This window comes from Aulonocara sp. 'chitande type north' Nkhata Bay, linkage group LG3 (genome assembly GCF_057382095.1).
Source record: "Aulonocara sp. 'chitande type north' Nkhata Bay isolate Kocher_YH1m ecotype deep benthic linkage group LG3, A_spYH_male_GT1.1, whole genome shotgun sequence".
Classification (NCBI taxonomy): domain Eukaryota; kingdom Metazoa; phylum Chordata; class Actinopteri; order Cichliformes; family Cichlidae; genus Aulonocara; species Aulonocara sp. 'chitande type north' Nkhata Bay.
This window is the reverse complement of record NC_141346.1, coordinates 55,049,436-55,121,524: the sequence shown is the minus strand read 5'-3', so window position 1 is coordinate 55,121,524 and position 72,089 is coordinate 55,049,436. Positions and strand designations below refer to the sequence as shown.

At 37.1% G+C, this 72,089-nt stretch overlaps 1 long non-coding RNA gene across 5 annotated transcripts; it reads right to left on the bottom strand.

Moving 5' to 3' along the window:
• Positions 1-25,672: 25,672 nt before the first annotated feature.
• On the bottom strand, positions 25,673-54,564 carry LOC147336231 (uncharacterized). 5 transcript variants are annotated; one of them, XR_015128230.1, is made up of 6 exons: positions 54,477-54,564; positions 54,164-54,244; positions 52,452-52,633; positions 51,941-52,357; positions 51,230-51,386; positions 25,673-31,055 (listed from the first exon to the last, which is right to left on the bottom strand). It is a non-coding gene; the product is annotated as an uncharacterized LOC147336231 (long non-coding RNA). The 5 variants fall into 5 exon arrangements; XR_015128232.1 differs by having other exon boundaries at positions 51,230-51,381; XR_015128231.1 differs by lacking the exons at positions 25,673-31,055; positions 51,230-51,386 and having other exon boundaries at positions 51,794-52,101; positions 52,256-52,357.
• Between the last annotated feature and the right edge of the window lie 17,525 nt (positions 54,565-72,089).

Below are 72,089 nucleotides of genomic sequence, written 5' to 3'. Positions count from 1 at the left end.
TTCGCCAAGACAATGCGTTTCTCACGGTTACATGCATTTGAATGGGAAACTCGCCTCAGACAAAGTATAGGTTTTCATTATGTGAATAATTTTAAAATCTTAGCTCAAACGGCTGCAAAACCTGTTTGCCCAGCACGGAGATATTGAGTTTTATAAGATAAAGCCATAAACATGTATTTCTGAGTCCTCTATCAAAAGTTACAGCGATTTATATGAAGTTGTACAAAAACGCTTTATTTCGCCAAGACAATGCGTTTCTCACTGTTACATGCATTTGAATGGGGAACTCGACCGAAACAAAGTATAGGTTTTCATTATGTGTATAACTTGAAAATCTTAGCTCAAACAGCTGCAAATCCTGTTTTTCCCAGCACGGGGACCTTGAGTTCTATAAGAAAAAGCCATAAACATGTGTATCCGAGTCTTCTATCAAAAGTTACAGCTATTTATATGAAGTTGTACAAAAACGCTTTCTTTCGCCAAGACAGTGCATTTCTCACTGTTACATGCATTTGAATGGGAAACTCGCCTGAAAAAAAGTATAGGTTTTCATTATGTGAATAATTTTAAAATCTTAGCTCAAATGGCTTCAAAACCTGTTTGCCCAGCACGGAGATATTGAGTTTTATAAGATAAAGCCATAAACATGTGTGTCTGAGTCCTCTATCAAAAGTTACAGCTATTTATATGAAGTTGTACAAAAACACTTTCTTTCGCCAAGACAATGCGTTTCTCACTGTTACATGCATTTGAATGGGAAACTCGCCTCAGACAAAGTATAGGTTTTCATTATGTGAATAATTTTAAAATCTTAGCTCAAACGGCTGCAAAACCTGTTTGCCCAGCACGGAGATATTGAGTTCTATAAGATAAAGCCATAAACATGTTTGTCTGAGTCTTCTATCAAACGTTACAGCGATTTATATGAAGTTGTTCAAAAACGCTTTATTTCGCCAAGACAATGCGTTTCTCACTGTTACATGCATTTGAATGGGAAACTCGCCTGAAAAAAAGTATAGGTTTTCATTATGTGAATAATTTTAAAATCTTAGCTCAAACGGCTGCAAAACCTGTTTGCCCAGCACGGAGATATTGAGTTTTATAAGACAAAGCCATGAACATGTTTGTCTGAGTCTTCTATCAAAAGTTACAGCGATTTATATGAAGTTGTTCAAAAACGCTTTATTTCGCCAATACAATGCATTTCTCACTGTTACATGCATTTGAATGGGAAACTCACCCGAGACAAAGTATAGGTTTTCATTATGTGAATAATTTTAAAATCTTAGCTCAAACGGCTGCAAAACCTGTTTGCCCAGCACGGGGATATTGAGTTCTATAAGAAAAAACCATAAACATGTGTATCCGAGTCTTCTATCAAAAGTTACAGCTATTTATATGAAGTTGTACAAAAACGCTTTCTTTCGCCAAGACAGTGCGTTTCTCACTGTTACATGCATTTGAATGGGGAACTCGACCGAAACAAAGTATAGGTTTTCATTATGTGAATAACTTGAAAATCTTAGCTCAAACAGCTGCAAATCCTGTTTTCCCAGCACAGGAACCTTGAGTTCTATAAGTTAAAGCCATAAACATGTGTATCTGAGTCTTCTATCAAAAGTTACAGCTATTCATATGAAGTTGTACAAAAACGCTTTCTTTCGCCAAGACAGTGCGTTTCTCACTGTTACATGCATTTGAATGGGGAACTCGCCCGAAACAAAGTATAGGTTTTCATTATGTGAATAACTTGAAAATCTTAGCTCAAACAGCTGCAAATCCTGTTTTCCCAGCACAGGAACCTTGAGTTCTATAAGATAAAGCCATAAACATGTTTGTCTGAGTCTTCTATCAAAAGTTACAGCTATTTATATGAAGTTGTACAAAAACGCTTTCTTTCGCCAAGACAATGCGTTTCTCACTGTTACATGCATTTGAATGGGAAACTCGCCTGAAAAAAAGTATAGGTTTTCATTATGTGAATAATTTTAAAATCTTAGCTCAAACGGCTGCAAAACCTGTTTGCCCAGCACGGAGATATTGAGTTTTATAAGATAAAGCCATAAACATGTATTTCTGAGTCCTCTATCAAAAGTTACAGCGATTTATATGAAGTTGTTCAAAAACGCTTTCTTTCGCCAAGACAATGCGTTTCTCACGGTTACATGCATTTGAATGGGAAACTCGCCTCAGACAAAGTATAGGTTTTCATTATGTGAATAATTTTAAAATCTTAGCTCAAACGGCTGCAAAACCTGTTTGCCCAGCACGGAGATATTGAGTTTTATAAGATAAAGCCATAAACATGTGTTTCTGAGTCCTCTATCAAAAGTTACAGCGATTTATATGAAGTTGTACAAAAACGCTTTATTTCGCCAACACAATGCGTTTCTCACTGTTACATGCATTTGAATGGGGAACTCGACCGAAACAAAGTATAGGTTTTCATTATGTGTATAACTTGGAAATCTTAGCTCAAACAGCTGCAAATCCTGTTTTCCCAGCACAGGAACCTTGAGTTCTATAAGATAAAGCCATAAACATGTGTATCCGAGTCTTCTATCAAAAGTTACAGCTATTTATATGAAGTTGTACAAAAACGCTTTATTTCGCCAAGACAGTGCATTTCTCACTGTTACATGCATTTGAATGGGGAACTCGCCCGAAACAAAGTATAGGTTTTCATTATGTGTATAACTTGGAAATCTTAGCTCAAACAGCTGCAAATCCTGTTTTCCCAGCACAGGAACCTTGAGTTCTATAAGATAAAGCCATAAACATGTGTGTCTGAGTCTTCTATCAAAAGTTACAGCGATTTATATGAAGTTGTTCAAAAACGCTTTCTTTCGCCAAGACAATGCGTTTCTCACTGTTACATGCATTTGAATGGGAAACTCGCCTGAAAAAAAGTATAGGTTTTCATTATGTGAATAATTTTAAAATCTTAGCTCAAACGGCTGCAAAACCTGTTTGCCCAGCACGGAGATATTGAGTTTTATAAGATAAAGCCATAAACATGTGTGTCTGAGTCTTCTATCAAAAGTTACAGCGATTTATATGAAGTTGTTCAAAAACGCTTTCTTTCGCCAAGACAATGCGTTTCTCACGGTTACATGCATTTGAATGGGAAACTCGCCTCAGACAAAGTATAGGTTTTCATTATGTGAATAATTTTAAAATCTTAGCTCAAACAGCTGCAAATCCTGTTTTCCCAGCACGGGGACCTTGAGTTCTATAAGAAAAAGCCATAAACATGTGTATCCGAGTCTTCTATCAAAAGTTACAGCTATTTATATGAAGTTGTACAAAAACGCTTTCTTTCGCCAAGACAGTGCATTTCTCACTGTTACATGCATTTGAATGGGAAACTCGCCTGAGACAAAGTATAGGTTTTCATTATGTGAATAATTTTAAAATCTTAGCTCAAATGGCTTCAAAACCTGTTTGCCCAGCACGGAGATATTGAGTTTTATAAGATAAAGCCATAAACATGTGTGTCTGAGTCCTCTATCAAAAGTTACAGCGATTTATATGAAGTTGTTCAAAAACGCTTTATTTCGCCAAGACAGTGTGTTTCTCACGGTTACATGCATTTGAATGGGAAACTCGCCTCAGACAAAGTATAGGTTTTCATTATGTGAATAATTTTAAAATCTTAGCTCAAACGGCTGCAAAACCTGTTTGCCCAGCACGGAGATATTGAGTTCTATAAGATAAAGCCATAAACATGTTTGTCTGAGTCTTCTATCAAAAGTTACAGCGATTTATATGAAGTTGTTCAAAAACGCTTTATTTCGCCAAGACAATGCGTTTCTCACGGTTACATGCATTTGAATGGGAAACTTGCCTGAAACAAAGTATAGGTTTTCATTATGTGAATAATTTTAAAATCTTAGCTCAAACAGCTGCAAATCCTGTTTTCCCAGCACAGGGACCTTGAGTTCTATAAGATAAAGCCATAAACATGTGTATCCGAGTCTTCTATCAAAAGTTACAGCTATTTATATGAAGTTGTACAAAAACGCTTTCTTTCGCCAAGACAGTGCGTTTCTCACTGTTACATGCATTTGAATGGGGAACTCGACCGAAACAAAGTATAGGTTTTCATTATGTGTATAACTTGGAAATCTTAGCTCAAACAGCTGCAAATCCTGTTTTCCCAGCACAGGGACTTTGAGTTCTATAAGATAAAGCCATAAACATGTGTATCCGAGTCTTCTATCAAAAGTTACAGCTATTTATATGAAGTTGTACAAAAACGCTTTCTTTCGCCAAGACAGTGCATTTCTCACTGTTACATGCATTTGAATGGGAAACTCGCCTCAGACAAAGTATAGGTTTTCATTATGTGAATAATTTTAAAATCTTAGCTCAAACGGCTGCAAAACCTGTTTGCCCAGCACGGAGATATTGAGTTCTATAAGATAAAGCCATAAACATGTTTGTCTGAGTCTTCTATCAAAAGTTACAGCGATTTATATGAAGTTGTTCAAAAACGCTTTATTTCGCCAAGACAATGCGTTTCTCACGGTTACATGCATTTGAATGGGAAACTTGCCTGAAACAAAGTATAGGTTTTCATTATGTGAATAATTTTAAAATCTTAGCTCAAACGGCTGCAAAACCTGTTTGCCCAGCACGGAGATATTGAGTTTTATAAGATAAAGCCATAAACATGTTTGTCTGAGTCTTCTATCAAAAGTTACAGCGATTTATATGAAGTTGTTCAAAAACGCTTTCTTTCGCCAAGACAATGCGTTTCTCACTGTTACATGCATTTGAATGGGAAACTCGCCCGAGACAAAGTATAGGTTTTCATTATGTGAATAATTTTAAAATCTTAGCTCAAACGGCTGTAAAACCTGTTTGCCCAGCACGGAGATATTGAGTTTTATAAGATAAAGCCATAAACATGTGTTTCTGAGACCTCTATCAAAAGTTACAGCGATTTATATGAAGTTGTTCACAAACGCTTTCTTTCGCCAAGACAATGCGTTTCTCACGGTTACATGCATTTGAATGGGAAACTCGCCTGAGACAAAGTATAGGTTTTCATTATGTGAATAATTTTAAAATCTTAGCTCAAACGGCTGCAAAACCTGTTTGCCCAGCACGGAGATATTGAGTTTTATAAGATAAAGCCATAAACATGTTTGTCTGAGTCTTCTATCAAAAGTTACAGCGATTTATATGAAGTTGTTCAAAAACGCTTTCTTTCGCCAAGACAATGCGTTTCTCACTGTTACATGCATTTGAATGGGAAACTCGCCCGAGACAAAGTATAGGTTTTCATTATGTGAATAATTTTAAAATCTTAGCTCAAACGGCTGCAAAACCTGTTTGCCCAGCACGGAGATATTGAGTTTTATAAGATAAAGCCATAAACATGTTTGTCTGAGACCTCTATCAAAAGTTACAGCGATTTATATGAAGTTGTTCACAAACGCTTTCTTTCGCCAAGACAATGTGTTTCTCACGGTTACATGCATTTGAATGGGAAACTCGCCTGAAACAAAGTATAGGTTTTCATTATGTGAATAATTTTAAAATCTTAGCTCAAACGGCTGCAAAACCTGTTTGCCCAGCACGGGGATATTGAGTTCTATAAGATAAAGCCATAAACATGTTTGTCTGAGACCTCTATCAAAAGTTACAGCGATTTATATGAAGTTGTTCAAAAACGCTTTCTTTCGCCAAGACAGTGTGTTTCTCACTGTTACGTGCATTTGAATGGGAAACTCGCCTGAGACAAAGTATAGGTTTTCATTATGTGAATAATTTTAAAATCTTAGCTCAAACGGCTGCAAAACCTGTTTGCCCAGCACGGGGATATTGAGTTCTATAAGATAAAGCCATAAACATGTTTGTCTGAGACCTCTATCAAAAGTTACAGCGATTTATATGAAGTTGTTCAAAAACGCTTTATTTCGCCAATACAATGCGTTTCTCACGGTTACATGCATTTGAATGGGAAACTCGCCTGAAACAAAGTATAGGTTTTCATTATGTGAATAATTTTAAAATCTTAGCTCAAACGGCTGCAAAACCTGTTTGCCCAGCACGGAGATATTGAGTTTTATAAGATAAAGCCATAAACATGTTTGTCTGAGTCTTCTATCAAAAGTTACAGCGATTTATATGAAGTTGTTCAAAAACGCTTTCTTTCGCCAAGACAATGCGTTTCTCACAGTTACATGCATTTGAATGGGAAACTCGCCCGAGACAAAGTATAGGTTTTCATTATGTGAATAATTTTAAAATCTTAGCTCAAACGGCTGCAAAACCTGTTTGCCCAGCACGGAGATATTGAGTTTTATAAGATAAAGCCATAAACATGTTTGTCTGAGACCTCTATCAAAAGTTACAGCGATTTATATGAAGTTGTTCAAAAACGCTTTATTTCGCCAAGACAATGCGTTTCTCACGGTTACATGCATTTGAATGGGAAACTTGCCTGAAACAAAGTATAGGTTTTCATTATGTGAATAATTTTAAAATCTTAGCTCAAACGGCTGCAAAACCTGTTTGCCCAGCACGGAGATATTGAGTTTTATAAGATAAAGCCATAAACATGTTTGTCTGAGTCTTCTATCAAAAGTTACAGCGATTTATATGAAGTTGTTCAAAAACGCTTTCTTTCGCCAAGACAATGCGTTTCTCACTGTTACATGCATTTGAATGGGAAACTCGCCCGAGACAAAGTATAGGTTTTCATTATGTGAATAATTTTAAAATCTTAGCTCAAACGGCTGTAAAACCTGTTTGCCCAGCACGGAGATATTGAGTATTATAAGATAAAGCCATAAACATGTGTTTCTGAGACCTCTATCAAAAGTTACAGCGATTTATATGAAGTTGTTCACAAACGCTTTCTTTCGCCAAGACAATGCGTTTCTCACGGTTACATGCATTTGAATGGGAAACTCGCCTGAGACAAAGTATAGGTTTTCATTATGTGAATAATTTTAAAATCTTAGCTCAAACGGCTGCAAAACCTGTTTGCCCAGCACGGAGATATTGAGTTTTATAAGATAAAGCCATAAACATGTTTGTCTGAGTCTTCTATCAAAAGTTACAGCGATTTATATGAAGTTGTTCAAAAACGCTTTCTTTCGCCAAGACAATGCGTTTCTCACTGTTACATGCATTTGAATGGGAAACTCGCCCGAGACAAAGTATAGGTTTTCATTATGTGAATAATTTTAAAATCTTAGCTCAAACGGCTGCAAAACCTGTTTGCCCAGCACGGAGATATTGAGTTTTATAAGATAAAGCCATAAACATGTTTGTCTGAGACCTCTATCAAAAGTTACAGCGATTTATATGAAGTTGTTCACAAACGCTTTCTTTCGCCAAGACAATGTGTTTCTCACGGTTACATGCATTTGAATGGGAAACTCGCCTGAAACAAAGTATAGGTTTTCATTATGTGAATAATTTTAAAATCTTAGCTCAAACGGCTGCAAAACCTGTTTGCCCAGCACGGGGATATTGAGTTCTATAAGATAAAGCCATAAACATGTTTGTCTGAGACCTCTATCAAAAGTTACAGCGATTTATATGAAGTTGTTCAAAAACGCTTTCTTTCGCCAAGACAGTGTGTTTCTCACTGTTACGTGCATTTGAATGGGAAACTCGCCTGAGACAAAGTATAGGTTTTCATTATGTGAATAATTTTAAAATCTTAGCTCAAACGGCTGCAAAACCTGTTTGCCCAGCACGGGGATATTGAGTTCTATAAGATAAAGCCATAAACATGTTTGTCTGAGACCTCTATCAAAAGTTACAGCGATTTATATGAAGTTGTTCAAAAACGCTTTATTTCGCCAATACAATGCGTTTCTCACGGTTACATGCATTTGAATGGGAAACTCGCCTGAAACAAAGTATAGGTTTTCATTATGTGAATAATTTTAAAATCTTAGCTCAAACGGCTGCAAAACCTGTTTGCCCAGCACGGAGATATTGAGTTTTATAAGATAAAGCCATAAACATGTTTGTCTGAGTCTTCTATCAAAAGTTACAGCGATTTATATGAAGTTGTTCAAAAACGCTTTCTTTCGCCAAGACAATGCGTTTCTCACAGTTACATGCATTTGAATGGGAAACTCGCCCGAGACAAAGTATAGGTTTTCATTATGTGAATAATTTTAAAATCTTAGCTCAAACGGCTGCAAAACCTGTTTGCCCAGCACGGAGATATTGAGTTTTATAAGATAAAGCCATAAACATGTTTGTCTGAGACCTCTATCAAAAGTTACAGCGATTTATATGAAGTTGTTCAAAAACGCTTTCTTTCGCCAAGACAATGTGTTTCTCACGGTTACATGCATTTGAATGGGAAACTCGCCGAGACAAAGTATAGGTTTTCATTATGTGAATAACTTGGAAATCTTAGCTCAAACGGCTGCAAAACCTGTTTGCCCAGCACGGAGATATTGAGTTTTATAAGATAAAGCCATAAACATGTTTGTCTGAGTCTTCTATCAAAAGTTACAGCGATTTATATGAAGTTGTTCAAAAACGCTTTCTTTCGCCAAGACAATGCGTTTCTCACTGTTACATGCATTTGAATGGGAAACTCGCCCGAGACAAAGTATAGGTTTTCATTATGTGAATAATTTTAAAATCTTAGCTCAAACGGCTGTAAAACCTGTTTGCCCAGCACGGAGATATTGAGTTTTATAAGATAAAGCCATAAACATGTGTTTCTGAGACCTCTATCAAAAGTTACAGCGATTTATATGAAGTTGTTCACAAACGCTTTCTTTCGCCAAGACAATGCGTTTCTCACGGTTACATGCATTTGAATGGGAAACTCGCCTGAGACAAAGTATAGGTTTTCATTATGTGAATAATTTTAAAATCTTAGCTCAAACGGCTGCAAAACCTGTTTGCCCAGCACGGGGATATTGAGTTCTATAAGATAAAGCCATAAACATGTTTGTCTGAGACCTCTATCAAAAGTTACAGCGATTTATATGAAGTTGTTCAAAAACGCTTTATTTCGCCAATACAATGCGTTTCTCACGGTTACATGCATTTGAATGGGAAACTCGCCTGAAACAAAGTATAGGTTTTCATTATGTGAATAATTTTAAAATCTTAGCTCAAACGGCTGCAAAACCTGTTTGCCCAGCACGGAGATATTGAGTTTTATAAGATAAAGCCATAAACATGTTTGTCTGAGTCTTCTATCAAAAGTTACAGCGATTTATATGAAGTTGTTCAAAAACGCTTTCTTTCGCCAAGACAATGCGTTTCTCACAGTTACATGCATTTGAATGGGAAACTCGCCCGAGACAAAGTATAGGTTTTCATTATGTGAATAATTTTAAAATCTTAGCTCAAACGGCTGCAAAACCTGTTTGCCCAGCACGGAGATATTGAGTTTTATAAGATAAAGCCATAAACATGTTTGTCTGAGACCTCTATCAAAAGTTACAGCGATTTATATGAAGTTGTTCAAAAACGCTTTCTTTCGCCAAGACAATGTGTTTCTCACGGTTACATGCATTTGAATGGGAAACTCGCCGAGACAAAGTATAGGTTTTCATTATGTGAATAACTTGGAAATCTTAGCTCAAACGGCTGCAAAACCTGTTTGCCCAGCACGGAGATATTGAGTTTTATAAGATAAAGCCATAAACATGTTTGTCTGAGTCTTCTATCAAAAGTTACAGCGATTTATATGAAGTTGTTCAAAAACGCTTTATTTCGCCAATACAATGCGTTTCTCACGGTTACATGCATTTGAATGGGAAACTCGCCTGAAACAAAGTATAGGTTTTCATTATGTGAATAACTTGGAAATCTTAGCTCAAACGGCTGCAAAACCTGTTTGCCCAGCACGGAGATATTGAGTTTTATAAGATAAAGCCATAAACATGTTTGTCTGAGTCTTCTATCAAAAGTTACAGCGATTTATATGAAGTTGTTCAAAAACGCTTTCTTTCGCCAAGACAATGCGTTTCTCACTGTTACATGCATTTGAATGGGAAACTCGCCCGAGACAAAGTATAGGTTTTCATTATGTGAATAATTTTAAAATCTTAGCTCAAACGGCTGTAAAACCTGTTTGCCCAGCACGGAGATATTGAGTTTTATAAGATAAAGCCATAAACATGTGTTTCTGAGACCTCTATCAAAAGTTACAGCGATTTATATGAAGTTGTTCACAAACGCTTTCTTTCGCCAAGACAATGCGTTTCTCACGGTTACATGCATTTGAATGGGAAACTCGCCTGAGACAAAGTATAGGTTTTCATTATGTGAATAATTTTAAAATCTTAGCTCAAACGGCTGCAAAACCTGTTTGCCCAGCACGGAGATATTGAGTTTTATAAGATAAAGCCATAAACATGTTTGTCTGAGTCTTCTATCAAAAGTTACAGCGATTTATATGAAGTTGTTCAAAAACGCTTTCTTTCGCCAAGACAATGCGTTTCTCACGGTTACATGCATTTGAATGGGAAACTCGCCTGAAACAAAGTATAGGTTTTCATTATGTGAATAATTTTAAAATCTTAGCTCAAACGGCTGCAAAACCTGTTTGCCCAGCACGGAGATATTGAGTTTTATAAGATAAAGCCATAAACATGTTTGTCTGAGACCTCTATCAAAAGTTACAGCGATTTATATGAAGTTGTTCAAAAACGCTTTCTTTCGCCAAGACAATGTGTTTCTCACGGTTACATGCATTTGAATGGGAAACTCGCCGAGACAAAGTATAGGTTTTCATTATGTGAATAACTTGGAAATCTTAGCTCAAACGGCTGCAAAACCTGTTTGCCCAGCACGGAGATATTGAGTTTTATAAGATAAAGCCATAAACATGTTTGTCTGAGTCTTCTATCAAAAGTTACAGCGATTTATATGAAGTTGTTCAAAAACGCTTTATTTCGCCAATACAATGCGTTTCTCACGGTTACATGCATTTGAATGGGAAACTCGCCTGAAACAAAGTATAGGTTTTCATTATGTGAATAACTTGGAAATCTTAGCTCAAACGGCTGCAAAACCTGTTTGCCCAGCACGGAGATATTGAGTTTTATAAGATAAAGCCATAAACATGTTTGTCTGAGTCTTCTATCAAAAGTTACAGCGATTTATATGAAGTTGTTCAAAAACGCTTTCTTTCGCCAAGACAATGCGTTTCTCACTGTTACATGCATTTGAATGGGAAACTCGCCCGAGACAAAGTATAGGTTTTCATTATGTGAATAATTTTAAAATCTTAGCTCAAACGGCTGCAAAACCTGTTTGCCCAGCACCTAGATATTGAGTTTTATAAGATAAAGCCATAAACATGTTTGTCTGAGACCTCTATCAAAAGTTACAGCGATTTATATGAAGTTGTTCAAAAACGCTTTCTTTCGCCAAGACAATGTGTTTCTCACGGTTACATGCATTTGAATGGGAAACTCGCCGAGACAAAGTATAGGTTTTCATTATGTGAATAATTTTAAAATCTTAGCTCAAACGGCTGCAAAACCTGTTTGCCCAGCACGGAGATATTGAGTTCTATAAGATAAAGCCATAAACATGTTTGTCTGAGTCTTCTATCAAAAGTTACAGCGATTTATATGAAGTTGTTCAAAAACGCTTTATTTCGCCAAGACAATGCGTTTCTCACGGTTACATGCATTTGAATGGGAAACTTGCCTGAAACAAAGTATAGGTTTTCATTATGTGAATAATTTTAAAATCTTAGCTCAAACAGCTGCAAATCCTGTTTTCCCAGCACAGGGACCTTGAGTTCTATAAGATAAAGCCATAAACATGTGTATCCGAGTCTTCTATCAAAAGTTACAGCTATTTATATGAAGTTGTTCAAAAACGCTTTCTTTCGCCAAGACAATGCGTTTCTCACGGTTACATGCATTTGAATGGGAAACTTGCCTGAAACAAAGTATAGGTTTTCATTATGTGAATAATTTTAAAATCTTAGCTCAAACAGCTGCAAATCCTGTTTTCCCAGCACAGGGACCTTGAGTTCTATAAGATAAAGCCATAAACATGTGTATCCGAGTCTTCTATCAAAAGTTACAGCTATTTATATGAAGTTGTACAAAAACGCTTTCTTTCGCCAAGACAGTGCGTTTCTCACTGTTACATGCATTTGAATGGGGAACTCGACCGAAACAAAGTATAGGTTTTCATTATGTGTATAACTTGGAAATCTTAGCTCAAACAGCTGCAAATCCTGTTTTCCCAGCACAGGGACTTTGAGTTCTATAAGATAAAGCCATAAACATGTGTATCCGAGTCTTCTATCAAAAGTTACAGCTATTTATATGAAGTTGTACAAAAACGCTTTCTTTCGCCAAGACAGTGCATTTCTCACTGTTACATGCATTTGAATGGGAAACTCGCCTCAGACAAAGTATAGGTTTTCATTATGTGAATAATTTTAAAATCTTAGCTCAAACGGCTGCAAAACCTGTTTGCCCAGCACGGAGATATTGAGTTTTATAAGATAAAGCCATAAACATGTGTTTCTGAGACCTCTATCAAAAGTTACAGCGATTTATATGAAGTTGTTCACAAACGCTTTCTTTCGCCAAGACAATGCGTTTCTCACGGTTACATGCATTTGAATGGGAAACTCGCCTTGAGACAAAGTATAGGTTTTCATTATGTGAATAATTTTAAAATCTTAGCTCAAACGGCTGCAAAACCTGTTTGCCCAGCACGGAGATATTGAGTTTTATAAGATAAAGCCATAAACATGTTTGTCTGAGTCTTCTATCAAAAGTTACAGCGATTTATATGAAGTTGTTCAAAAACGCTTTCTTTCGCCAAGACAATGCGTTTCTCACTGTTACATGCATTTGAATGGGAAACTCGCCCGAGACAAAGTATAGGTTTTCATTATGTGAATAATTTTAAAATCTTAGCTCAAACGGCTGCAAAACCTGTTTGCCCAGCACGGAGATATTGAGTTTTATAAGATAAAGCCATAAACATGTGTTTCTGAGACCTCTATCAAAAGTTACAGCGATTTATATGAAGTTGTTCACAAACGCTTTCTTTCGCCAAGACAGTGTGTTTCTCACTGTTACGTGCATTTGAATGGGAAACTCGCCTGAGACAAAGTATAGGTTTTCATTATGTGAATAATTTTAAAATCTTAGCTCAAACGGCTGCAAAACCTGTTTGCCCAGCACGGGGATATTGAGTTCTATAAGATAAAGCCATAAACATGTTTGTCTGAGACCTCTATCAAAAGTTACAGCGATTTATATGAAGTTGTTCACAAACGCTTTCTTTCGCCAAGACAATGCGTTTCTCACGGTTACATGCATTTGAATGGGAAACTCGCCTTGAGACAAAGTATAGGTTTTCATTATGTGAATAATTTTAAAATCTTAGCTCAAACGGCTGCAAAACCTGTTTGCCCAGCACGGAGATATTGAGTTTTATAAGATAAAGCCATAAACATGTTTGTCTGAGTCTTCTATCAAAAGTTACAGCGATTTATATGAAGTTGTTCACAAACGCTTTCTTTCGCCAAGACAATGTGTTTCTCACGGTTACATGCATTTGAATGGGAAACTCGCCTGAAACAAAGTATAGGTTTTCATTATGTGAATAATTTTAAAATCTTAGCTCAAACGGCTGCAAAACCTGTTTGCCCAGCACGGGGATATTGAGTTCTATAAGATAAAGCCATAAACATGTTTGTCTGAGACCTCTATCAAAAGTTACAGCGATTTATATGAAGTTGTTCAAAAACGCTTTCTTTCGCCAAGACAGTGTGTTTCTCACTGTTACGTGCATTTGAATGGGAAACTCGCCTGAGACAAAGTATAGGTTTTCATTATGTGAATAATTTTAAAATCTTAGCTCAAACGGCTGCAAAACCTGTTTGCCCAGCACGGGGATATTGAGTTCTATAAGATAAAGCCATAAACATGTTTGTCTGAGACCTCTATCAAAAGTTACAGCGATTTATATGAAGTTGTTCAAAAACGCTTTATTTCGCCAATACAATGCGTTTCTCACAGTTACATGCATTTGAATGGGAAACTCGCCTGAAACAAAGTATAGGTTTTCATTATGTGAATAATTTTAAAATCTTAGCTCAAACGGCTGCAAAACCTGTTTGCCCAGCACGGAGATATTGAGTTTTATAAGATAAAGCCATAAACATGTTTGTCTGAGTCTTCTATCAAAAGTTACAGCGATTTATATGAAGTTGTTCAAAAACGCTTTCTTTCGCCAAGACAATGCGTTTCTCACTGTTACATGCATTTGAATGGGAAACTCGCCCGAGACAAAGTATAGGTTTTCATTATGTGAATAATTTTAAAATCTTAGCTCAAACGGCTGCAAAACCTGTTTGCCCAGCACGGAGATATTGAGTTTTATAAGATAAAGCCATAAACATGTTTGTCTGAGACCTCTATCAAAAGTTACAGCGATTTATATGAAGTTGTTCAAAAACGCTTTCTTTCGCCAAGACAGTGTGTTTCTCACTGTTACGTGCATTTGAATGGGAAACTCGCCTGAGACAAAGTATAGGTTTTCATTATGTGAATAATTTTAAAATCTTAGCTCAAACGGCTGCAAAACCTGTTTGCCCAGCACGGAGATATTGAGTTTTATAAGATAAAGCCATAAACATGTTTGTCTGAGTCTTCTATCAAAAGTTACAGCGATTTATATGAAGTTGTTCAAAAACGCTTTATTTCGCCAATACAATGCGTTTCTCACGGTTACATGCATTTGAATGGGAAACTCGCCCGAGACAAAGTATAGGTTTTCATTATGTGAATAATTTTAAAATCTTAGCTCAAACGGCTGTAAAACCTGTTTGCCCAGCACGGAGATATTGAGTTTTATAAGATAAAGCCATAAACATGTGTTTCTGAGACCTCTATCAAAAGTTACAGCGATTTATATGAAGTTGTTCACAAACGCTTTCTTTCGCCAAGACAATGCGTTTCTCACGGTTACATGCATTTGAATGGGAAACTCGCCTTGAGACAAAGTATAGGTTTTCATTATGTGAATAATTTTAAAATCTTAGCTCAAACGGCTGCAAAACCTGTTTGCCCAGCACGGAGATATTGAGTTTTATAAGATAAAGCCATAAACATGTTTGTCTGAGTCTTCTATCAAAAGTTACAGCGATTTATATGAAGTTGTTCAAAAACGCTTTCTTTCGCCAAGACAATGCGTTTCTCACTGTTACATGCATTTGAATGGGAAACTCGCCCGAGACAAAGTATAGGTTTTCATTATGTGAATAATTTTAAAATCTTAGCTCAAACGGCTGCAAAACCTGTTTGCCCAGCACGGAGATATTGAGTTTTATAAGATAAAGCCATAAACATGTTTGTCTGAGACCTCTATCAAAAGTTACAGCGATTTATATGAAGTTGTTCACAAACGCTTTCTTTCGCCAAGACAATGTGTTTCTCACGGTTACATGCATTTGAATGGGAAACTCGCCTGAAACAAAGTATAGGTTTTCATTATGTGAATAATTTTAAAATCTTAGCTCAAACGGCTGCAAAACCTGTTTGCCCAGCACGGGGATATTGAGTTCTATAAGATAAAGCCATAAACATGTTTGTCTGAGACCTCTATCAAAAGTTACAGCGATTTATATGAAGTTGTTCAAAAACGCTTTCTTTCGCCAAGACAGTGTGTTTCTCACTGTTACGTGCATTTGAATGGGAAACTCGCCTGAGACAAAGTATAGGTTTTCATTATGTGAATAATTTTAAAATCTTAGCTCAAACGGCTGCAAAACCTGTTTGCCCAGCACGGGGATATTGAGTTCTATAAGATAAAGCCATAAACATGTTTGTCTGAGACCTCTATCAAAAGTTACAGCGATTTATATGAAGTTGTTCAAAAACGCTTTATTTCGCCAATACAATGCGTTTCTCACAGTTACATGCATTTGAATGGGAAACTCGCCTGAAACAAAGTATAGGTTTTCATTATGTGAATAATTTTAAAATCTTAGCTCAAACGGCTGCAAAACCTGTTTGCCCAGCACGGAGATATTGAGTTTTATAAGATAAAGCCATAAACATGTTTGTCTGAGTCTTCTATCAAAAGTTACAGCGATTTATATGAAGTTGTTCAAAAACGCTTTCTTTCGCCAAGACAATGCGTTTCTCACTGTTACATGCATTTGAATGGGAAACTCGCCCGAGACAAAGTATAGGTTTTCATTATGTGAATAATTTTAAAATCTTAGCTCAAACGGCTGCAAAACCTGTTTGCCCAGCACGGAGATATTGAGTTTTATAAGATAAAGCCATAAACATGTTTGTCTGAGACCTCTATCAAAAGTTACAGCGATTTATATGAAGTTGTTCAAAAACGCTTTCTTTCGCCAAGACAGTGTGTTTCTCACTGTTACGTGCATTTGAATGGGAAACTCGCCTGAGACAAAGTATAGGTTTTCATTATGTGAATAATTTTAAAATCTTAGCTCAAACGGCTGCAAAACCTGTTTGCCCAGCACGGAGATATTGAGTTTTATAAGATAAAGCCATAAACATGTTTGTCTGAGTCTTCTATCAAAAGTTACAGCGATTTATATGAAGTTGTTCAAAAACGCTTTATTTCGCCAATACAATGCGTTTCTCACGGTTACATGCATTTGAATGGGAAACTCGCCCGAGACAAAGTATAGGTTTTCATTATGTGAATAATTTTAAAATCTTAGCTCAAACGGCTGTAAAACCTGTTTGCCCAGCACCTAGATATTGAGTTTTATAAGATAAAGCCATAAACATGTTTGTCTGAGACCTCTATCAAAAGTTACAGCGATTTATATGAAGTTGTTCAAAAACGCTTTCTTTCGCCAAGACAATGTGTTTCTCACGGTTACATGCATTTGAATGGGAAACTCGCCGAGACAAAGTATAGGTTTTCATTATGTGAATAATTTTAAAATCTTAGCTCAAACGGCTGCAAAACCTGTTTGCCCAGCACGGAGATATTGAGTTTTATAAGATAAAGCCATAAACATGTTTGTCTGAGACCTCTATCAAAAGTTACAGCGATTTATATGAAGTTGTTCAAAAACGCTTTCTTTCGCCAAGACAGTGTGTTTCTCACTGTTACGTGCATTTGAATGGGAAACTCGCCTGAGACAAAGTATAGGTTTTCATTATGTGAATAATTTTAAAATCTTAGCTCAAACGGCTGCAAAACCTGTTTGCCCAGCACGGAGATATTGAGTTTTATAAGATAAAGCCATAAACATGTTTGTCTGAGTCTTCTATCAAAAGTTACAGCGATTTATATGAAGTTGTTCAAAAACGCTTTATTTCGCCAATACAATGCGTTTCTCACGGTTACATGCATTTGAATGGGAAACTCGCCCGAGACAAAGTATAGGTTTTCATTATGTGAATAATTTTAAAATCTTAGCTCAAACGGCTGTAAAACCTGTTTGCCCAGCACGGAGATATTGAGTTTTATAAGATAAAGCCATAAACATGTGTTTCTGAGACCTCTATCAAAAGTTACAGCGATTTATATGAAGTTGTTCACAAACGCTTTCTTTCGCCAAGACAATGCGTTTCTCACGGTTACATGCATTTGAATGGGAAACTCGCCCGAGACAAAGTATAGGTTTTCATTATGTGAATAATTTTAAAATCTTAGCTCAAACGGCTGCAAAACCTGTTTGCCCAGCACCTAGATATTGAGTTTTATAAGATAAAGCCATAAACATGTTTGTCTGAGACCTCTATCAAAAGTTACAGCGATTTATATGAAGTTGTTCAAAAACGCTTTCTTTCGCCAAGACAATGTGTTTCTCACGGTTACATGCATTTGAATGGGAAACTCGCCGAGACAAAGTATAGGTTTTCATTATGTGAATAATTTTAAAATCTTAGCTCAAACGGCTGCAAAACCTGTTTGCCCAGCACGGGGATATTGAGTTCTATAAGATAAAGCCATAAACATGTTTGTCTGAGACCTCTATCAAAAGTTACAGCGATTTATATGAAGTTGTTCAAAAACGCTTTATTTCGCCAATACAATGCGTTTCTCACGGTTACATGCATTTGAATGGGAAACTCGCCTGAAACAAAGTATAGGTTTTCATTATGTGAATAACTTGGAAATCTTAGCTCAAACGGCTGCAAAACCTGTTTGCCCAGCACGGAGATATTGAGTTTTATAAGATAAAGCCATAAACATGTTTGTCTGAGTCTTCTATCAAAAGTTACAGCGATTTATATGAAGTTGTTCAAAAACGCTTTCTTTCGCCAAGACAATGCGTTTCTCACTGTTACATGCATTTGAATGGGAAACTCGCCCGAGACAAAGTATAGGTTTTCATTATGTGAATAATTTTAAAATCTTAGCTCAAACAGCTGCAAATCCTGTTTTCCCAGCACAGGGACCTTGAGTTCTATAAGATAAAGCCATAAACATGTGTATCCGAGTCTTCTATCAAAAGTTACAGCTATTTATATGAAGTTGTACAAAAACGCTTTCTTTCGCCAAGACAGTGCGTTTCTCACTGTTACATGCATTTGAATGGGGAACTCGACCGAAACAAAGTATAGGTTTTCATTATGTGTATAACTTGGAAATCTTAGCTCAAACAGCTGCAAATCCTGTTTTCCCAGCACAGGGACTTTGAGTTCTATAAGATAAAGCCATAAACATGTGTATCCGAGTCTTCTATCAAAAGTTACAGCTATTTATATGAAGTTGTACAAAAACGCTTTCTTTCGCCAAGACAGTGCATTTCTCACTGTTACATGCATTTGAATGGGAAACTCGCCTCAGACAAAGTATAGGTTTTCATTATGTGAATAATTTTAAAATCTTAGCTCAAACGGCTGCAAAACCTGTTTGCCCAGCACGGAGATATTGAGTTTTATAAGATAAAGCCATAAACATGTTTGTCTGAGTCTTCTATCAAAAGTTACAGCGATTTATATGAAGTTGTTCAAAAACGCTTTCTTTCGCCAAGACAATGCGTTTCTCACTGTTACATGCATTTGAATGGGAAACTCGCCCGAGACAAAGTATAGGTTTTCATTATGTGAATAATTTTAAAATCTTAGCTCAAACGGCTGTAAAACCTGTTTGCCCAGCACGGAGATATTGAGTTTTATAAGATAAAGCCATAAACATGTGTTTCTGAGACCTCTATCAAAAGTTACAGCGATTTATATGAAGTTGTTCACAAACGCTTTCTTTCGCCAAGACAATGCGTTTCTCACGGTTACATGCATTTGAATGGGAAACTCGCCTGAGACAAAGTATAGGTTTTCATTATGTGAATAATTTTAAAATCTTAGCTCAAACGGCTGCAAAACCTGTTTGCCCAGCACGGAGATATTGAGTTTTATAAGATAAAGCCATAAACATGTTTGTCTGAGTCTTCTATCAAAAGTTACAGCGATTTATATGAAGTTGTTCAAAAACGCTTTCTTTCGCCAAGACAATGCGTTTCTCACTGTTACATGCATTTGAATGGGAAACTCGCCCGAGACAAAGTATAGGTTTTCATTATGTGAATAATTTTAAAATCTTAGCTCAAACGGCTGCAAAACCTGTTTGCCCAGCACGGAGATATTGAGTTTTATAAGATAAAGCCATAAACATGTTTGTCTGAGACCTCTATCAAAAGTTACAGCGATTTATATGAAGTTGTTCACAAACGCTTTCTTTCGCCAAGACAATGTGTTTCTCACGGTTACATGCATTTGAATGGGAAACTCGCCTGAAACAAAGTATAGGTTTTCATTATGTGAATAATTTTAAAATCTTAGCTCAAACGGCTGCAAAACCTGTTTGCCCAGCACGGGGATATTGAGTTCTATAAGATAAAGCCATAAACATGTTTGTCTGAGACCTCTATCAAAAGTTACAGCGATTTATATGAAGTTGTTCAAAAACGCTTTCTTTCGCCAAGACAGTGTGTTTCTCACTGTTACGTGCATTTGAATGGGAAACTCGCCTGAGACAAAGTATAGGTTTTCATTATGTGAATAATTTTAAAATCTTAGCTCAAACGGCTGCAAAACCTGTTTGCCCAGCACGGGGATATTGAGTTCTATAAGATAAAGCCATAAACATGTTTGTCTGAGACCTCTATCAAAAGTTACAGCGATTTATATGAAGTTGTTCAAAAACGCTTTATTTCGCCAATACAATGCGTTTCTCACGGTTACATGCATTTGAATGGGAAACTCGCCTGAAACAAAGTATAGGTTTTCATTATGTGAATAATTTTAAAATCTTAGCTCAAACGGCTGCAAAACCTGTTTGCCCAGCACGGAGATATTGAGTTTTATAAGATAAAGCCATAAACATGTTTGTCTGAGTCTTCTATCAAAAGTTACAGCGATTTATATGAAGTTGTTCAAAAACGCTTTCTTTCGCCAAGACAATGCGTTTCTCACTGTTACATGCATTTGAATGGGAAACTCGCCCGAGACAAAGTATAGGTTTTCATTATGTGAATAATTTTAAAATCTTAGCTCAAACGGCTGCAAAACCTGTTTGCCCAGCACAGAGATATTGAGTTTTATAAGATAAAGCCATAAACATGTTTGTCTGAGACCTCTATCAAAAGTTACAGCGATTTATATGAAGTTGTTCAAAAACGCTTTCTTTCGCCAAGACAGTGTGTTTCTCACTGTTACGTGCATTTGAATGGGAAACTCGCCTGAGACAAAGTATAGGTTTTCATTATGTGAATAATTTTAAAATCTTAGCTCAAACGGCTGCAAAACCTGTTTGCCCAGCACGGGGATATTGAGTTCTATAAGATAAAGCCATAAACATGTTTGTCTGAGACCTCTATCAAAAGTTACAGCTATTTATATGAAGTTGTACAAAAACGCTTTCTTTCGCCAAGACAGTGCATTTCTCACTGTTACATGCATTTGAATGGGAAACTCGCCTCAGACAAAGTATAGGTTTTCATTATGTGAATAATTTTAAAATCTTAGCTCAAACGGCTGCAAAACCTGTTTGCCCAGCACGGAGATATTGAGTTTTATAAGATAAAGCCATAAACATGTTTGTCTGAGTCTTCTATCAAAAGTTACAGCGATTTATATGAAGTTGTTCAAAAACGCTTTCTTTCGCCAAGACAATGCGTTTCTCACTGTTACATGCATTTGAATGGGAAACTCGCCCGAGACAAAGTATAGGTTTTCATTATGTGAATAATTTTAAAATCTTAGCTCAAACGGCTGTAAAACCTGTTTGCCCAGCACGGAGATATTGAGTTTTATAAGATAAAGCCATAAACATGTGTTTCTGAGACCTCTATCAAAAGTTACAGCGATTTATATGAAGTTGTTCACAAACGCTTTCTTTCGCCAAGACAATGCGTTTCTCACGGTTACATGCATTTGAATGGGAAACTCGCCTGAGACAAAGTATAGGTTTTCATTATGTGAATAATTTTAAAATCTTAGCTCAAACGGCTGCAAAACCTGTTTGCCCAGCACGGAGATATTGAGTTTTATAAGATAAAGCCATAAACATGTTTGTCTGAGTCTTCTATCAAAAGTTACAGCGATTTATATGAAGTTGTTCAAAAACGCTTTCTTTCGCCAAGACAATGCGTTTCTCACTGTTACATGCATTTGAATGGGAAACTCGCCCGAGACAAAGTATAGGTTTTCATTATGTGAATAATTTTAAAATCTTAGCTCAAACGGCTGCAAAACCTGTTTGCCCAGCACGGAGATATTGAGTTTTATAAGATAAAGCCATAAACATGTTTGTCTGAGACCTCTATCAAAAGTTACAGCGATTTATATGAAGTTGTTCACAAACGCTTTCTTTCGCCAAGACAATGTGTTTCTCACGGTTACATGCATTTGAATGGGAAACTCGCCTGAAACAAAGTATAGGTTTTCATTATGTGAATAATTTTAAAATCTTAGCTCAAACGGCTGCAAAACCTGTTTGCCCAGCACGGGGATATTGAGTTCTATAAGATAAAGCCATAAACATGTTTGTCTGAGACCTCTATCAAAAGTTACAGCGATTTATATGAAGTTGTTCAAAAACGCTTTCTTTCGCCAAGACAGTGTGTTTCTCACTGTTACGTGCATTTGAATGGGAAACTCGCCTGAGACAAAGTATAGGTTTTCATTATGTGAATAATTTTAAAATCTTAGCTCAAACGGCTGCAAAACCTGTTTGCCCAGCACGGGGATATTGAGTTCTATAAGATAAAGCCATAAACATGTTTGTCTGAGACCTCTATCAAAAGTTACAGCGATTTATATGAAGTTGTTCAAAAACGCTTTATTTCGCCAATACAATGCGTTTCTCACGGTTACATGCATTTGAATGGGAAACTCGCCTGAAACAAAGTATAGGTTTTCATTATGTGAATAATTTTAAAATCTTAGCTCAAACGGCTGCAAAACCTGTTTGCCCAGCACGGAGATATTGAGTTTTATAAGATAAAGCCATAAACATGTTTGTCTGAGTCTTCTATCAAAAGTTACAGCGATTTATATGAAGTTGTTCAAAAACGCTTTCTTTCGCCAAGACAATGCGTTTCTCACTGTTACATGCATTTGAATGGGAAACTCGCCCGAGACAAAGTATAGGTTTTCATTATGTGAATAATTTTAAAATCTTAGCTCAAACGGCTGCAAAACCTGTTTGCCCAGCACAGAGATATTGAGTTTTATAAGATAAAGCCATAAACATGTTTGTCTGAGACCTCTATCAAAAGTTACAGCGATTTATATGAAGTTGTTCAAAAACGCTTTCTTTCGCCAAGACAGTGTGTTTCTCACTGTTACGTGCATTTGAATGGGAAACTCGCCTGAGACAAAGTATAGGTTTTCATTATGTGAATAATTTTAAAATCTTAGCTCAAACGGCTGCAAAACCTGTTTGCCCAGCACGGGGATATTGAGTTCTATAAGATAAAGCCATAAACATGTTTGTCTGAGACCTCTATCAAAAGTTACAGCGATTTATATGAAGTTGTTCAAAAACGCTTTATTTCGCCAATACAATGCGTTTCTCACGGTTACATGCATTTGAATGGGAAACTCGCCTGAAACAAAGTATAGGTTTTCATTATGTGAATAATTTTAAAATCTTAGCTCAAATGGCTGCAAAACCTGTTTGCCCAGCACGGAGATATTGAGTTTTATAAGATAAAGCCATAAACATGTTTGTCTGAGTCTTCTATCAAAAGTTACAGCGATTTATATGAAGTTGTTCAAAAACGCTTTCTTTCGCCAAGACAATGCGTTTCTCACTGTTACATGCATTTGAATGGGAAACTCGCCCGAGACAAAGTATAGGTTTTCATTATGTGAATAATTTTAAAATCTTAGCTCAAACGGCTGCAAAACCTGTTTGCCCAGCACGGAGATATTGAGTTTTATAAGATAAAGCCATAAACATGTTTGTCTGAGACCTCTATCAAAAGTTACAGCGATTTATATGAAGTTGTTCAAAAACGCTTTCTTTCGCCAAGACAATGTGTTTCTCACGGTTACATGCATTTGAATGGGAAACTCGCCGAGACAAAGTATAGGTTTTCATTATGTGAATAATTTTAAAATCTTAGCTCAAACGGCTGCAAAACCTGTTTGCCCAGCACAGAGATATTGAGTTTTATAAGATAAAGCCATAAACATGTTTGTCTGAGACCTCTATCAAAAGTTACAGCGATTTATATGAAGTTGTTCAAAAACGCTTTCTTTCGCCAAGACAGTGTGTTTCTCACTGTTACGTGCATTTGAATGGGAAACTCGCCTGAGACAAAGTATAGGTTTTCATTATGTGAATAATTTTAAAATCTTAGCTCAAACGGCTGCAAAACCTGTTTGCCCAGCACGGGGATATTGAGTTCTATAAGATAAAGCCATAAACATGTTTGTCTGAGACCTCTATCAAAAGTTACAGCGATTTATATGAAGTTGTTCAAAAACGCTTTATTTCGCCAATACAATGCGTTTCTCACGGTTACATGCATTTGAATGGGAAACTCGCCTGAAACAAAGTATAGGTTTTCATTATGTGAATAATTTTAAAATCTTAGCTCAAATGGCTGCAAAACCTGTTTGCCCAGCACGGAGATATTGAGTTTTATAAGATAAAGCCATAAACATGTTTGTCTGAGTCTTCTATCAAAAGTTACAGCGATTTATATGAAGTTGTTCAAAAACGCTTTCTTTCGCCAAGACAATGCGTTTCTCACTGTTACATGCATTTGAATGGGAAACTCGCCCGAGACAAAGTATAGGTTTTCATTATGTGAATAATTTTAAAATCTTAGCTCAAACGGCTGCAAAACCTGTTTGCCCAGCACGGAGATATTGAGTTTTATAAGATAAAGCCATAAACATGTTTGTCTGAGACCTCTATCAAAAGTTACAGCGATTTATATGAAGTTGTTCAAAAACGCTTTCTTTCGCCAAGACAATGTGTTTCTCACGGTTACATGCATTTGAATGGGAAACTCGCCGAGACAAAGTATAGGTTTTCATTATGTGAATAATTTTAAAATCTTAGCTCAAACGGCTGCAAAACCTGTTTGCCCAGCACGGAGATATTGAGTTTTATAAGATAAAGCCATAAACATGTTTGTCTGAGTCTTCTATCAAAAGTTACAGCGATTTATATGAAGTTGTTCAAAAACGCTTTCTTTCGCCAAGACAATGCGTTTCTCACTGTTACATGCATTTGAATGGGAAACTCGCCCGAGACAAAGTATAGGTTTTCATTATGTGAATAATTTTAAAATCTTAGCTCAAACGGCTGCAAAACCTGTTTGCCCAGCACCTAGATATTGAGTTTTATAAGATAAAGCCATAAACATGTTTGTCTGAGACCTCTATCAAAAGTTACAGCGATTTATATGAAGTTGTTCAAAAACGCTTTCTTTCGCCAAGACAATGCGTTTCTCACGGTTACATGCATTTGAATGGGAAACTCGCCTGAAACAAAGTATAGGTTTTCATTATGTGAATAATTTTTAAATCTTAGCTCAAACGGCTGCAAAACCTCTTTCTTTCGCCAAGACAATGCGTTTCTCACTGTTACATGCATTTGAATGGGAAACTCACCCGAGACAAAGTATAGGTTTTCATTATGTGAATAATTTTAAAATCTTAGCTCAAACGGCCAAGACAGTGTGATTCTCACTGTTACATGCATTTGAATGGGAAACTCGCCTTGAGACAAAGTATAGGTTTTCATTATGTGAATAATTTTAAAATCTTAGCTCAAACGGCTGCAAAACCTGTTTGCCCAGCACGGAGATATTGAGTTTTATAAGATAAAGCCATAAACATGTGTGTCTGAGTCTTCTATCAAAAGTTACAGCGATTTATATGAAGTTGTTGAAAAACGCTTTCTTTCGCCAAGACAGTGTGTTTCTCACTGTTACATGCATTTGAATGGGAAACTCACCCGAGACAAAGTATAGGTTTTCATTATGTGAATAATTTTAAAATCTTAGCTCAAACGGCCAAGACATTGTGATTCTCACTGTTACATGCATTTGAATGGGAAACTCGCCTGAGACAAAGTATAGGTTTTCATTATGTGAATAATTTTAAAATCTTAGCTCAAACGGCTGCAAAACCTGTTTGCCCAGCACGGAGATATTGAGTTTTATAAGATAAAGTCTGTCAGGGGTTAAGACATTTGTTCACAAGTAAGAGAAATAAGACACTGCAGACCGACTCAGAGAGTATTAAGACATGCGCATGGGTGTGTGCCTCTCAGCAAAATCACACACACTCAGCGCAGGCTGGTTGCTTTATTTATAAGGCAAAATGGGTTACATAGTACTTCCTCTTTTAACCGAAAGGGAAAAGGCCAGACATTACCTAAGCTTATCTGACCTCTGCACACAAACTAAGAATAAAAACATAGAAGTATATCACACTTATCTGACATCACACACACTGGGTTAAAGAATACATACTTGTATACTTGTCAAACATCTCAGACACTAAAGTAAGGAATGCATTATGTTCTCTTTAACAATAAACTTGGTTATGTGAAAATATATGAACACTCGATTATAAGGCACACTTGATTATACTTGATTTCATAAAAATCCTCTCACATTTCCCTCCTGTTGTTAATATATTTCACAGGTTTTAATCAATGCATAGTCACTTGTTAGTCACATTTTTGCATGTCATTCAGTGAAGTATTTAAACAACAGTTCTGTAAAGACTAGAATAGGGATTTTCCACTCTTTCCTCCATATTCAGCATATCATATTGGCGATAGGGATCCTCCATATTCCTCTGAACCAAAACATAGTTTCCTAACATACGCTTGAACATGTTTGACATTATGCTTCTCAGACATGGGATAATACAAGCAGTGAAAAGGCAAAATAGTAACATCACATTGAAAAGGGCCAACAGGCCTTTAATCACTAAGGATTTCCAGGAGCCACTCAGTAACCAGTCCCACCAGCCTTGCTTAACGGCTACGTAGTCCTGCTGCTGAGCGTCTCTCAATTGTTTCAGAACATTCAAAGCATTTGTCATGTTTAATGAATGTATGTTGTCAGGTATGTAGGTGCAACAGGTGGTGTTGAACAACACGCAGAGACCTCCTTTCTCTGAAAGAATAATGTCCAAAGCTACTCGATGTTGCATGACAGTGATGCGGATTGCATCAATTTCTTCATTCTGTGCTTTGTCAATGCGGGTGGAAGCATTCAAAAACAGTCCAAAACGATAGTCTAAAGTGCGTGCTTTCCTACTCCGATCCAGGGAAACAAAGCGTGCATTACCTTCTGGCCGTTGGTCCAGAGTTGTAACTTACAAGCACCTAAGCACAACAGCTTTGGGGCTGGGGCTGGTGCTGGGGCTGGTGCTTCTTCTGGATTCATCAGGTTGTTTTCCTCAGTCATCTTGTTGAGTTTTTATTCAGGCGTCCCTGGTGTTGTTATTGGTTCTTCTCTTTGGTGGGATAGGTCACTCTTTTACTATGTGTCTGTTCTTCAGGATGACCTGGTACACCTAAACTTCTGGTGAGTAGACTGCCAGCGAAGTGGAGTGGCGGGATATACCCAATCAGCCCTTCCTCCACCGGCAGATCACCTGGAAGCTAGGGGAACCGGCGTCTTATTGTGGTGCAAACACTTTCTTCACGTGGCTTTGATGGATCCACGAAGGTCGTTCGGCTATCTTACAAGCTGTCGGTGTAGTAAGCAACACCTGGAAGGGCCCCTCCCACCTCGGAGCACTCCAGTTTTTTCGCTGGAGGACTTTAATCAGAATCCAATCACCGGGGTTCAACCTGCAAGAGACTGGAGATAGATCACTCGGCAGTTGATTGCTTAGTATCACTTCTTTATTCTCAAACAGTTTTGTCATCCATTCTGCCATCGTTGTTTCTGCAGGAAGCAGGGTGCTGGGGTTTAGCTGATTACACTTCTCTATAGTAATGTGTGAGTGTGAGAGCAGAATACCTACATAAGAGAGTTGTCTCCGAAAGCTTGAGTCAAAACTGCCTTCATGTACCCTGCTACTCCATCGACATGGAGAATAAAAGGTTTTTCATAGTCTGGTAATGCTAAGACGGTACATGTTTGCAATGCTATTTTTAAATCAGTGAAGGCTTTTTCTGCTTCTAGGGTCCACTGTATTTTGTCTTTTAATGCTAGGTCTTTTCCATAAATTAGGTTCTGTAGTGGCTGGGCCAGCAGTGCATACTCTGGGATCCAGCACCTACAGAAATTGCACAGACCTAAATAACTCATCATTTGTTGCTTAGTTATTTGGTTTTGGTGCATTTTGGACTGCTGTCTTTCTGCTCTCTAGTAAGGTGCGGCCTCGGCCTGTTAGTTGATGTCCTAAGTAGATGACTTTATCACTCCACAATTGTAACTTGTGTTGTGATACTTTGTGGCCTTGTTCTGCCAAATGTTGCAGAACCGTCATTGTGTTTTCTCTACAACCATCTTGTGTATGGCCTGTAATCAATATGTCATCTACATACAGCAGAAATTTTCCTGGAGCAGGAAGAGAGCAAAATGACATTGATTTCTTTAGAACTTCTGCATACAGTGTTGGGCTATTTTGAAATCCTTGTGGTAGCCTGGTGTATGTGTATTTTTCATTATAAAAAGTAAATCCAAATAGATTCTGTGAATCTTTATGTAAGGGAACAGAGAAAAATGCATTTGAGAGGTCAATCACCGAGAACCATTGTTCTTTTGGTGTTACTTGATTTAAAATGATATGTGGATTTGCAACCACTGGAGGTATTTGCTCTGTTACCTCGTTTATTGCTCTTAGATCATGAACTAGGCGATATTTTCCAGTATTGGCCTTTTTTACTGGAAAAATTGGTGTATTACACGTGGCTTTATTAGTTTTCACGAGAATACCTGCTTTCTGCATGTCTGCTATTACTGGCCTAATTCCTTCCTTTGCTTCTGCACTCAAAGGTTATTGTGGTTTCACAGGCCTTCTGGCCCTGATGCTGACCTAACTATCAGAGTGTCATTAGAGAATCTCATTTTCACTTGAGGCATTTTTAGATACCTTCTAGTTTTTCAAAGAATTCACACATCTTACATATTTCAAACTTTGAAGTTTTTTGTTTTGTGTATATATATTTTTTTTCCTAAACTTTGCATTGTTCATAGCTCACAGTTCTAAAACTGGGTATTTGTAAATCATATGCATTTGTAAATCATATGCCTAATCACTATGTGTCACCGTAATCCACAAGTATTGGCACAAATTTGTTTCCAAACCAACAAAATAATCAAAAAACAAAAACATACATGAGTCAGGATACAAAAAGACAAAGAAAAATGTTGCCAGAAACAAAGCAGAAGTGTGAGGGGAAACTGAGCTCACAGACAGCTGCATGTGTTGGCTTTTAATAGCATGCAGCCTCTGCTCTAAAAAAACCAATAAATAAAAAATAAAAGAAAATGTGTAACATGCTCATCAACTTAGCGGTGTCCACACATTTAATTCAGCTTCATAATCCTGTAGGTTTAGTTATTATCTACAGGGTTTGGCTTATTAGTTGTTATTATAGATGTGCTCTGTATCTCAGTAATATTTATCTAGGATAAATGACAGGTTTTCAAACAGGTTAAGTGCCTCTATGCACCTAATTGGTTTAGATATTGCTTTTATTTTCTTCATCTCATATTTCATTATACTGAGTTTGAGCAAACCTTTAAGCTTGATGCAGACTACTTCATAACAATTGTCCATCTCACATCATACTGGCTAGGATACTTCTTGTTATTATTAATATTATATTTTTATTAATTATTATCATCTTTTTCTGTCTATATAATAACAATAGTATATTACAATATTTTATTAGTGTATATCACTATACTACTACTGAGCCAACTTAATAGTTAGGATCATCTTACTCAGCAAACAGATAATTTATAGTTCATCCAATCTGTACAAAATTTGCTTTTTCTCTGAACAGGTTTGTGCCTAGTTTTAGACTGGTCTTCTGTTTCCCTCATCTCAGATCCAACCTTCAGATTATTATATTTTATTTTGTATCCATCAGGGACTGTGAGTGAGCTGCAGTCTCACCCACCCTCCAGGATGGAAACATTTATCTTTTCACACACTTTCCTTGGCTGAACAATGACACAGCCTTAATCTACCTTATGCATCTCTCTTTTTTTTATAGAAAAGGTCTTCATATAAATGATTTCCTTTTATTTATTTCATACAATCTGGGCATGATGGGTCATAAATGCACTGATTTTTGCAGCCACGGCCACTATCTCTATGTGACATAAAAGGGGATCGGTTAGATGCTGTTTTGTCACATGTCCTGAGGCTGATTTCACAATTATAGTGTTTTTTGAGAATGTTACATTTGGGACTTCTACAGTTAAAACAGTTTTACAAGCTCCTGTGTCCCAAAACATTTTTTAACGGCACACCTTTCACATATATTACAACTGTTGGCTTGTCTTCTGAACCTAACAGTAGTTGTTCTACATTGTAAACCTCCGCTTCATCTGTTTCACTTCCTTCCTCTCGTGCTAGTCATTCATCACTTTCCTGTTCCTGAATTACACTCCTGCAGTCTCGAGCAAAGTGCCCGTTTTTTTCCACAATTACAGCATTTAATCTCTCTTTTGTCCCTTCTTTGTCCTGCTTTTTACTTTCTTTTGACTTTTTTCCTCATATAGCTCTTTTTGCAAAGCGGCTTTTAAAGCATTTATTGAATCAGGGGTGCATTTGCCTTGCCAAGCTGGACAATATATTTTATGTGGATTTCTCCACCTTTTTGCACTGATTATTCCTGCATTTGAACAGTTTTTTCCTAACCACTCTTCATCTGCTGTTAATTTTACTTTAGCTTTAGAATTACCCATTTTGAACTAATTACGTCAGAACTGTGACACCTTCTCTGGCACAAAGGAGGGGGCAGGTGATCAATAACAGGCTTCTACTCACCCACTAGTTGAGAGAGCGGTTATTGATTTTACGTGATGACGCACAACCTTAGATTCCCACTCCAACCAGTTCGTGAGCGTACACAGGAAAACAGCTTTGAGGAGTAGTTCGACCGCTTATTGGGTCGTAAATGACAACTTACTCCTCTTAGTTAACACAATTAGAGCGCGCTTTTATAATTTTTACTGAGATTTTCCGTATTTTCGTTGTGCAACCTTCTACCTGTTCCGTTGCAGCCACTCCCAGAGCGACCGGAACTCGTTCCATTCAGCTGCTACCCAGAGCAACCGGAACTTTTAATAGCGATTTCTAGAATCTCGCTCTTGCCTGTCGTCTTTAAGTCCCTCTTGGACTAAGATCTGTCGGCGCTAACCAGGTTTACACACTATTTTAAAGGAAAATCTCAATATCAACGTATTTTAGCGCTTGATGGAATGCAGTGTTTCATATTCACCTTACTGTGGCGCTGCGTTTTGAATTCGGTTCATCTGGTCCTGGCGCCGTGGGGCCTGTATAAGACGCTGACCGGAGATCGAATGGTCCCGGTTTTTCTCCTTTACTGTGCACAGGTTTTTTCCAGCGCAGGCAACACGACGTCAGGATCCGATGAAAACCGTCTGTGGACAACTAGACGTTAAAAATAACAGTCAGTTCTCCGGCTCGGAGGACCAATTAAATGTCAGGGGTTAAGACATTTGTTCACAAGTAAGAGAAATAAGACACTGCAGACCGACTCAGAGAGTATTAAGACATGCGCATGGGTGTGTGCCTCTCAGCAAAATCACACACACTCAGCGCAGGCTGATTGCTTTATTTATAAGGCAAAATGGGTTACATAGTACTTCCTCTTTTAACCGAAAGGGAAAAAGCCAGACATTACCTAAGCTTATCTGACCTCTGCACACAAACTAAGAATAAAAACATAGAAGTATATCACACTTATCTGACATCACACACACTGGGTTAAAGAATACATACTTGTATACTTGTCAAACATCTCAGACACTAAAGTAAGGAAAGCATTATGTTCTCTTTAACAATAAACTTGGTTATGTGAAAATATATGAACACTCGATTATAAGGCACACTTGATTATACTTGATTTCATAAAAATCCTCTCACAAAGCCATAAACATGTGTGTCTTAGTCTTCTATCAAAAGTTACAGCGATTTATATGAAGATGTTCAAAAACGCTTTCTTTTGCCAAGACAATGCGTTTCTCATTGTTACATGCATTTGAATGGGAAACTCGCCTGAAACAAAGTATAGGTGTTCATTATGTGAATAATTTTAAAATCTTAGCTCAAACGGCTGCAAAACCTCTTTCTTTCGCCAAGACAATGCGTTTCTCACTGTTACATGCATTTGAATGGGAAACTCACCCGAGACAAAGTATAGGTTTTCATTATGTGAATAATTTTAAAATCTTAGCTCAAACGGCTGCAAAACCTGTTTGCCCAGCACGGAGATATTGAGTTTTATAAGATAAAGCCATGAACATGTTTGTCTGAGTCTTCTATCAAAAGTTACAGCGATTTATATGAAGTTGTACGAAAATGCTTTCTTTCGCCAAGACAGTGTGTTTCTCACTGTTACATGCATTTGAATGGGAAACTCACCCGAGACAAAGTATAGGTTTTCATTATGTGAATAATTTTAAAATCTTAGCTCAAACGGCTGCAAAACCTGTTTGCCCAGCACGGAGATATTGAGTTCTATAAGATAAAGCCATAAACATGTTTCTCTGAGTCTTCTATCAAAAGTTACAGCGATTTATATGAAGTTGTTCAAAAACGCTTTCTTTCGCCAAGACAATGCGTTTCTCACGGTTACATGCATTTGAATGGGAAACTCGCCTCAGACAAAGTATAGGTTTTCATTATGTGAATAATTTTAAAATCTTAGCTCAAACGGCTGCAAAACCTGTTTGCCCAGCACGGAGATATTGAGTTTTATAAGATAAAGCCATAAACATGTTTGTCTGAGTCTTCTATCAAAAGTTACAGCGATTTATATGAAGTTGTTCAAAAACGCTTTGTTTCACCAAGACAATGCGTTTCTCACTGTTACATGCATTTGAATGGGAAACTCGCCTGAAACAAAGTATAGGTTTTCATTATGTGAATAATTTTAAAATCTTAGCTCAAACGGCTGCAAAACCTGTTTGCCCAGCACGGGGATATTGAGTTCTATAAGATAAAGCCATAAACATGTTTGTCTGAGTCTTCTATCAAAAGTTACAGCGATTTATATGAAGTTGTTCAAAAACGCTTTCTTTCGCCAAGACAATGCGTTTCTCACGGTTACATGCATTTGAATGGGAAACTCGCCTGAAACAAAGTATAGGTTTTCATTATGTGAATAATTTTAAAATCTTAGCTCAAACGGCTGCAAAACCTGTTTGCCCAGCACGGGGATATTGAGTTCTATAAGATAAAGCCATAAACATGTTTGTCTGAGACCTCTATCAAAAGTTACAGCGATTTATATGAAGTTGTTCAAAAACGCTTTATTTCACCAAGACAGTGTGTTTCTCACTGTTACATGCATTTGAATGGGAAACTCGCCTCAGACAAAGTATAGGTTTTCATTATGTGAATAATTTTTAAATATTAGCTCAAACGGCTGCAAAACCTGTTTGCCCAGCACGGAGATATTGAGTTTTATAAGATAAAGCCATAAACATGTTTGTCTGAGTCTTCTATCAAAAGTTACAGCGATTTATATGAAGTTGTTCAAAAACGCTTTCTTTCGCCAAGACAATGCGTTTCTCACTGTTACATGCATTTGAATGGGAAACTCGCCTGAGACAAAGTATAGGTTTTCATTATGTGAATAATTTTAAAATCTTAGCTCAAACGGCTGCAAAACCTGTTTGCCCAGCACGGAGATATTGAGTTCTATAAGATAAAGCCATAAACATGTTTCTCTGAGTCTTCTATCAAAAGTTACAGCGATTTATATGAAGTTGTTCAAAAACGCTTTCTTTCGCCAAGACAATGCGTTTCTCACGGTTACATGCATTTGAATGGGAAACTCGCCTCAGACAAAGTATAGGTTTTCATTATGTGAATAATTTTAAAATCTTAGCTCAAACGGCTGCAAAACCTGTTTGCCCAGCACGGAGATATTGAGTTTTATAAGATAAAGCCATAAACATGTTTGTCTGAGTCTTCTATCAAAAGTTACAGCGATTTATATGAAGTTGTTCAAAAACGCTTTCTTTCGCCAAGACAATGCGTTTCTCACTGTTACATGCATTTGAATGGGAAACTCGCCTGAAACAAAGTATAGGTTTTCATTATGTGAATAATTTTAAAATCTTAGCTCAAACGGCTGCAAAACCTGTTTGCCCAGCACGGGGATATTGAGTTCTATAAGATAAAGCCATAAACATGTTTGTCTGAGACCTCTATCAAAAGTTACAGCGATTTATATGAAGTTGTTCAAAAACGCTTTATTTCACCAAGACAGTGTGTTTCTCACTGTTACATGCATTTGAATGGGAAACTCGCCTCAGACAAAGTATAGGTTTTCATTATGTGAATAATTTTTAAATATTAGCTCAAACGGCTGCAAAACCTGTTTGCCCAGCACGGGGATATTGAGTTCTATAAGATAAAGCCATAAACATGTTTGTCTGAGTCTTCTATCAAAAGTTACAGCGATTTATATGAAGTTGTTCAAAAACGCTTTCTTTCGCCAAGACAATGCGTTTCTCACGGTTACATGCATTTGAATGGGAAACTCGCCTGAAACAAAGTATAGGTTTTCATTATGTGAATAATTTTAAAATCTTAGCTCAAACGGCTGCAAAACCTGTTTGCCCAGCACGGGGATATTGAGTTCTATAAGATAAAGCCATAAACATGTTTGTCTGAGACCTCTATCAAAAGTTACAGCGATTTATATGAAGTTGTTCAAAAACGCTTTATTTCACCAAGACAGTGTGTTTCTCACTGTTACATGCATTTGAATGGGAAACTCGCCTCAGACAAAGTATAGGTTTTCATTATGTGAATAATTTTAAAATCTTAGCTCAAACGGCTGCAAAACCTGTTTGCCCAGCACGGAGATATTGAGTTTTATAAGATAAAGCCATAAACATGTTTGTCTGAGTCTTCTATCAAAAGTTACAGCGATTTATATGAAGTTGTTCAAAAACGCTTTCTTTCGCCAAGACAATGCGTTTCTCACTGTTACATGCATTTGAATGGGAAACTCGCCTGAGACAAAGTATAGGTTTTCATTATGTGAATAATTTTAAAATCTTAACTCAAACGGCTGCAAAACCTGTTTGCCCAGCACGGGGATATTGAGTTCTATAAGATAAAGCCATGAACATGTTTGTCTGAGACCTCTATCAAAAGTTACAGCGATTTATATGAAGTTGTTCAAAAACGCTTTATTTCGCCAAGACAATGTGTTTCTCACTGTTACATGCATTTGAATGGGAAACTCGCCTGAAACAAAGTATAGGTTTTCATTATGTGAATAATTTTAAAATCTTAGCTCAAACGGCTGCAAAACCTCTTTCTTTCGCCAAGACAATGCGTTTCTCACTGTTACATGCATTTTGAATGGGAAACTCGCCCGAGACAAAGTATAGGTTTTCATTATGTGAATAATTTTAAAATCTTAGCTCAAACGGCTGCAAAACCTGTTTGCCCAGCACGGAGATATTGAGTTTTATAAGATAAAGCCATAAACATGTTTGTCTGAGTCTTCTATCAAAAGTTACAGCGATTTATATGAAGTTGTTCAAAAACGCTTTCTTTCGCCAAGACAATGCGTTTCTCACGGTTACATACATTTGAATGGGAAACTCGCCCGAGACAAAGTATAGGTTTTCATTATGTGAATAATTTTAAAATCTTAGCTCAAACGGCTGCAAAACCTGTTTGCCCAGCACGGGGATATTGAGTTTTATAAGATAAAGCCATAAACATGTGTGTCTGAGTCTTCTATCAAAAGTTACAGCGATTTATATGAAGTTGTTGAAAAACGCTTTCTTTCGCCAAGACAGTGTGTTTCTCACTGTTACATGCATTTGAATGGGAAACTCACCCGAGACAAAGTATAGGTTTTCATTATGTGAATAATTTTAAAATCTTAGCTCAAACGGCTGCAAAACCTCTTTCTTTCGCCAAGACAATGCGTTTCTCACTGTTACATGCATTTGAATGGGAAATTCACCCGAGACAAAGTATAGGTTTTCATTATGTGAATAATTTTAAAATCTTAGCTCAAACGGCCAAGACATTGTGATTCTCACTGTTACATGCATTTGAATGGGAAACTCGCCTGAGACAAAGTATAGGTTTTCATTATGTGAATAATTTTAAAATCTTAGCTCAAACGGCTGCAAAACCTGTTTGCCCAGCACGGAGATATTGAGTTTTATAAGATAAAGCCATAAACATGTGTGTCTGAGTCTTCTATCAAAAGTTACAGCGATTTATATGAAGTTGTTCAAAAACGCTTTCTTTCGCCAATACAATACGTTTCTCACGGTTACATGCATTTGAATGGGAAACTCGCCTGAAACAAAGTATAGGTTTTCATTATGTGAATAATTTTAAAATCTTAGCTCAAACGGCTGCAAAACCTGTTTGCCCATCACGGTGATATTGAGTTCTATAAGATAAAGCCATAAACATGTTTGTCTGAGTCTTCTATCAAAAGTTACAGCGATTTATATGAAGTTGTTCAAAAACGCTTTCTTTCGCCAAGACAATGCGTTTCTCACTGTTACATGCATTTGAATAAGAAACTCTCCCGAGACAAAGTATAGGTTTTCATTATGTGAATAATTTTAAAATCTTAGCTCAAACGGCTGCAAAACCTGTTTGCCCAGCACGGAGATATTGAGTTTTATAAGATAAAGCCATGAACATGTTTGTCTGAGTCTTCTATCAAAAGTTACAGCGATTTATATGAAGTTGTACGAAAATGCTTTCTTTCGCCAAGACAGTGTGTTTCTCACTGTTACATGCATTTGAATGGGAAACTCACCCGAGACAAAGTATAGGTTTTCATTATGTGAATAATTTTTAAAATCTTAGCTCAAACGGCTGCAAAACCTGTTTGCCCAGCACGGAGATATTGAGTTCTATAAGATAAAGCCATAAACATGTTTGTCTGAGACCTCTATCAAAAGTTACAGCGATTTATATGAAGTTGTTCAAAAACGCTTTATTTCGCCAAGACAATGTGTTTCTCACTGTTACATGCATTTGAATGGGAAACTCGCCTGAAACAAAGTATAGGTTTTCATTATGTGAATAATTTTAAAATCTTAGCTCAAACGGCTGCAAAACCTGTTTGCCCAGCACGGAGATATTGAGTTTTATAAGATAAAGCCATGAACATGTTTGTCTGAGTCTTCTATCAAAAGTTACAGCGATTTATATGAAGTTGTACGAAAATGCTTTCTTTCGCCAAGACAGTGTGTTTCTCACTGTTACATGCATTTGAATGGGAAACTCACCCGAGACAAAGTATAGGTTTTCATTATGTGAATAATTTTTAAAATCTTAGCTCAAACGGCTGCAAAACCTGTTTGCCCAGCACGGAGATATTGAGTTCTATAAGATAAAGCCATAAACATGTTTGTCTGAGACCTCTATCAAAAGTTACAGCGATTTATATGAAGTTGTTGAAAAACGCTTTCTTTCGCCAAGACAGTGTGTTTCTCACTGTTACATGCATTTGAATGGGAAACTCACCCGAGACAAAGTATAGGTTTTCATTATGTGAATAATTTTAAAATCTTAGCTCAAACGGCTGCAAAACCTCTTTCTTTCGCCAAGACAGTGTGTTTCTCACTGTTACATGCATTTGAATGGGAAACTCGCCTGAGACAAAGTATAGGTTTTCATTATGTGAATAATTTTAAAATCTTAGCTCAAACGGCTGCAAAACCTGTTTGCCCAGCACGGGGATATTGAGTTTTATAAGATAAAGCCATAAACATGTTTGTCTGAGTCTTCTATCAAAAGTTACAGCGATTTATATGAAGTTGTTCAAAAACGCTTTCTTTCGCCAAGACAATGCGTTTCTCACGGTTACATGCATTTGAATGGGAAACTCGCCTGAAACAAAGTATAGGTTTTCATTATGTGAATAATTTTAAAATCTTAGCTCAAACGGCTGCAAAACCTGTTTGCCCAGCACGGAGATATTGAGTTTTATAAGATAAAGCCATAAACATGTGTGTCTTAGTCTTCTATCAAAAGTTACAGCGATTTATATGAAGTTGTTCAAAAACGCTTTCTTTCGCCAAGACAATGCGTTTCTCACGGTTACATGCATTTGAATGGGAAACTCGCCTCAGACAAAGTATAGGTTTTCATTATGTGAATAATTTTAAAATCTTAGCTCAAACGGCTGCAAAACCTGTTTGCCCAGCACGGAGATATTGAGTTTTATAAGATAAAGCCATAAACATGTTTGTCTGAGTCTTCTATCAAAAGTTACAGCGATTTATATGAAGTTGTTCAAAAACGCTTTATTTCACCAAGACAGTGTGTTTCTCACTGTTACATGCATTTGAATGGGAAACTCGCCTCAGACAAAGTATAGGTTTTCATTATGTGAATAATTTTTAAATCTTAGCTCAAACGGCTGCAAAACCTGTTTGCCCAGCACGGAGATATTGAGTTTTATAAGATAAAGCCATAAACATGTTTGTCTGAGTCTTCTATCAAAAGTTACAGCGATTTATATGAAGTTGTTCAAAAACGCTTTCTTTCGCCAAGACAATGCGTTTCTCACTGTTACATGCATTTGAAGGGGAAACTCGCCCGAGACAAAGTATAGGTTTTCATTATGTGAATAATTTTAAAATCTTAACTCAAACGGCTGCAAAACCTGTTTGCCCAGCACGGGGATATTGAGTTCTATAAGATAAAGCCATGAACATGTTTGTCTGAGACCTCTATCAAAAGTTACAGCGATTTATATGAAGTTGTTCAAAAACGCTTTATTTCGCCAAGACAATGTGTTTCTCACTGTTACATGCATTTGAATGGGAAACTCGCCTGAAACGAAGTATAGGTTTTCATTATGTGAATAATTTTAAAATCTTAGCTCAAACGGCTGCAAAACCTGTTTGCCCAGCACGGTGATATTGAGTTCTATAAGATAAAGCCATAAACATGTTTGTCTGAGTCTTCTATCAAAAGTTACAGCGATTTATATGAAGTTGTTCAAAAACGCTTTCTTTCGCCAAGACAATGCGTTTCTCACTGTTACATGCATTTCAATGGGAAACTCACCCGAGACAAAGTATAGGTTTTCATTATGTGAATAATTTTAAAATCTTAGCTCAAACGGCTGCAAAACCTGTTTGCCCAGCACGGAGATATTGAGTTTTATAAGATAAAGCCATGAACATGTTTGTCTGAGTCTTCTATCAAAAGTTACAGCGATTTATATGAAGTTGTACGAAAATGCTTTCTTTCGCCAAGACAGTGTGTTTCTCACTGTTACATGCATTTGAATGGGAAACTCACCCAAGACAAAGTATAGGTTTTCATTATGTGAATAATTTTTAAAATCTTAGCTCAAACGGCTGCAAAACCTGTTTGCCCAGCACGGAGATATTGAGTTCTATAAGATAAAGCCATAAACATGTTTGTCTGAGACCTCTATCAAAAGTTACAGCGATTTATATGAAGTTGTTCAAAAACGCTTTATTTCGCCAAGACAATGTGTTTCTCACTGTTACATGCATTTGAATGGGAAACTCGCCTGAAACAAAGTATAGGTTTTCATTATGTGAATAATTTTAAAATCTTAGCTCAAATGGCTGCAAAACCTGTTTGCCCAGCACGGAGATATTGAGTTTTATAAGATAAAGCCATAAACGTGTGTCTGAGTCTTCTATCAAAAGTTACAGCGATTTATATGAAGTTGTTCAAAAACGCTTTCTTTCGCCAATACAATACGTTTCTCACGGTTACATGCATTTGAATGGGAAACTCGCCTGAAACAAAGTATAGGTTTTCATTATGTGAATAATTTTAAAATCTTAGCTCAAACGGCTGCAAAACCTGTTTGCCCAGCACGGGGATATTGAGTTTTATAAGATAAAGCCATAAACATGTGTGTCTGAGTCTTCTATCAAAAGTTACAGCGATTTATATGAAGTTGTTGAAAAACGCTTTCTTTCGCCAAGACAGTGTGTTTCTCACTGTTACATGCATTTGAATGGGAAACTCACCCGAGACAAAGTATAGGTTTTCATTATGTGAATAATTTTAAAATCTTAGCTCAAACGGCTGCAAAACCTGTTTGCCCAGCACGGAGATATTGAGTTTTATAAGATAAAGCCATAAACATGTGTGTCTGAGTCTTCTATCAAAAGTTACAGCGATTTATATGAAGTTGTTCAAAAACGCTTTATTTCGTAAATACAATGCGTTTCTCACTGTTACATGCATTTGAATGGGAAACTCACCCGAGACAAAGTATAGGTTTTCATTATGTGAATAATTTTAAAATCTTAGCTCAAACGGCTGCAAAACCTCTTTCTTTCGCCAAGACAGTGTGTTTCTCACTGTTACATGCATTTGAATGGGAAACTCGCCTGAGACAAAGTATAGGTTTTCATTATGTGAATAATTTTAAAATCTTAGCTCAAACGGCTACAAAACCTGTTTGCCCAGCACGGGGATATTGAGTTTTATAAGATAAAGCCATAAACATGTTTGTCTGAGTCTTCTATCAAAAGTTACAGCGATTTATATGAAGTTGTTCAAAAACGCTTTCTTTCGCCAAGACAATGCGTTTCTCACGGTTACATGCATTTGAATGGGAAACTCGCCTGAAACAAAGTATAGGTTTTCATTATGTGAATAATTTTAAAATCTTAGCTCAAACGGCTGCAAAACCTGTTTGCCCAGCACGGAGATGTTGAGTTCTATAAGATAAAGCCATAAACATGTTTGTCTGAGTCTTCTATCAAAAGTTACAGCGATTTATATGAAGTTGTTCAAAAACGCTTTATTTCGCCAAGACAATGCGTTTCTCACGGTTACATGCATTTGAATGGGAAACTCGCCCGAGACAAAGTATAGGTTTTCATTATGTGAATAATTTTAAAATCTTAGCTCAAACGGCTGCAAAACCTGTTTGCCCAGCACGGGGATATTGAGTTCTATAAGATAAAGCCATGAACATGTTTGTCTCAGTCCTCTATCAAAAGTTACAGGGATTTATATGAAGGTTTTGAAAAACGCTTTATTTCGCCAAGACAATGCGTTTCTCACTGTTACATGCATTTGAATGGGAAACTCGCCCGAGACAAAGTATAGGTTTTCATTATGTGAATAATTTTAAAATCTTAGCTCAAACGGCTGCAAAACCTGTTTGCCCAGCACGGGGATATTGAGTTCTATAAGATAAAGCCATAAACATGTTTGTCTGAGTGTTCTATCAAAAGTTACAGCGATTTATATGAAGTTGTACGAAAATGCTTTCTTTCGCCAATACAATGCGTTTCTCACTGTTACATGCATTTGAATGGGAAACTCGCCTGAAACAAAGTATAGGTTTTCATTATGAGAATAATTTTAAAATCTTAGCTCAAACGGCTGCAAAACCTGTTTGCCCAGCACGGAGATATTGAGTTTTATAAGATAAAGCCATAAACATGTTTGTCTGAGTCTTCTATCAAAAGTTACAGCGATTTATATGAAGGTTTTGAAAAACGCTTTCTTTCGCCAAGACAATGCGTTTCTCACAGTTACATGCATTTGAATGGGAAACTCGCCCGAGACAAAGTATAGGTTTTCATTATGTGAATAATTTTAAAATCTTAGCTCAAACGGCTGCAAAACCTGTTTGCCCAGCACGGAGATATTGAGTTCTATAAGATAAAGCCATAAACATGTTTGTCTGAGACCTCTATCAAAAGTTACAGCGATTTATATGAAGTTGTTCAAAAACGCTTTATTTCGCCAAGACAGTGTGTTTCTCACTGTTACATGCATTTGAATGGGAAACTCGCCTCAGACAAAGTATAGGTTTTCATTATGTGAATAATTTTAAAATCTTAGCTCAAACGGCTGCAAGACCTGTTTGCCCAGCACGGAGATATTGAGTTTTATAAGATAAAGCCATAAACATGTGTGTCTTAGTCTTCTATCAAAAGTTACAGCGATTTATATGAAGTTGTTCAAAAACGCTTTCTTTCGCCAAGACAGTGTGTTTCTCACTGTTACATGCATTTGAATGGGAAACTCGCCTGAGACAAAGTATAGGTTTTCATTATGTGAATAATTTTAAAATCTTAGCTCAAACGGCTGCAAAACCTGTTTGCCCAGCACGGAGATATTGAGTTTTATAAGATAAAGCCATAAACATGTTTGTCTGAGACCTCTATCAAAAGTTACAGCGATTTATATGAAGTTGTTAAAAAACGCTTTATTTCGCCAAGACAATGCGTTTCTCACGGTTACATGCATTTGAATGGGAAACTCACCCGAGACAAAGTATAGGTTTTCATTATGTGAATAATTTTAAAATCTTAGCTCAAACGGCTGCAAAACCTGTTTGCCCAGCACGGGGATATTGAGTTTTATAAGATAAAGCCATAAACATGTTTGTCTGAGTCTTCTATCAAAAGTTACAGCGATTTATATGAAGTTGTTCAAAAACGCTTTCTTTCGCCAAGACAATGCGTTTCTCACTGTTACATGCATTTGAATGGGAAACTCGCCCGAGACAAAGTATAGGTTTTCATTATGTGAATAATTTTAAAATCTTAGCTCAAACGGCTGCAAAACCTGTTTGCCCAGCACGGGGATATTGAGTTCTATAAGATAAAGCCATAAACATGTTTGTCTGAGTCCTCTATCAAAAGTTACAGCGATTTATATGAAGGTTTTGAAAAACGCTTTCTTTCGCCAAGACAATGCGTTTCTCACAGTTACATGCATTTGAATGGGAAACTCACCTGAGACAAAGTATAGGTTTTCATTATGTGAATAATTTTAAAATCTTAGCTCAAACGGCTGCAAAACCTGTTTGCCCAGCACGGGGATATTGAGTTCTATAAGATAAAGCCATAAACATGTTTGTCTGAGTGTTCTATCAAAAGTTACAGCGATTTATATGAAGTTGTACGAAAATGCTTTCTTTCGCCAATACAATGCGTTTCTCACTGTTACATGCATTTGAATGGGAAACTCGCCTGAAACAAAGTATAGGTTTTCATTATGTGAATAATTTTAAAATCTTAGCTCAAACGGCTGCAAAACCTGTTTGCCCAGCACGGAGATATTGAGTTTTATAAGATAAAGCCATAAACATGTTTGTCTGAGTCTTCTATCAAAAGTTACAGCGATTTATATGAAGGTTTTGAAAAACGCTTTCTTTCGCCAAGACAATGCGTTTCTCACAGTTACATGCATTTGAATGGGAAACTCGCCCGAGACAAAGTATAGGTTTTCATTATGTGAATAATTTTAAAATCTTAGCTCAAACGGCTGCAAAACCTGTTTGCCCAGCACGGGGATATTGAGTTCTATAAGATAAAGCCATAAACATGTTTGTCTCAGTCCTCTATCAAAAGTTACAGGGATTTATATGAAGGTTTTGAAAAACGCTTTCTTTCGCCAAGACAATGCGTTTCTCACTGTTACATGCATTTGAATGGGAAACTCGCCCGAGACAAAGTATAGGTTTTCATTATGTGAATAATTTTAAAATCTTAGCTCAAACGGCTGCAAAACCTGTTTGCCCAGCACGGGGATATTGAGTTTTATAAGATAAAGCCATGAACATGTTTGTCTGAGTCTTCTATCAAAAGTTACAGCGATTTATATGAAGTTGTTCAAAAACGCTTTATTTCGCCAAGACAATGCGTTTCTCACTGTTACATGCATTTGAATGGGAAACTCGCCTGAAACAAAGTATAGGTTTTCATTATGTGAATAATTTTAAAATCTTAGCTCAAATGGCTGCAAAACCTGTTTGCCCAGCACGGAGATATTGAGTTTTATAAGATAAAGCCATGAACATGTTTGTCTGAGTCTTCTATCAAAAGTTACAGCGATTTATATGAAGTTGTTCAAAAACGCTTTATTTCGCCAAGACAATGCGTTTCTCACTGTTACATGCATTTGAATGGGAAACTCGCCCGAGACAAAGTATAGGTTTTCATTATGTGAATAATTTTAAAATCTTAGCTCAAACGGCTGCAACCTGTTTGCCCGGCACGGGGATATTGAGTTCTATAAGATAAAGCCATGAACATGTTTGTCTGAGTCCTCTATCAAAAGTTACAGCGATTTATATGAAGTTGTTCAAAAACGCTTTATTTCGCCAAGACAATGCATTTCTCACTGTTACATGCATTTGAATGGGAAACTCGCCCGAGACAAAGTATAGGTTTTCATTATGTGAATAATTTTAAAATCTTAGCTCAAACGGCTGCAAAACCTGTTTGCCCAGCACGGAGATATTGAGTTTTATAAGATAAAGCCATAAACATGTGTGTCTGAGTGTTCTATCAAAAGTTACAGCGATTTATATGAAGTTGTTCAAAAACGCTTTCTTTCGCCAAGACAATGCGTTTCTCACTGTTACATGCATTTGAATGGGAAACTCGCCCGAGACAAAGTATAGGTTTTCATTATGTGAATAATTTTAAAATCTTAGCTCAATTGGCTGCAAAACCTGTTTGCCCAGCACGGGGATATTGAGTTCTATAAGATAAAGCCATAAACATGTTTGTCTGAGTCCTCTATCAAAAGTTACAGCGATTTATATGAAGGTTTTGAAAAACGCTTTCTTTCGCCAAGACAATGCGTTTCTCACAGTTACATGCATTTGAATGGGAAACTCGCCCGAGACAAAGTATAGGTTTTCATTATGTGAATAATTTTAAAATCTTAGCTCAAACGGCTGCAAAACCTGTTTGCCCAGCACGGGGATATTGAGTTTTATAAGATAAATCCATAAACATGTTTGTCTGAGTCTTCTATCAAAAGTTACAGCGATTTATATGAAGTTGTTCAAAAACGCTTTCTTTCGCCAAGACAATGCGTTTCTCACTGTTACATGCATTTGAATGGGAAACTCGCCTGAGACAAAGTATAGGTTTTCATTATGTGAATAATTTTAAAATATTAGCTCAAACGGCTGCAAAACCTGTTTGCCCAGCACGGGGATATTGAGTTTTATAAGATAAAGCCATAAACATGTTTGTCTGAGACCTCTATCAAAAGTTACAGCGATTTATATGAAGTTGTTAAAAAACGCTTTATTTCGCCAAGACAATGCGTTTCTCACGGTTACATGCATTTGAATGGGAAACTCGCCCGAGACAAAGTATAGGTTTTCATTATGTGAATAATTTTAAAATCTTAGCTCAAACGGCTGCAAAACCTGTTTGCCCAGCACGGGGATATTGAGTTTTATAAGATAAAGCCATAAACATGTTTGTCTGAGTCTTCTATCAAAAGTTACAGCGATTTATATGAAGTTGTTCAAAAACGCTTTCTTTCGCCAAGACAATGCGTTTCTCACTGTTACATGCATTTGAATGGGAAACTCGCCTCAGACAAAGTATAGGTTTTCATTATGTGAATAATTTTAAAATATTAGCTCAAACGGCTGCAAAACCTGTTTGCCCAGCACGGGGATATTGAGTTCTATAAGATAAAGCCATGAACATGTTTGTCTCAGTCCTCTATCAAAAGTTACAGGGATTTATATGAAGGTTTTGAAAAACGCTTTATTTCGCCAAGACAATGCGTTTCTCACTGTTACATGCATTTGAATGGGAAACTCGCCCGAGACAAAGTATAGGTTTTCATTATGTGAATAATTTTAAAATCTTAGCTCAAACGGCTGCAAAACCTGTTTGCCCAGCACGGGGATATTGAGTTCTATAAGATAAAGCCATAAACATGTTTGTCTGAGTCCTCTATCAAAAGTTACAGCGATTTATATGAAGGTTTTGAAAAACGCTTTCTTTCGCCAAGACAATGCGTTTCTCACAGTTACATGCATTTGAATGGGAAACTCGCCCGAGACAAAGTATAGGTTTTCATTATGTGAATAATTTTAAAATCTTAGCTCAAACGGCTGCAAAACCTGTTTGCCCAGCACGGGGATATTGAGTTCTATAAGATAAAGCCATAAACATGTTTGTCTGAGTCCTCTATCAAAAGTTACAGCGATTTATATGAAGGTTTTGAAAAACGCTTTCTTTCGCCAAGACAATGCGTTTCTCACAGTTACATGCATTTGAATGGGAAACTCGCCTGAGACAAAGTATAGGTTTTCATTATGTGAATAATTTTAAAATCTTAGCTCAAACGGCTGCAAAACCTGTTTGCCCAGCACGGAGATATTGAGTTTTATAAGATAAAGCCATGAACATGTTTGTCTGAGTCTTCTATCAAAAGTTACAGCGATTTATATGAAGTTGTTCAAAAACGCTTTATTTCGCCAAGACAATGCGTTTCTCACAGTTACATGCATTTGAATGGGAAACTCGCCTGAGACAAAGTATAGGTTTTCATTATGTGAATAATTTTAAAATCTTAGCTCAAACGGCTGCAAAACCTGTTTGCCCAGCACGGGGATATTGAGTTTTATAAGATAAAGCCATGAACATGTTTGTCTGAGTCTTCTATCAAAAGTTACAGCGATTTATATGAAGTTGTTCAAAAACGCTTTCTTTCGCCAAGACAATGCGTTTCTCACTGTTACATGCATTTGAATGGGAAACTCGCCCGAGACAAAGTATAGGTTTTCATTATGTGAATAATTTTAAAATCTTAGCTCAAACGGCTGCAAAACCTGTTTGCCCAGCACGGGGATATTGAGTTCTATAAGATAAAGCCATAAACATGTTTGTCTGAGTCCTCTATCAAAAGTTACAGCGATTTATATGAAGGTTTTGAAAAACGCTTTCTTTCGCCAAGACAATGCGTTTCTCACAGTTACATGCATTTGAATGGGAAACTCGCCTGAGACAAAGTATAGGTTTTCATTATGTGAATAATTTTAAAATCTTAGCTCAAACGGCTGCAAAACCTGTTTGCCCAGCACGGAGATATTGAGTTTTATAAGATAAAGCCATGAACATGTTTGTCTGAGTCTTCTATCAAAAGTTACAGCGATTTATATGAAGTTGTTCAAAAACGCTTTATTTCGCCAAGACAATGCGTTTCTCACAGTTACATGCATTTGAATGGGAAACTCGCCTGAGACAAAGTATAGGTTTTCATTATGTGAATAATTTTAAAATCTTAGCTCAAACGGCTGCAAAACCTGTTTGCCCAGCACGGAGATATTGAGTTTTATAAGATAAAGCCATAAACATGTTTGTCTGAGTCTTCTATCAAAAGTTACAGCGATTTATATGAAGGTTTTGAAAAACGCTTTCTTTCGCCAAGACAATGCGTTTCTCACAGTTACATGCATTTGAATGGGAAACTCGCCCGAGACAAAGTATAGGTTTTCATTATGTGAATAATTTTAAAATCTTAGCTCAAACGGCTGCAAAACCTGTTTGCCCAGCACGGGGATATTGAGTTCTATAAGATAAAGCCATAAACATGTTTGTCTCAGTCCTCTATCAAAAGTTACAGGGATTTATATGAAGGTTTTGAAAAACGCTTTCTTTCGCCAAGACAATGCGTTTCTCACTGTTACATGCATTTGAATGGGAAACTCGCCCGAGACAAAGTATAGGTTTTCATTATGTGAATAATTTTAAAATCTTAGCTCAAACGGCTGCAAAACCTGTTTGCCCAGCACGGGGATATTGAGTTTTATAAGATAAAGCCATGAACATGTTTGTCTGAGTCTTCTATCAAAAGTTACAGCGATTTATATGAAGTTGTTCAAAAACGCTTTATTTCGCCAAGACAATGCGTTTCTCACTGTTACATGCATTTGAATGGGAAACTCGCCTGAAACAAAGTATAGGTTTTCATTATGTGAATAATTTTAAAATCTTAGCTCAAATGGCTGCAAAACCTGTTTGCCCAGCACAGAGATATTGAGTTTTATAAGATAAAGCCATGAACATGTTTGTCTGAGTCTTCTATCAAAAGTTACAGCGATTTATATGAAGTTGTTCAAAAACGCTTTATTTCGCCAAGACAATGCGTTTCTCACTGTTACATGCATTTGAATGGGAAACTCGCCCGAGACAAAGTATAGGTTTTCATTATGTGAATAATTTTAAAATCTTAGCTCAAACGGCTGCAACCTGTTTGCCCGGCACGGGGATATTGAGTTCTATAAGATAAAGCCATGAACATGTTTGTCTGAGTCCTCTATCAAAAGTTACAGCGATTTATATGAAGTTGTTCAAAAACGCTTTATTTCGCCAAGACAATGCATTTCTCACTGTTACATGCATTTGAATGGGAAACTCGCCCGAGACAAAGTATAGGTTTTCATTATGTGAATAATTTTAAAATCTTAGCTCAAACGGCTGCAAAACCTGTTTGCCCAGCACGGAGATATTGAGTTTTATAAGATAAAGCCATAAACATGTGTGTCTGAGTGTTCTATCAAAAGTTACAGCGATTTATATGAAGTTGTTCAAAAACGCTTTCTTTCGCCAAGACAATGCGTTTCTCACTGTTACATGCATTTGAATGGGAAACTCGCCCGAGACAAAGTATAGGTTTTCATTATGTGAATAATTTTAAAATCTTAGCTCAATTGGCTGCAAAACCTGTTTGCCCAGCACGGGGATATTGAGTTCTATAAGATAAAGCCATAAACATGTTTGTCTGAGTCTTCTATCAAAAGTTACAGCGATTTATAAGAAGTTGTACGAAAATGCTTTCTTTCGCCAAGACAATGCGTTTCTCTCTGTTACATGCATTTGAATGGGAAACTCGCCTCAGACAAAGTATAGGTTTTCATTATGTGAATAATTTTAAAATATTAGCTCAAACGGCTGCAAAACCTGTTTACCCAACACGGGGATATTGAGTTCTATAAGATAAAGCCATAAACATGTTTGTCTGAGTCCTCTATCAAAAGTTACAGCGATTTATATGAAGGTTTTGAAAAACGCTTTCTTTCGCCAAGACAATGCGTTTCTCACAGTTACATGCATTTGAATGGGAAACTCGCCCGAGACAAAGTATAGGTTTTCATTATGTGAATAATTTTAAAATCTTAGCTCAAACGGCTGCAAAACCTGTTTGCCCAGCACGGGGATATTGAGTTTTATAAGATAAATCCATAAACATGTTTGTCTGAGTCTTCTATCAAAAGTTACAGCGATTTATATGAAGTTGTTCAAAAACGCTTTCTTTCGCCAAGACAATGCGTTTCTCACTGTTACATGCATTTGAATGGGAAACTCGCCCGAGACAAAGTATAGGTTTTCATTATGTGAATAATTTTAAAATCTTAGCTCAAACGGCTGCAAAACCTGTTTGCCCAGCACGGGGATATTGAGTTCTATAAGATAAAGCCATAAACATGTTTGTCTGAGTCCTCTATCAAAAGTTACAGCGATTTATATGAAGGTTTTGAAAAACGCTTTCTTTCGCCAAGACAATGCGTTTCTCACAGTTACATGCATTTGAATGGGAAACTCGCCCGAGACAAAGTATAGGTTTTCATTATGTGAATAATTTTAAAATCTTAGCTCAAACGGCTGCAAAACCTGTTTGCCCAGCACGGAGATATTGAGTTTTATAAGATAAAGCCATGAACATGTTTGTCTGAGTGTTCTATCAAAAGTTACAGCGATTTATATGAAGTTGTACGAAAATGCTTTCTTTCGCCAAGACAATGCGTTTCTCACAGTTACATGCATTTGAATGGGAAACTCGCCTGAGACAAAGTATAGGTTTTCATTATGTGAATAATTTTAAAATCTTAGCTCAAACGGCTGCAAAACCTGTTTGCCCAGCACGGAGATATTGAGTTTTATAAGATAAAGCCATGAACATGTTTGTCTGAGTCTTCTATCAAAAGTTACAGCGATTTATATGAAGTTGTTCAAAAACGCTTTCTTTCGCCAAGACAATGCGTTTCTCACTGTTACATGCATTTGAATGGGAAACTCGCCTGAGACAAAGTATAGGTTTTCATTATGTGAATAATTTTAAAATCTTAGCTCAATCGGCTGCAAAACCTGTTTGCCCAGCACGGGGATATTGAGTTCTATAAGATAAAGCCATGAACATGTTTGTCTGAGTCCTCTATCAAAAGTTACAGCAATTTATATGAAGGTTTTGAAAAACGCTTTATTTCGCCAAGACAATGCGTTTCTCACTGTTACATGCATTTGAATGGGAAACTCGCCTGAGACAAAGTATAGGTTTTCATTATGTGAATAATTTTAAAATCTTAGCTCAAACGGCTGCAAAACCTGTTTGCCCAGCACGGGGATATTGAGTTCTATAAGATAAAGCCATAAACATGTTTGTGTGAGTCCTCTATCAAAAGTTACAGCGATTTATATGAAGTTGTTCAAAAACGCTTTATTTCGCCAAGACAATGCGTTTCTCACTGTTACATGCATTTGAATGGGAAACTCGCCTGAGACAAAGTATAGGTTTTCATTATGTGAATAATTTTAAAATCTTAGCTCAAACGGCTGCAAAACCTGTTTGCCCAGCACGGAGATATTGAGTTTTATAAGATAAAGCCATAAACATGTGTGTCTGAGTCTTCTATCAAAAGTTACAGCGATTTATATGAAGTTGTTCAAAAACGCTTTCTTTCGCCAAGACAATGCGTTTCTCACTGTTACATGCATTTGAATGGGAAACTCGCCTGAAACAAAGTATAGGTTTTCATTATGTGAATAATTTTAAAATCTTAACTCAAACGGCTGCAAAACCTGTTTGCACAGCACGGGGATATTGAGTTCTATAAGATAAAGCCATAAACATGTGTGTCTGAGTCTTCTATCAAAAGTTACAGCGATTTATATGAAGTTGTTCAAAAACGCTTTATTTCGCCAAGACAGTGTGTTTCTCACTGTTACATGCATTTGAATGGGAAACTCGCCTCAGACAAAGTATAGGTTTTCATTATGTGAATAATTTTAAAATCTTAGCTCAAACGGCTGCCCAGCACGGGGATATTGAGTTCTATAAGATAAAGCCATGAACATGTTTGTCTGAGTCTTCTATCAAAAGTTACAGCGATTTATATGAAGTTGTACAAAAACGCTTTCTTTCGCCAAGACAGTGTGTTTCTCACTGTTACATGCATTTGAATGGGAAACTCGCCTGAAACAAAGTATAGGTTTTCATTATGTGAATAATTTTAAAATCTTAGCTCAAACGGCTGCAAAACCTGTTTGCCCAGCACGGAGATATTGAGTTTTATAAGATAAAGCCATAAACATGTTTGTCTGAGACCTCTATCAAAAGTTACAGCGATTTATATGAAGTTGTTCAAAAACGCTTTATTTCGCCAAGACAATGCGTTTCTCACTGTTACATGCATTTGAATGGGAAACTCGCCTGAAAAAAAGTATAGGTTTTCATTATGTGAATAATTTTAAAATCTTAGCTCAAACGGCTGCAAAACCTGTTTGCCCAGCACGGAGATATTGAGTTTTATAAGATAAAGCCATAAACATGTGTGTCTGAGTCTTCTATCAAAAGTTACAGCGATTTATATGAAGTTGTTCAAAAATGCTTTCTTTCGCCAAGACAATGCGTTTCTCACTGTTACAAGCACATATTTTCTCTGTTTTGTCTAACCTCTGCAGAGCCTCTGTCAAGAAAAACATATCTGTAAGCATAAAACAAATATACATTTCATAACACGTCACTGGACAAACCTCGGTCAGTTGATTTCCTCTGTGCAGTGCAGACGAACATCAGTCAGCAAGTCAAGGCTGTGAGATGGACTGGTGTCCTTTGTGACTCTGCTGGTTCTTCTGAGGAAACACCACCGTCTCTCCACACCGTCACCATCTGTGAGCACAAACTGCTGCTCTGCCAGCATGTAGGAATCACATATCACACACACAGGGGTGAAGAAACATTAGAGCTCAACTTTGGATACTTTAGATCTAAACAGATCAAACTAGCTCTTAGTTTCAACAATCAGTGAGCAGACAAACAATGATACCATACTGATTCTATATGAATACAATATGGTATTTTCAATACAGGTGTCAAATTAATTTATTAAAACTAATACAGATATATGTATATATTTTTTTTTTGATAAATTCGTTTGCTAAATTATAAGAATATATATATTTTTTTTTTCATTTAACTATTGCAACTGAAAGAAATTAAATATTGAACAAAAATATATTGTCACATTCTGAGCATGCTCAGCATGCTGAAAGACTTGAAGTTGCTACAGATTTTAAGAAGTGATAATTATAGGGAAAAAACTTCTCTTTTTCTTCTGTTTAATCAAACATTTGATGCCTTAGATGTCTCAGTCCTATAGCATTCTGCAACTACAACTAAGCTGAAGCTTGGATTTGGCTGCAGGTGCCCCTGTACATCCTTCTCAGCAGCACACATGTGGGTACCATTTAATCACACTTCTTCCTGAGCTTTGCTTCATCACAAGACCAAAGGTGGCATCCCGTGTCACAGTCTTATCATCATCCAGAAGAAACATTTGAAGAAACATCATGGAGAAGAAACATTTACGCGCCTCCTGGTTTTGCTTTCTGATCCTGCAAAAAGACTGAGGACAACAAAGCCCAGAGAACACGAGATACACAACATCCAACATTCAGACTCAACAGCCTCCATAAATGAAGAGCACCAGGTTGGTTCAGTTATAGTAGATATGAGCATACTTCACATTACTGGGTATGAATAATAATCAAGAGACAAACTTTGAAGATGCAGAGCATGATGTCCCATCATCAGACTGTAAACAAACATCCACCAGGCTTCTTTGTTGGATCTCCTATCAGGGATCAGTAGCGTGTATTAACCTGTGGATCAGCAGTCACTGAAATATTACTGTTTCAGATAAGAAATCTAGCACATAAAAGCCAGGGTAGGAGGGATCTCTGCAAACTGACTTACCTCTGCAAGTGTGAAGCTCAACAAAAATCTGACTCTCCAGTCACTGACAAACAAAAACCTCCAGCTGGGAGATAGAAAACGCTGTCTGGGTCTTGCTGGATGTTGCTGGTCAGAGTCCACACATTAGCAGAGTGCTTCTTGGTCCCACTGACCCATGTGGACAGTGACTGTGGAGAACTGTTCTGGAAAACATAAAAGAGAATTAAAATAACAAAAAGCCAAAGAGGATTTCCACAAAGACTATCTTGGAATCAGCAATCAAAAAAAACACTGGTTCATATTTCAATTAAATATGAACAGATTCCTTAAATGTACGCAGTTCAGTTCAGATCTGATTTAATTTAATTTCCTTCACACAGCACATTCGTCCAGGCTGACAGGTAAACATAGAATTAATCTCAGGTAACATGACTCATAGTAGAGATTCAGTAAGAAAGATTGCAGGCTCTAATATTATTACCACACAATCCAAGGACACACCAACAGCTCAGATTTCTAGAACTATTTAAACAAATGTCTTTTGAATATTCAATTCAGTGGGGTGGGGGGTGTCGTGGAATTTTTTAAATAAAGTCTGCAACACAGAAAGAGCTGTGATCAAGCTATTTATTACTGCGCACAGGAGAGCAAACACACATCAAACATTACAGTTCAGTCATGTCAGCTCTGCCACAGAAGTTGTGCTCCTACTCCTTTATGCATTCCAAGGAAGAGGGAGGAAGTTACAAACTGATCCTACCACACTTCACGTGTCTCGCTATGAAACCTAACGGATCAGTGGTTATGCTGTTTTGTGCCCTTGGCCTTATCAGCACCTGTAAAGGGAGTTGTTTTCTCAAACTGCTGAAGTAAGTTCATCTAGTTTTAGAACCTTTCACTGAACAGTCTATAACAGTGTCATAAGCACTTAAATACTTTAAATGAGAATAACAGAAAATTTCTATTACAGGAGCTAGAGCCTGTCCCAGTAGTCATAGGTAGAGCACACCTGGACAGGTCACCAGTCTGTCAGAGGACTAACACAGATGCAGCCTGACTCAATCCTAAATGTTCAGCACACAGAGACACAGAGGTGCTGTTTAAAGTTTAGTGTTAACTTGAGTCACTGATCATTTGCAGTATTACAGAGTCTGGCAGTCTTTGCATGATGTCCACGTCACTGTACGTTTCTAGCTGACTCTCAGGTGTGACAGGTGTGCCAGCAGGAAAGAGTAATAATAGCCTGCATCCTGAGGTTTTTCATGCAGGATTAAAGGAGCCAGGCTTTGTTCACACAGCTAGGATTGTATTTTACATTGACCCTGGGTCAGTATAAGTATCATACAGTTTAAACGAAGCACTGAAACTTGCACATATTTATTACAGATGCACTGAAGCTAATCGAGATATTTGCTGTCAATCTGTGGCTGCGATTAAACAGTTTACTGGAAACTTTATTAACTAGTAACTTCGTCAGTCATAACAGAAGCTAATATTTCTGTGCTAACATCGTTTAAACAGTAACAGCTTTACTCCAATATAAGCTAACGTTTACACCGTAACTTTAAGCTAGCACCATAAAGACGGTAAAACACGTAATAACATCTACAAATGCATCTTAAAGCTGTTATATTAGCACTCGGTGTATTACTAACATAAGCACATTAACATTATTGACACTCGCTGACTTTTAATAGTCGTTCTATAAATGCTGTCCGTTTAAACGGTCTTACCTGTAAACACTGCTGTATCCACCGGATTCCAGCCAGAGTGAATTCTGGAGTCTTCCCACGCTCCTGTTAGTGATCCTCCATCTGGATGGATGATAACAACCTTCTGAACAATCTAGCAGGAGCTGGTCCATATCTATGGGACTGATTTGTGCTAATAACGCCCAATTGTATGGACTGATAACAGCCGAAGCGGGTGAATAAAGTCACCCAGTCGCTAGCTGTGCCATTACCCAACATACACCAGCACAATATTAGGCACAGCACCACGATAGACATTTTCAGTGGTTTTGAATGCAGGACATGGTTATCTTACCTTGTAAAATGCATGACAATAAAACAGCTAACCACCATAAAATGGTATTGTGTGTGTATGTGCATGTGTGTGCGTGTGTGTGTGTGTGTGAGAGAGAGAGAGGGGGGGGGGGGGGGGGGGGGGAGAGAGATCAAAGGCGTGCGTTTATGTTTTTTCTTGATCAAGAGTGTGCCTCCTCTCTCTTATTGGATATGGTGTAGCATGTTTATTCAGGTGCACCTTTGAAGTCTATGAGAATACTTTGCAGCCTGGTCTGAGTGGTCATTTCTGCACAGACACAATGAAGCGTGCACTCAGTTTAGAGGAGGCTGTTGCTGCAGTTTTGCACTCTCCACAAGCAGTGGAGATACTTCTGACAGCGAAGAAGAATTTTTGCCAGGCACCGAGGAGCTTTGCAGCTCATGTGCGGAGGAGGAGAAGGAGAAGGAGGAAGAAGAGCAGGAGGAAGAGACAAGACTGGAGGATGGCCAGTGGAGATCTAAAAATGGAGAAATCATGTGGCAACCCACACATGAAGAGGTCCTGCCATTTTTTCCTCCTCCCATTTTAACCCCAGGACCAACCCATTATGCAATTCATAGGATCAGCAGCCCTGTGTGCACTTTCCATCTTTTTTTTGCAGAGGACATTATGCAGCTAATCCTGCATTTCACCAACCTGCAGGGCAACAGGTCAGTAAAAGACTGGAAGGACATAGATGAGGAGGAGTTGCAGGCTTACATGGGGCTTGTGATGCTGGCTGGCCTGTACAGGTCTCACATGAAACGACAACAAGCCTGTGGGATGGGGAGACAGGGCTCTTCTGTTTCCTGCTACCATGTCAAAAAAAAAGATTTGAGCAAATTAATCGGGCAGTAAGATTCGATAATCGTCTCTCCCGTCCAGGTCGCTGCAAGGGGGATATGGCTGTGGTTTCCTACATCCCCAAGCAAAGAAAAAATGTTGTCTTATTGGGCACCAGGCACCGTGAGCTACAAGTCCAGGACTCTGGGAAGAGAAAGCCCCACATCATCCTGGATTATAACAAATCCAAAGGGGCTGTGGATCATCTGGACCAGGTAAGAACAATTATAAGTCATTTATTTGCCAAATTGTTTATCGTTTCTCATTGTCATAACTGATAAAGTCAGATAATGTGATTATGATAGTTTTGATATGAGATGATAGTTTTAGAATATGAGAGTTTTGATAGTTACAGATAGGAGGGGGCCCACAGGCGGAAGGATCTATGAAGTTAATGAAAAAACTCTTTATTTCACCATGTTAGTGCGTTACTCGCTATTACATGCATTTGAATGGAGTTCTCGCCAGACGCAAAGTATAAGTTTTCATTATGTGAATAACTTGAAAATCTTAGCTCAAACAGCTTTAAAACCTGTTTGCCCAGCACGGAGATATTGAGTTCTATAAGATAAAGCCATAAACATGCGCGAAAGAAAGCGTTTTTCATCAACTTCATAGATCTTGCTGTAACTTTTGATAGAAGACTCACAAACACATATTTATGGCTTTATCTTATACACTTCAATATCCCCATGCTGGGAAAACAGGTTTTGCAGCCGTTTGAGCTAAGATTTTCAACTTATTCACATAATGAAAACCTATACTTTGTTTCGGTTGAGTTCCCCATTCAAATGCAAGTAACAGTGAGAAATGCACTGTCTTGGCGAAAGAAAGCGTTTTTGTACAATTTCATATGAATTAGCTGTAACTTTTGATAGAAGACTCGGATACACATGTTTATGGCTTTATCTTATACAACTCAAGGTCCCTGTGCTGGGAAAACAGGTTTTGCAGCTGTTTGAGCTAAGATTTCCAAGTTATTCACATAATGAAAACCTATACTTTGTGTCGGTCGAGTTCCCCATTCAAATGCATGTAACAGTGAGAAACGCACTGTCTTGGCGAAAGAAAGAGGTTTTGCAGCCGTTTGAGCTAAGATTTTAAAATTATTCACATAATGAAAACCTATACTTTGTCTCAGGTGAGTTTCCCATTCAAATGCATGTAACAGTGAGAAACACACTGTCTTGGCGAAAGAAAGCATTTTCGTACAATTTCATATAAATCGCTGTAACTTTTGATAGAAGACTCAGACAAACATGTTCATGGCTTTATCTTATAAAACTCAATATCTCTGTGCTGGGCAAACAGGTTTTGCAGCCGTTTGAGCTAAGATTTTAAAATTAGTCACATAATGAAAACCTATACTTTGTCTCGGGCGAGTTTCCCATTCAAATGCATGTAACAGTGAGAAACGCATTGTCTTGGCGAAAGAAAGAGGTTTTGCAGCCGTTTGAGCTAAGATTTTAAAATTATTCACATAATGAAAACCTATACTTTGTTTCAGGCGAGTTTCCCATTCAAATGCATGTAACAGTGAGAAACGCATTGTATTGGCGAAAGAAAGCGTTTTTGTACAACTTCATATAAATCAATGTAACTTTTGATAGGAGACTCGGATACACATGTTTATGGCTTTAACTTATAGAACTCAAGGTCCCCGTGTTGGGAAAAAAGGTTTTGCAACTGTTTGAGCTAAGATTTCCAAGTTATTCACATAATGAAAACCTATACTTTGTTTCGGTCGAGTTCCCCATTCAAATGCATGTAACAGTGAGAAACGCATTGTCTTGGCGAAAGAAAGCGTTTTTGTACAACTTCATATGAATAGCTGTAACCTTTGATAGAAGACTCAGACAAACATGTTTATGGCTTTAACTTGTAGAACTCAATATCTCCGTGCTGGGCAAACAGGTTTTGCAGCCGTTTGAGCTAAGATTTTAAAATTATTCACATAATGAAAACCTATACTTTGTCTGAGGCGAGTTTCCCATTCAAATGCATGTAACCGTGAGAAACGCATTGTCTTGGCGAAAGAAAGCGTTTTTGAACAACTTCATATAAATCGCTGTAACTTTTGATAGAGGACTCAGAAACACATGTTTATGGCTTTATCTTATAAAACTCAATATCTCCGTGCTGGGCAAACAGGTTTTGCAGCCGTTTGAGCTAAGATTTTAAAATTATTCACATAATGAAAACCTATACTTTGTCTGAGGCGAGTTTCCCATTCAAATGCATGTAACCGTGAGAAACGCATTGTCTTGGCGAAAGAAAGCGTTTTTGAACAACTTCATATAAATCGCTGTAACTTTTGATAGAAGACTCAGACACACATGTTTATGGCTTTATCTTATAAAACTCAATATCTCCGTGCTGGGCAAACAGGTTTTGCAGCCGTTTGAGCTAAGATTTTAAAATTATTCACATAATGAAAACCTATACTTTGTCTGAGGCGAGTTTCCCATTCAAATGCATGTAACCGTGAGAAACGCATTGTCTTGGCGAAAGAAAGCGTTTTTGAACAACTTCATATAAATCGCTGTAACTTTTGATAGAAGACTCAGACACACATGTTTATGGCTTTATCTTATAAAACTCAATATCTCCGTGCTGGGCAAACAGGTTTTGCAGCCGTTTGAGCTAAGATTTTAAAATTATTCACATAATGAAAACCTATACTTTGTCTGAGGCGAGTTTCCCATTCAAATGCATGTAACCGTGAGAAACGCATTGTCTTGGCGAAAGAAAGCGTTTTTGAACAACTTCATATAAATCGCTGTAACTTTTGATAGAAGACTCAGACACACATGTTTATGGCTTTATCTTATAAAACTCAATATCTCCGTGCTGGGCAAACAGGTTTTGCAGCCGTTTGAGCTAAGATTTTAAAATTATTCACATAATGAAAACCTATACTTTTTTTCAGGCGAGTTTCCCATTCAAATGCATGTAACAGTGAGAAACGCATTGTCTTGGCGAAAGAAAGCGTTTTTGAACAACTTCATATAAATCGCTGTAACTTTTGATAGAAGACTCAGACACACATGTTTATGGCTTTATCTTATAGAACTCAAGGTTCCTGTGCTGGGAAAACAGGATTTGCAGCTGTTTGAGCTAAGATTTCCAAGTTATACACATAATGAAAACCTATACTTTGTTTCGGGCGAGTTCCCCATTCAAATGCATGTAACAGTGAGAAATGCACTGTCTTGGCGAAATAAAGCGTTTTTGTACAACTTCATATAAATAGCTGTAAGTTTTGATAGAAGACTCGGATACACATGTTTATGGCTTTATCTTATAGAACTCAAGGTTCCTGTGCTGGGAAAACAGGATTTGCAGCTGTTTGAGCTAAGATTTCCAAGTTATACACATAATGAAAACCTATACTTTGTTTCGGTCGAGTTCCCCATTCAAATGCATGTAACAGTGAGAAACGCACTGTCTTGGCGAAAGAAAGCGTTTTTGTACAACTTCATATAAATCGCTGTAACTTTTGATAGAAGACTCAGACACACATGTTTATGGCTTTATCTTATAAAACTCAATATCTCCGTGCTGGGCAAACAGGTTTTGCAGCCGTTTGAGCTAAGATTTTAAAATTATTCACATAATGAAAACCTATACTTTTTTTCAGGCGAGTTTCCCATTCAAATGCATGTAACAGTGAGAAACGCATTGTCTTGGCGAAAGAAAGCGTTTTTGTACAACTTCATATAAATAGCTGTAACTTTTGATAGAAGACTCGGATACACATGTTTATGGCTTTATCTTATAGAACTCAAGGTTCCTGTGCTGGGAAAACAGGATTTGCAGCTGTTTGAGCTAAGATTTTCAAGTTATTCACATAATGAAAACCTATACTTTGTTTCGGTCGAGTTCCCCATTCAAATGCATGTAACAGTGAGAAACGCACTGTCTTGGCGAAAGAAAGCGTTTTTGTACAACTTCATATAAATAGCTGTAACTTTTGATAGAAGACTCGGATACACATGTTTATGGTTTTTTCTTATAGAACTCAATATCCCCGTGCTGGGCAAACAGGTTTTGCAGCCGTTTGAGCTAAGATTTTAAAATTATTCACATAATGAAAACCTATACTTTGTCTCGGGTGAGTTTCCCATTCAAATGCATGTAACAGTGAGAAATGCATTGTATTGGCGAAATAAAGCGTTTTTGAACAACTTCATATAAATCGCTGTAACTTTTGATAGAAGACTCAGACAAACATGTTCATGGCTTTATCTTATAAAACTCAATATCTCCGTGCTGGGCAAACAGGTTTTGCAGCCGTTTGAGCTAAGATTTTAAAATTATTCACATAATGAAAACCTATACTTTGTCTGAGGCGAGTTTCCCATTCAAATGCATGTAACAGTGAGAAACGCATTGTCTTGGCGAAAGAAAGCGTTTTTGTACAACTTCATATAAATAGCTGTAACTTTTGATAGAGGACTCAGACACACATGTTTATGGCTTTATCTTATAAAACTCAATATCTCCGTGCTGGGCAAACAGGTTTTGAAGCCATTTGAGCTAAGATTTTAAAATTATTCACATAATGAAAACCTATACTTTTTTTCAGGCGAGTTTCCCATTCAAATGCATGTAACAGTGAGAAATGCACTGTCTTGGCGAAAGAAAGCGTTTTTGTACAACTTCATATAAATAGCTGTAACTTTTGATAGAAGACTCGGATACACATGTTTATGGCTTTTTCTTATAGAACTCAAGGTCCCCGTGCTGGGAAAAACAGGATTTGCAGCTGTTTGAGCTAAGATTTTCAAGTTATACACATAATGAAAACCTATACTTTGTTTCGGTCGAGTTCCCCATTCAAATGCATGTAACAGTGAGAAACGCATTGTCTTGGCGAAATAAAGCGTTTTTGTACAACTTCATATAAATCGCTGTAACTTTTGATAGAGGACTCAGAAACACATGTTTATGGCTTTATCTTATAAAACTCAATATCTCCGTGCTGGGCAAACAGGTTTTGCAGCCGTTTGAGCTAAGATTTTAAAATTATTCACATAATGAAAACCTATACTTTGTCTGAGGCGAGTTTCCCATTCAAATGCATGTAACCGTGAGAAACGCATTGTCTTGGCGAAAGAAAGCGTTTTTGAACAACTTCATATAAATCGCTGTAACTTTTGATAGAGGACTCAGAAATACATGTTTATGGCTTTATCTTATAAAACTCAATATCTCCGTGCTGGGCAAACAGGTTTTGCAGCCGTTTGAGCTAAGATTTTAAAATTATTCACATAATGAAAACCTATACTTTGTCTGAGGCGAGTTTCCCATTCAAATGCATGTAACCGTGAGAAACGCATTGTCTTGGCGAAAGAAAGCGTTTTTGAACAACTTCATATAAATAGCTGTAACTTTTGATAGAAGACTCGGATACACATGTTTATGGCTTTTTCTTATAGAACTCAAGGTCCCCGTGCTGGGAAAACAGGATTTGCAGCTGTTTGAGCTAAGATTTTCAAGTTATACACATAATGAAAACCTATACTTTGTTTCGGTCGAGTTCCCCATTCAAATGCATGTAACAGTGAGAAACGCATTGTCTTGGCGAAATAAAGCGTTTTTGTACAACTTCATATAAATCGCTGTAACTTTTGATAGAAGACTCAGACAAACATGTTTATGGCTTTATCTTATAGAACTCAAGGTCCCCGTGCTGGGAAAACGGGTTTTGCAGCTGTTTGAGCTAAGATTTCCAAGTTATTCACATAATGAAAACCTATACTTTGTCTCGGGCGAGTTTCCCATTCAAATGCATGTAACAGTGAGAAACGCATTGTGTTGGCGAAAGAAAGAGGTTTTGTACAACTTCATATAAATAGCTGTAACTTTTGATAGAAGACTCAGATACACATGTTTATGGCTTTTTCTTATAGAACTCAAGGTCCCCGTGCTGGGAAAAACAGGATTTGCAGCTGTTTGAGCTAAGATTTTCAAGTTATACACATAATGAAAACCTATACTTTGTTTCGGTCGAGTTCCCCATTCAAATGCATGTAACAGTGAGAAACGCATTGTGTTGGCGAAATAAAGCGTTTTTGTACAACTTCATATAAATCGCTGTAACTTTTGATAGAGGACTCAGAAACACATGTTTATGGCTTTATCTTATAAAACTCAATATCTCCGTGCTGGGCAAACAGGTTTTGCAGCCGTTTGAGCTAAGATTTTAAAATTATTCACATAATGAAAACCTATACTTTGTCTGAGGCGAGTTTCCCATTCAAATGCATGTAACCGTGAGAAACGCATTGTCTTGGCGAAAGAAAGCGTTTTTGAACAACTTCATATAAATCGCTGTAACTTTTGATAGAGGACTCAGAAATACATGTTTATGGCTTTATCTTATAAAACTCAATATCTCCGTGCTGGGCAAACAGGTTTTGCAGCCGTTTGAGCTAAGATTTTAAAATTATTCACATAATGAAAACCTATACTTTGTCTGAGGCGAGTTTCCCATTCAAATGCATGTAACCGTGAGAAACGCATTGTCTTGGCGAAAGAAAGCGTTTTTGAACAACTTCATATAAATAGCTGTAACTTTTGATAGAAGACTCGGATACACATGTTTATGGCTTTTTCTTATAGAACTCAAGGTCCCCGTGCTGGGAAAACAGGATTTGCAGCTGTTTGAGCTAAGATTTTCAAGTTATACACATAATGAAAACCTATACTTTGTTTCGGTCGAGTTCCCCATTCAAATGCATGTAACAGTGAGAAACGCATTGTCTTGGCGAAATAAAGCGTTTTTGTACAACTTCATATAAATCGCTGTAACTTTTGATAGAAGACTCAGACAAACATGTTTATGGCTTTATCTTATAGAACTCAAGGTCCCCGTGCTGGGAAAACGGGTTTTGCAGCTGTTTGAGCTAAGATTTCCAAGTTATTCACATAATGAAAACCTATACTTTGTCTCGGGCGAGTTTCCCATTCAAATGCATGTAACAGTGAGAAACGCATTGTGTTGGCGAAAGAAAGAGGTTTTGTACAACTTCATATAAATAGCTGTAACTTTTGATAGAAGACTCAGATACACATGTTTATGGCTTTATCTTATAGAACTCAAGGTCCCCGTGCTGGGAAAACAGGTTTTGCAGCTGTTTGAGCTAAGATTTCCAAGTTATTCACATAATGAAAACCTATACTTTGTCTCGGGCGAGTTTCCCATTCAAACGCATTGTGAGAAACGCATTGTGTTGGCGAAAGAAAGAGGTTTTGTACAACTTCATATAAATAGCTGTAACTTTTGATAGAAGACTCGGATACACATGTTTATGGTTTTTTCTTATAGAACTCAATATCCCCGTGCTGGGCAAACAGGTTTTGCAGCCGTTTGAGCTAAGATTTTAAAATTATTCACATAATGAAAACCTATACTTTGTCTCGGGTGAGTTTCCCATTCAAATGCATGTAACAGTGAGAAATGCATTGTATTGGCGAAATAAAGCGTTTTTGAACAACTTCATATAAATCGCTGTAACTTTTGATAGAAGACTCAGACAAACATGTTCATGGCTTTATCTTATAAAACTCAATATCTCCGTGCTGGGCAAACAGGTTTTGCAGCCGTTTGAGCTAAGATTTTAAAATTATTCACATAATGAAAACCTATACTTTTTTTCAGGCGAGTTTCCCATTCAAATGCATGTAACAGTGAGAAACGCATTGTCTTGGCGAAAGAAAGCGTTTTTGTACAACTTCATATAAATAGCTGTAACTTTTGATAGAAGACTCAGACAAACATGTTTATGGCTTTATCTTATAGAACTCAAGGTTCCTGTGCTGGGAAAACAGGATTTGCAGCTGTTTGAGCTAAGATTTCCAAGTTATTCACATAATGAAAACCTATACTTTGTTTCGGGCGAGTTTCCCATTCAAATGCATGTAACAGTGAGAAACGCACTGTCTTGGCGAAAGAAAGCGTTTTTGTACAACTTCATATGAATAGCTGTAACTTTTGATAGAAGACTCAGATACACATGTTTATGGCTTTAACTTATAGAACTCAAGGTCCCCGTGCTGGGAAAACAGGTTTTGCAGCTGTTTGAGCTAAGATTTCCAAGTTATTCACATAATGAAAACCTATACTTTGTCTCGGGCGAGTTTCCCATTCAAACGCATTGTGAGAAACGCATTGTGTTGGCGAAAGAAAGAGGTTTTGTACAACTTCATATAAATAGCTGTAACTTTTGATGGAAGACTCGGATATACATGTTTATGGCTTTAACTTATAGAACTCAAGGTCCCCGTGCTGGGAAAACAGGTTTTGCAGCTGTTTGAGCTAAGATTTCCAAGTTATTCACATAATGAAAACCTATACTTTGTTTCGGGCGAGTTCCCCATTCAAATGCATGTAACAGTGAGAAACGCACTGTCTTGGCGAAAGAAAGCGTTTTTGTACAACTTCATATGAATAGCTGTAACTTTTGATAGAAGACTCAGATACACATGTTTATGGCTTTATCTTATAGAACTCAAGGTCCCCGTGCTGGGAAAACAGGTTTTGCAGCTGTTTGAGCTAAGATTTCCAAGTTATTCACATAATGAAAACCTATACTTTGTCTCGGGCGAGTTTCCCATTCAAATGCATGTAACAGTGAGAAACGCATTGTCTTGGCGAAAGAAAGCGTTTTTGAACAACTTCATATAAATCGCTGTAACTTTTGATAGAGGACTCAGAAATACATGTTTATGGCTTTATCTTATAAAACTCAATATCTCCGTGCTGGGCAAACAGGTTTTGCAGCCGTTTGAGCTAAGATTTTAAAATTATTCACATAATGAAAACCTATACTTTGTCTGAGGCGAGTTTCCCATTCAAATGCATGTAACCGTGAGAAACGCATTGTCTTGGCGAAAGAAAGCGTTTTTGAACAACTTCATATAAATAGCTGTAACTTTTGATAGAAGACTCGGATACACATGTTTATGGCTTTTTCTTATAGAACTCAAGGTCCCCGTGCTGGGAAAACAGGATTTGCAGCTGTTTGAGCTAAGATTTTCAAGTTATACACATAATGAAAACCTATACTTTGTTTCGGTCGAGTTCCCCATTCAAATGCATGTAACAGTGAGAAACGCATTGTCTTGGCGAAATAAAGCGTTTTTGTACAACTTCATATAAATCGCTGTAACTTTTGATAGAAGACTCAGACAAACATGTTTATGGCTTTATCTTATAGAACTCAAGGTCCCCGTGCTGGGAAAACGGGTTTTGCAGCTGTTTGAGCTAAGATTTCCAAGTTATTCACATAATGAAAACCTATACTTTGTCTCGGGCGAGTTTCCCATTCAAATGCATGTAACAGTGAGAAACGCATTGTGTTGGCGAAAGAAAGAGGTTTTGTACAACTTCATATAAATAGCTGTAACTTTTGATAGAAGACTCAGATACACATGTTTATGGCTTTATCTTATAGAACTCAAGGTCCCCGTGCTGGGAAAACAGGTTTTGCAGCTGTTTGAGCTAAGATTTCCAAGTTATTCACATAATGAAAACCTATACTTTGTCTCGGGCGAGTTTCCCATTCAAACGCATTGTGAGAAACGCATTGTGTTGGCGAAAGAAAGAGGTTTTGTACAACTTCATATAAATAGCTGTAACTTTTGATAGAAGACTCGGATACACATGTTTATGGTTTTTTCTTATAGAACTCAATATCCCCGTGCTGGGCAAACAGGTTTTGCAGCCGTTTGAGCTAAGATTTTAAAATTATTCACATAATGAAAACCTATACTTTGTCTCGGGTGAGTTTCCCATTCAAATGCATGTAACAGTGAGAAATGCATTGTATTGGCGAAATAAAGCGTTTTTGAACAACTTCATATAAATCGCTGTAACTTTTGATAGAAGACTCAGACAAACATGTTCATGGCTTTATCTTATAAAACTCAATATCTCCGTGCTGGGCAAACAGGTTTTGCAGCCGTTTGAGCTAAGATTTTAAAATTATTCACATAATGAAAACCTATACTTTTTTTCAGGCGAGTTTCCCATTCAAATGCATGTAACAGTGAGAAACGCATTGTCTTGGCGAAAGAAAGCGTTTTTGTACAACTTCATATAAATAGCTGTAACTTTTGATAGAAGACTCAGACAAACATGTTTATGGCTTTATCTTATAGAACTCAAGGTTCCTGTGCTGGGAAAACAGGATTTGCAGCTGTTTGAGCTAAGATTTCCAAGTTATACACATAATGAAAACCTATACTTTGTTTCGGGCGAGTTCCCCATTCAAATGCATGTAACAGTGAGAAATGCACTGTCTTGGCGAAATAAAGCGTTTTTGTACAACTTCATATAAATAGCTGTAACTTTTGATAGAAGACTCGGATACACATGTTTATGGCTTTATCTTATAGAACTCAAGGTTCCTGTGCTGGGAAAACAGGATTTGCAGCTGTTTGAGCTAAGATTTCCAAGTTATACACATAATGAAAACCTATACTTTGTTTCGGTCGAGTTCCCCATTCAAATGCATGTAACAGTGAGAAACGCACTGTCTTGGCGAAAGAAAGCGTTTTTGTACAACTTCATATAAATCGCTGTAACTTTTGATAGAAGACTCAGACACACATGTTTATGGCTTTATCTTATAAAACTCAATATCTCCGTGCTGGGCAAACAGGTTTTGCAGCCGTTTGAGCTAAGATTTTAAAATTATTCACATAATGAAAACCTATACTTTTTTTCAGGCGAGTTTCCCATTCAAATGCATGTAACAGTGAGAAACGCATTGTCTTGGCGAAAGAAAGCGTTTTTGTACAACTTCATATAAATAGCTGTAACTTTTGATAGAAGACTCAGACAAACATGTTTATGGCTTTATCTTATAGAACTCAAGGTTCCTGTGCTGGGAAAACAGGATTTGCAGCTGTTTGAGCTAAGATTTTCAAGTTATTCACATAATGAAAACCTATACTTTGTTTCGGGCGAGTTCCCCATTCAAATGCATGTAACAGTGAGAAACGCACTGTCTTGGCGAAAGAAAGCGTTTTTGTACAACTTCATATGAATAGCTGTAACTTTTGATAGAAGACTCAGATACACATGTTTATGGCTTTAACTTATAGAACTCAAGGTTCCTGTGCTGGGAAAACAGGATTTGCAGCTGTTTGAGCTAAGATTTTCAAGTTATTCACATAATGAAAACCTATACTTTGTTTCGGTCGAGTTCCCCATTCAAATGCATGTAACAGTGAGAAACGCACTGTCTTGGCGAAAGAAAGCGTTTTTGTACAACTTCATATAAATAGCTGTAACTTTTGATAGAAGACTCGGATACACATGTTTATGGTTTTTTCTTATAGAACTCAATATCCCCGTGCTGGGCAAACAGGTTTTGCAGCCGTTTGAGCTAAGATTTTAAAATTATTCACATAATGAAAACCTATACTTTGTCTCGGGTGAGTTTCCCATTCAAATGCATGTAACAGTGAGAAATGCATTGTATTGGCGAAATAAAGCGTTTTTGAACAACTTCATATAAATCGCTGTAACTTTTGATAGAAGACTCAGACAAACATGTTCATGGCTTTGTCTTATAAAACTCAATATCTCCGTGCTGGGCAAACAGGTTTTGCAGCCGTTTGAGCTAAGATTTTAAAATTATTCACATAATGAAAACCTATACTTTTTTTCAGGCGAGTTTCCCATTCAAATGCATGTAACAGTGAGAAACGCATTGTCTTGGCGAAATAAAGCGTTTTTGAACAACTTCATATAAATCGCTGTAACGTTTGATAGAAGACTCAGACAAACATGTTTATGGCTTTATCTTATAGAACTCAATATCTCCGTGCTGGGCAAACAGGTTTTGCAGCCGTTTGAGCTAAGATTTTAAAATTATTCACATAATGAAAACCTATACTTTGTCTGAGGCGAGTTTCCCATTCAAATGCATGTAACAGTGAGAAACGCATTGTCTTGGCGAAAGAAAGCGTTTTTGTACAACTTCATATAAATAGCTGTAACTTTTGATAGAGGACTCAGACACACATGTTTATGGCTTTATCTTATAAAACTCAATATCTCCGTGCTGGGCAAACAGGTTTTGAAGCCATTTGAGCTAAGATTTTAAAATTATTCACATAATGAAAACCTATACTTTTTTTCAGGCGAGTTTCCCATTCAAATGCATGTAACAGTGAGAAATGCACTGTCTTGGCGAAAGAAAGCGTTTTTGTACAACTTCATATAAATAGCTGTAACTTTTGATAGAAGACTCGGATACACATGTTTATGGCTTTTTCTTATAGAACTCAAGGTCCCCGTGCTGGGAAAAACAGGATTTGCAGCTGTTTGAGCTAAGATTTTCAAGTTATACACATAATGAAAACCTATACTTTGTTTCGGTCGAGTTCCCCATTCAAATGCATGTAACAGTGAGAAACGCATTGTCTTGGCGAAATAAAGCGTTTTTGTACAACTTCATATAAATCGCTGTAACTTTTGATAGAGGACTCAGAAATACATGTTTATGGCTTTATCTTATAAAACTCAATATCTCCGTGCTGGGCAAACAGGTTTTGCAGCCGTTTGAGCTAAGATTTTAAAATTATTCACATAATGAAAACCTATACTTTGTCTGAGGCGAGTTTCCCATTCAAATGCATGTAACCGTGAGAAACGCATTGTCTTGGCGAAAGAAAGCGTTTTTGAACAACTTCATATAAATCGCTGTAACTTTTGATAGAAGACTCAGACACACATGTTTATGGCTTTATCTTATAGAAATCAAGGTTCCTGTGCTGGGAAAACAGGTTTTGCAGCTGTTTGAGCTAAGATTTTCAAGTTATACACATAATGAAAACCTATACTTTGTTTCGGTCGAGTTCCCCATTCAAATGCATGTAACAGTGAGAAACGCACTGTCTTGGCGAAAGAAAGCGTTTTTGTACAACTTCATATAAATAGCTGTAACTTTTGATAGAAGACTCGGATACACATGTTTATGGCTTTTTCTTATAGAACTCAAGGTCCCCGTGCTGGGAAAACAGGATTTGCAGCTGTTTGAGCTAAGATTTTCAAGTTATACACATAATGAAAACCTATACTTTGTTTCGGTCGAGTTCCCCATTCAAATGCATGTAACAGTGAGAAACGCATTGTCTTGGCGAAATAAAGCGTTTTTGAACAACTTCATATAAATCGCTGTAACTTTTGATAGAGGACTCAGAAACACATGTTTATGGCTTTATCTTATAAAACTCAATATCTCCGTGCTGGGCAAACAGGTTTTGCAGCCGTTTGAGCTAAGATTTTAAAATTATTCACATAATGAAAACCTATACTTTGTCTGAGGCGAGTTTCCCATTCAAATGCATGTAACCGTGAGAAACGCATTGTCTTGGCGAAAGAAAGCGTTTTTGAACAACTTCATATAAATCGCTGTAACTTTTGATAGAGGACTCAGAAACACATGTTTATGGCTTTATCTTATAAAACTCAATATCTCCGTGCTGGGCAAACAGGTTTTGCAGCCGTTTGAGCTAAGATTTTAAAATTATTCACATAATGAAAACCTATACTTTGTCTCGGGTGAGTTTCCCATTCAAATGCATGTAACAGTGAGAAATGCATTGTATTGGCGAAATAAAGCGTTTTTGAACAACTTCATATAAATCGCTGTAACTTTTGATAGAAGACTCAGACAAACATGTTCATGGCTTTATCTTATAAAACTCAATATCTCCGTGCTGGGCAAACAGGTTTTGCAGCCGTTTGAGCTAAGATTTTAAAATTATTCACATAATGAAAACCTATACTTTTTTTCAGGCGAGTTTCCCATTCAAATGCATGTAACAGTGAGAAACGCATTGTCTTGGCGAAAGAAAGCGTTTTTGTACAACTTCATATAAATCGCTGTAACTTTTGATAGAAGACTCAGACAAACATGTTTATGGCTTTATCTTATAGAACTCAAGGTCCCCGTGCTGGGAAAACAGGTTTTGCAGCTGTTTGAGCTAAGATTTCCAAGTTATTCACATAATGAAAACCTATACTTTGTCTCGGGCGAGTTTCCCATTCAAATGCATGTAACAGTGAGAAACGCATTGTGTTGGCGAAAGAAAGAGGTTTTGTACAACTTCATATAAATAGCTGTAACTTTTGATAGAAGACTCAGATACACATGTTTATGGCTTTAACTTATAGAACTCAAGGTCCCCGTGCTGGGAAAACAGGTTTTGCAGCTGTTTGAGCTAAGATTTCCAAGTTATTCACATAATGAAAACCTATACTTTGTTTCGGGCGAGTTCCCCATTCAAATGCATGTAACAGTGAGAAACACACTGTCTTGGCGAAAGAAAGCGTTTTTGTACAACTTCATATAAATAGCTGTAACTTTTGATGGAAGACTCGGATACACATGTTTATGGCTTTAACTTATAGAACTCAAGGTCCCCGTGCTGGGAAAAAAGGTTTTGCAACTGTTTGAGCTAAGATTTCCAAGTTATTCACATAATGAAAACCTATACTTTGTTTCGGTCGAGTTCCCCATTCAAATGCATGTAACAGTGAGAAACGCACTGTCTTGGCGAAAGAAAGCGTTTTTGTACAACTTCATATAAATAGCTGTAACTTTTGATAGAAGACTCAGACAAACATGTTTATGGATTTAACTTATAGAACTCAAGGTCCCCGTGCTGGGAAAACAGGTTTTGCAGCTGTTTGAGCTAAGATTTCCAAGTTATTCACATAATGAAAACCTATACTTTGTTTCGGGCGAGTTCCCCATTCAAATGCATGTAACAGTGAGAAACGCACTGTCTTGGCGAAAGAAAGCGTTTTTGTACAACTTCATATGAATAGCTGTAACTTTTGATAGAAGACTCAGATACACATGTTTATGGCTTTAACTTATAGAACTCAAGGTCCCCGTGCTGGGAAAACAGGTTTTGCAGCTGTTTGAGCTAAGATTTCCAAGTTATTCACATAATGAAAACCTATACTTTGTTTCGGGCGAGTTCCCCATTCAAATGCATGTAACAGTGAGAAACGCACTGTCTTGGCGAAAGAAAGCGTTTTTGTACAACTTTATATGAATAGCTGTAACTTTTGATAGAAGACTCAGACAAACATGTTTATGGCTTTATCTTATAGAACTCAAGGTCCCCGTGCTGGGAAAACAGGTTTTGCAGCTGTTTGAGCTAAGATTTCCAAGTTATTCACATAATGAAAACCTATACTTTGTCTCGGGCGAGTTTCCCATTCAAATGCATGTAACAGTGAGAAACGCATTGTGTTGGCGAAAGAAAGAGGTTTTGTACAACTTCATATAAATAGCTGTAACTTTTGATAGAAGACTCGGATACACATGTTTATGGCTTTATCTTATAGAACTCAAGGTCCCCGTGCTGGGAAAACAGGTTTTGCAGCTGTTTGAGCTAAGATTTCCAAGTTATTCACATAATGAAAACCTATACTTTGTTTCGGGCGAGTTCCCCATTCAAATGCATGTAACAGTGAGAAACGCACTGTCTTGGCGAAAGAAAGCGTTTTTGTACAACTTCATATGAATAGCTGTAACTTTTGATAGAAGACTCAGATACACATGTTTATGGCTTTATCTTATAGAACTCAAGGTCCCCGTGCTGGGAAAACAGGTTTTGCAGCTGTTTGAGCTAAGATTTCCAAGTTATTCACATAATGAAAACCTATACTTTGTTTCGGGCGAGTTTCCCATTCAAATGCATGTAACAGTGAGAAACGCACTGTCTTGGCGAAAGAAAGCGTTTTTGTACAACTTCATATGAATAGCTGTAACTTTTGATAGAAGACTCAGATACACATGTTTATGGCTTTAACTTATAGAACTCAAGGTCCCCGTGCTGGGAAAACAGGTTTTGCAGCTGTTTGAGCTAAGATTTCCAAGTTATTCACATAATGAAAACCTATACTTTGTCTCGGGCGAGTTTCCCATTCAAACGCATTGTGAGAAACGCATTGTGTTGGCGAAAGAAAGAGGTTTTGTACAACTTCATATAAATAGCTGTAACTTTTGATGGAAGACTCGGATATACATGTTTATGGCTTTAACTTATAGAACTCAAGGTCCCCGTGCTGGGAAAACAGGTTTTGCAGCTGTTTGAGCTAAGATTTCCAAGTTATTCACATAATGAAAACCTATACTTTGTTTCGGGCGAGTTCCCCATTCAAATGCATGTAACAGTGAGAAACGCACTGTCTTGGCGAAAGAAAGCGTTTTTGTACAACTTCATATGAATAGCTGTAACTTTTGATAGAAGACTCAGATACACATGTTTATGGCTTTATCTTATAGAACTCAAGGTCCCCGTGCTGGGAAAACAGGTTTTGCAGCTGTTTGAGCTAAGATTTCCAAGTTATTCACATAATGAAAACCTATACTTTGTCTCGGGCGAGTTTCCCATTCAAATGCATGTAACAGTGAGAAACGCATTGTGTTGGCGAAAGAAAGAGGTTTTGTACAACTTCATATAAATAGCTGTAACTTTTGATGGAAGACTCGGATACACATGTTTATGGCTTTAACTTATAGAACTCAAGGTCCCCGTGCTGGGAAAACAGGTTTTGCAGCTGTTTGAGCTAAGATTTCCAAGTTATTCACATAATGAAAACCTATACTTTGTTTCGGGCGAGTTCCCCATTCAAATGCATGTAACAGTGAGAAACGCACTGTCTTGGCGAAAGAAAGCGTTTTTGTACAACTTTATATGAATAGCTGTAACTTTTGATAGAAGACTCAG